Raw genomic sequence first — 66887 nt, forward strand, 5'->3', positions numbered from 1 at the left:
TTTTAATAAAAAAATGGTTATTGTGCCTCACTCAACATAGATAGGTATAGTGTGTCGCGGACTTTTTTGTAGATATTTAAAAGATCTATAATTACTTAGAACATTTTATGCCTCTATCTTTTATAGTTTAGGCAGCGTACGCAAAATAAGTAACTTTTCTGGTTGATTTTTTAAACCTTGCGTCCGAAAATCCCAAATATCTTACGGAACCTTATATTTTTCCAAAATAAAAATTAGCCTATGTTCAGCAGAAATAATGCAGGATTCCAATGGTAAAAGAATTTTTCAAATCGGTCCAGTAGTTTCGGAGCCTATTCGACTCAAACAAACAAACAAACAAACAAACAAACAAACAAACAAAAAATCAAATCTTTCCTCTTTATAATAGTAGTGTAGATAATAATAAATAGAGATAAATATGCAGTAGGAGAAAAACAAAGCGTATCGTCGCCTCTGCCCCAATGTGAGTTGAGTGGTTTGCCTGGGCGCCTCGTGCGAACTGAGATTTTGTCAAGATAGGGTAGAAACACTCTGATTGCCGACCTCTTATCTTTTCTTCCCCTGAGTTGTCAGAGGTAATGTGAGTTGAATATTACATTAGTACTTAGGTAGTGATGAATTCGACACAGAAGCTGAGGTTAGGTAACAAAAGGGCGAATCGGACTCACAAAGCATCGACTGGTGAGTGGTGGTAGGTATCTAACTAGGTAATTATTTGTTAGAAACTTTCTGCAGCAGGTACTTTGTATAAAAGTCTCAGCGCCTCCGCCATCGCGGCGCGGCGGTGCCGTGTGCTAATAAGCACCCTCAGGGCCTGTTTCATCACTTCCTGACAAAGTGCCAGATAGCTATCCACCACTTAACTTGACAGATACAGAATCTGTCAAAAAATGGCGCTTAAACTTTCTGCAGCAGGTACTTCGTATAAAAACGAAGTACCTGCTGCAGAAAGTTTCCAACATTAATAATTACCTACCTAGTTATTGATACCTGCTACCAGTCGATGCTTTATGAGTTGGGTTTGCCGACTATGAGAGCATAATCATACCTAACAGGTTAGAAATAATACAAAAACTGTGTTTTTAAACTTTTATTCTTAAATCTATGTTTACGAGACCTCCATCGCGGCGGCAGCAGTCTCTTCCGTGTACTTGCCCTTGTCCAGACCCAGAGCCGCTCGTCTGCCCTTCGCTCTGCGGTCGAGGATGGCCTTACGGTCCTTGTTCATCTTTAGTTTGACGATCACGCACTGAAAAACAACAACACAATGTTACTAGGAGTAGTGGAGTTCATCTGTTATTGCAGATGGTGGTAGCATTCAGAGCCATGGAAGTGTATCTGCATGAGCAGTGCCAATCACACTTCTGTCGAGACATCAGTGTGATTGTGGCAAAGTCTATGTCGCAAGTTTATCATCATTGGAAATTGGAATAATTTATATTTCTGAGTTTTTTCGTTTTTAATACTATTAAATGGCAGTAGCCAAAGCCATCAGTTTATAAAAAATTATTTGTAACAGTTTACAAGTATTTAATACTACTTGGATACTTTTAGGAATTACAATAGCCATACATGCTTTATTCTATAATATCAAAATAGTTTTTATAAAACCTTGAACTTATGCAATTATATATTCTAGAACAGGAGTCACCAATTAGTTTCATTTGGGGGTCCTTTTTAAGAAATAAAATGACCTTCGCGGTCCACACATTTAAAAAAAATAATTAAACAAATGTTATTATAGAAATTACAAAGGTGTTTGTTTGTATCAATGATAAAAGTGACAGTTATTGTTGCTATATTATGTTCATTAGTATATCGAGACATGGTAGAGACTGAAATTAATTTTTAACGAAGTTCATCTTCGAACATTCTTGGTCCGCACACATTGGGTCAGCGGTCCGCCATTTGGTGACCCCTGTTCTAGATTATAAATTGGTACTTTTACAAGTTTCATAGTATTACTCTTAAAAATGTTAGGATAAAATGAAGTCTGAATGTTTACTACTTATTATCTTGATTTCTTTGTAGAAGTACCAGAACAGTAAAGTTTTTTCTTTAAAAACAATCTAATATGTATGCTAGTCATCATCCTTTTAGAAATAAAGAGGTCCCACTTTTTATCCATTTAGTAATACATCAAACGCGAAAAGGACAATGTATAGCTTTAATATCTTTATACATAGTGCCATTTTTTTTTAAAGGCCCCTTATATGAAACCTCATGTTCCCCCTTCCAAAGGGAAGGGACAATTTTTTACATTTTTAATTATGTATATCATGTACATTATTATTATAATTTACATAGTGCCATTCGTCTAATTAGTAATATAGGTACCTAACAAAAAACACTGAAGTAAAATACACAACTCGTATTTACGTGGTACATAATATGTTGGAGAGCCATGCTTCGGCACGAATGGGCCGGCTCGCCGGAGAAATACCACGTTCTCACAGAAAACCGGCGTGAAACAGCGCTTGCGCCGAGTGAGTGAGTTTACCGGAGGCCCAATACCCTACCCTATTCCCTTCCCATTCTTATCCTCCCCTATTACCCTATTCCCTCTTAAAAGGCCGGCAACGCACCTGCAGCTCTTCTGATGCTGCGAGTGTCCATGGGTGACGGAAGTTGCTTTCCATCAGGTGACCTGTTTGCTCGTTTGCCGCCTTATTTCATTAAAAAAAAAAAACAGTTAAATACTGAACACATACCTTTGAGGGGTGGATGCCGACATATGCGGTGGCTCCGTTGGCCTTCTCACGCTGGATCCTCTCAATGTACACCACAAACTTCTTCCTGTAGACCTGGACTACTTTGCCCACCTGCTGGCCCTTGTAGTGGCCGCGGACAACCTTCAAAGCAGTCAAGACTATTATACATAAGGATGTCAACAAGTTTTACTGCACAATTTATTGGTCAAGGAATAATCATCTTAGCTGTATGTAATCTGGTGTATTAAATTAAGTATCAGGCTGTAAATTTTATTTCACATAACCTAAAAATTAAAAACTAAAGCTGCACAAAATCAATTTATTTCAATAGTTTTGGTAAAAAATAAGGCTGCATTTTTAGAATAAGCAATAAATTATTACAAAACAATGATTTAACTTTGAACTTTCACTAGGTTTTTCTTTCTTTACTAATGAAGTTAGTGCCTTGTTTGGATGAGGTTATGTTAGAGCAAAACAATCAGAGCCAAGTCTTGAACCATGGTGCAGAACTGCTAGCACTTTCAAGGCTCGCCAAAGAAAACCTTTGGGTCGCCTATCCGGTGCTAGCGACTATCTGCAGTCTGTGAATGGTTTGAATCATCATTTTGTTTTGCAAAAACCTCCACGTGAGGTATTGTTTGGAAGCGTTATAATCGATATTGTGAGTAATAATTACCTGGACCTCGTCGTCTTTGCGGATTGGCATAGATTTAACGTTGAATTTTTGTCTCAGCTCTTTGGATAGGGGAGCGGACATAAGCACTCTTCTGATGTGTGAAGGCGCACTGAAATGACGCTTCCTGTTCTTCCTTCTTGAGGACGTTACCAGTTTATTGTACTTCATCCTGGCTGTCTTCGCTGGAAATCCAAAATAACTTGTTTTAATTCACTGTACCAAAAACATTAGGTTACCCAGTGCGCGTTAAATGTCAATCTGCCGAAGCAAATTTTGAGAGCTTCACACGAGTTTGTGGAGGAAATATTCATTATAACAGATGCACTATTTGTAGCTGAATTAAATATAAATTAATAATTTGTTGAGTGAGTTACACAAATGGAGATTTTTACGGATAAATTCACGTACCCGAACGACACGGCAAAGGTTCAAGTCAAAAAGACAAATTGACAACAGATAAAATTTGAAGTCCATGACAAAGTGTTGCCAAAAAAAAATGGCTGTCATTTTATAAAGCACGACTTTTTATGTCGCCGGCGGCGACATAAAAAGTCGCGGCGACTCGCCGCTACTACGAGTAGTACTGCCATACTGCGCTGCGTGGCGGACTGCCGTGTAGAAAGCAGAAGCGTGAATTTGGACGCAGGACTGCATTTTGCCATTTTGTTGACAATGGACGACACGGGCTTAGGGGAGTTTATTGAACTTTATTAAGTAGGTACCTCGATTGTGGGAAATCGAGACGTATCACGCAATAGATATTCAATTGTTACACGGCCGCCAAGTCGCTCGTGGGGCTTGATGGGATCAGTGACTTAATGGGATATAATATAAAGAAAATCGCTGTTTATGGGACTAAAAATCCCCAAACTATAGTAATTATAAACTACGAATAATAAAAACTAAGGAATCGTAACTCCCATACTATTACCGTTTTAAATTTAGTTCCTTTTGAACTGTCATGTAACGTCAGCCTAGTACCGCTCAAGGTCACCTAAATATTGCAAATGTATTGAAATGGGTACCTAATAAGGTACACTTTTTTGACAAGTATTGTGGAGCATGTTTTTTGACGGCGTTACTTTTCCTTAGTTTTTATTATTCGTAGGTAATAAACAATAAAAATAAATAATATTTTTTTTTAATCTATTAACAGAAATAAACAGCAGAACAGCTATTTCCTTTTTTTTACAAATAGCACGGATCATCATTGCAAGAATACCAACACTAAAGATGAAAGAAACAGTACTGATGATGGACGCCTAACGGTGTGTCCACATATTTTGCGCGATCAGATCTCCGATCATCTCCGTCGCGACTCGCGATCATCGCGCGACGCGCCGTATCAATTATGCGTATCATAGTGTGGACGCCTATTAGATCATTCTGCCGATCATGCGCGTATTTGATACGACACGTATCAGATACGCGCTTAATAGCGATCGGGGCGTATCATGTTCATGATACACGTATCATTTTGATACGCTTCGATGATACGCGACGGAGATCAGCGGGGCTAAAATGGTCACATTAAGCAATTCCTCTCAATCAATTCAGCAAATGAATTGTCAAAACTGTCAAACTGACAAATGTCAAATCAGTACAAAAATACAGAAATGAATTGCAAGCAGAGTTGCCTTTTGCGATTTTAGAAAAATGAATCATATCATGATTCATGTCATGATTCTTCAAAGCGACCATTTTAGCCCCGCTGATCGCGCAAATGATACAAATTTGGACGCACCTTAAGCAGTATGTGAGCTATGTCCAGCTTCACAGTCCTGCACGGCGGATGCCATGCAGGATAGTGAATGGGCCCCACATTTGAATATAGATAAAAAATAACATTATTAAAAACTTGAGAGGTGTCAATAACACCCGCTGGATGGAACGAAGCTATTAAAAAAAACCCTACCGCTACCGCTACCTACCGCACTGCTACAACTGTAGTATTTTTGGTCTAGTTGTAATATACCAACACTTTTGTGTCATGTCGTTACAACTTTTTCCGTCTAGCCCTCTTTCGCAACTCCCGATAAATAAGGAACTTCGTTCCAATACTGATAATTTTAACGTTATTTTTGGTATGCGACGTTGCTAGACGTCGACGCGACACCTTCCGTTCATGTTCGTAAATTATTCACGAACGCCTCCGTGGTCTAGTGGTATAGGGCGCGGCTCTTGACTAGGAGGTCGTGGGTCTTTTGACGACCTATTTGGCTCAGTTGGTGGGCTATTGGTAGTCCAAGCCCGCGACCCCCGGGTTCGAATCCCGCCCGACGGAACAAAAAGTTTTCAAAGTTCCTAAATGGGTCATGGATGTGTATTAAAAATGTGTATCTATACTAATATTATAAATGCGAAAGTATCTCTGTCTGTCTGTCTGTCTGTCTGTCTGTCTGTCTCGCTTTCACGCCAAAACTACTGAACCGATTGCAATGAAATTTTGTACACAGTTATTCTAGAGTCTGAGAAAAGACATAGGCTACATTTTGATGTGGGAAAATATCTTATTTCCATGAAAATATCGATGAAAATTACTTCGCATTGCGCGTGGCCAGCGCTCATCCCGGGGGTCCTGGGTTCGAGTCCCGCAGGCGGAACAAAAAGTTTTCAATGTTCCTGGGTCTTGGATGTGTATTAAAATAAAATTTCAAAAATCTTAAATATATTTTATGTATAATATTATAAAAAATCTAGAAATATATCGACGCGATGCAATGAACATTTTAGTTCTAATACGATTCAACAGATGTCGCTTTTTTTTACTTCGTTGGAACATAGAACTAATCATACTTATTAGTTATTATCTATACTAATATTATAAATGCGAAAGTATCTCTGTCTGTCTGTCTGTCTGTCTGTCTGTCTGTCTCGCTTTCACGCCAAAACTACTGAACCGATTGCAATGAAATTTTGTACACAGTTATTCTAGAGTCTGAGAAAGGCTACATTTTGATGTGGGAAAATATCTTATTTCCATGAAAATATCGATGAAAATTACTTCGCATTGCGCGTGGCCAGCGCTCATCCCGGGGGTCCTGGGTTCGAGTCCCGCAGGCGGAACAAAAAGTTTTCAATGTTCCTGGGTCTTGGATGTGTATTAAAATAAAATTTCAAAAATCTTAAATATATTTTATGTATAATATTATAAAAAATCCAGAAATATATCGACGCGATGCAATGAACATTTTAGTTCTAATACGATTCAACAGATGGCGCTTTTTTTTACTTCGTTGGAACATAGAACTAATCATACTTATTAGTTATTATCTATATCTATACTAATATTATAAATGCGAAAGTATCTCTGTCTGTCTGTCTGTCTGTCTGTCTGTCTGTCTGTCTGTCTGTCTGTCTGTCTGTCTGTCTGTCTGTCTGTCTCGCTTTCACGCCAAAACTACTGAACCGATTGCAATGAAATTTTGTACACAGTTATTCTAGAGTCTGAGAAAGGACATAGGCTACATTTTGATGTGGGAAAATATCTTATTTCCATGAAAATATCGATGAAAATTACTTCGCATTGCGCGTGGCCAGCGCTCATCCCGGGGGTCCTGGGTTCGAGTCCCGCAGGCGGAACAAAAAGTTTTCAATGTTCCTGGGTCTTGGATGTGTATTAAAATAATATTTCAAAAATCTTAAATATATTTTATGTATAATATTATAAAAAATCCAGAAATATATCGACGCGATGCAATGAACATTTTAGTTCTAATACGATTCAACAGATGGCGCTTTTTTTACTTCGTTGGAACATAGAACTAATCATACTTATTAGTTATTATGTTTTTGTTTATAGTTTTTAATACGTTAGAATATTATGTTTAATAATATTATCACTTGCTATAATAATAATCAATCTATCTTATCTTATAGAACTCCTACTGCATTTCTAAGGAGTTCGAGTGTGTTGTGTTGGCCTATATTCCATCCAGAAAATATATCAATGCAATCAACATTTTAATTCTAATATATGAAAACAGATGGCGCTTTAATTTTTACAGATGGTGCTTTAATTTTTACTTCATTATTATAACAGAACTAATCATACCTACTTTATTATATATTATTGTTTTTATTCATAACTAGCTGTTGCCCGCGACTTCGTCCGCGTGGACTTTAGTTTATAGCGCGCGGTGTCAACAAAATTTGTGTCAAATTTAAAAACTTTTTAAAACCCTGGTAAGTGGTACCCCTCTTAGGGCCGCGCTACACCGGAATGGCAGCGCTGAAAGTGCTCGCCTCGCCGCTGCCATTCCGGTGTAGCGCGGCCCTTAATTAATCAAAATACCCAAAAACAGCTGTGCAGTATGCACATAATCTGTACTAATATTATGAATGCGAAAGTATCTCTGTCTGTCTGTCTGTCTGTCAGTCTCGCTTTCACGCCAAACGCCAAAACTACCGAACCGATTGTAATGAAATTTTGTATACTGATAGTCTAAAGCCTGAGAAAGGACATAGGCTACTTCTTTACTGGAAAAAAGGGAAGTAAGGGTCGTAAATTTGTTCAAAAAATTCATAATAGATGGCGCCGTGCGTCTTCTACATCGCGCTGACGCTTGCTCAAAAGTCTTTCTATAAGAGGTGGTATCATCTTACATTTAAGTCTCGATTTTTTTCGATTGTTATATCTATTCTACGGTATTAAATAACTCAGTACTTTATCTGTGCAGGCAGTGACGTAACCTTAAGACCAAATTTCACCAACGACTGTTAAAGTTAATGCTCGAATTAGTATCACGTTAGCTGTTTTGTTTTTCATATGAATGAAAGAGAAGACAGGATATTTTAACAAGCTGTTAACACTAACAGACGTTGGTGAAATTGGGGCTAAACCTATCAATGATAAATAGTTTATGGGTAAAGTTGTGTAATTGGGGGGCTAAATAAGCTTTAAAATTTGGCATAATATATAAAGTTTAACATACAAAAATGAAGTACTTATTGTTTGCACACTGCACAGCTGTATTGATTTAAGGGGTACCAGGGTTTTTTTATAAAAGCTTTTGACACCAATTTTGTTGACATCGCGCGCTATAAACTGAAGTCCACGCGGACGAAGTCGCGGGCAACAGCTAGTCTTATAATAAAAATCTTAAATATATGTATAGTATAAAAGTATTAAATATATTTCCGTTGTCTGGTACCCGTAACACAAGTCCTTCAGGTAGGTAATTAAACCACGGGGCCAGACTGACGTAGGTGTGAAACGTCCATAGATATTATTATTATTATTCTCGCGTTGGAAACATGTTATTTCCAAGTTTGGTAAGGACAATGCAGGCTGATCACCTGATTGACAAGTAAGATGATCTATGCGTCGGATGGGCATGTAAAACGTCGGTCCTGCGCCTGACCTCTCGCCAGTTGTATCGGTCTTCGTCCTACTGGGTTATTCTCATAACCCAAGGAACGTAAAGGAATAGAGAGTTCTCTTTTTGTACTGCGCACACACTTGAGCACTGTAAAATTACTCCTGCGTAACTGGCCTGTTTTCAATGATACCGGCCACCGTCACCGAAACCGGTGTGGGAGTTATTATTATTAAAAGGTGCACGAAATCTCACTCGAAATCGCAGCCCGACTTCCGAGCACCAGAGTTGTGACTTTGGATCCAGGATACACCTTCATAATATGAAAACATATTATTATCTGTGTTCACTACCACTTCATCAGAGTTTCTTAAAGAACTTCAAGCATATCATATATCCACTGTATATGCTTGGAGTTCATCAAGTAATGCTGAAATGTTAAAACGCCCATCTCTAAAGGCTGTTTAGTGACTTTCGACGTGATGATGCATGGCGTGATGGCAGTGATGATGATGATGAATGTAATTTACATAGTAGCATATGATTTCAGTTCTTAAGGCTGTTATGTAATCTTAAAACAACGCCGGAACCCCCAAACTTGTATCAATAAGGAATCCGGAGTTCTCTTAGTATCTTCGGAACCATAGCATACCTTGGACTACTAAGCATATGCTACCAAAAACTTACTTTTTGATAGAATATGCTTAGGACACTTCTCTTTAAATCAAAATCCATATGTTTACCAATAAATAAATTTGGAGGAGTTCCCTCGATTACTTATGGATTCCATCATCAAGTCACCACTTTTGTGAACATGGTACCACATTGGAGTAAAACCCTATTCAACAAAAGAAAAATTTTGAAAATCGGCTCATATCGTTGAACATACACAAAAAAATATATCCACACCCGAACGTATAACCTCCTCCTTTTTGGAAGTCGGTTAAAAAGCAAAATACTGTTATTAGATACGGTACTTCAATTATTTAATTCGGAATAGGTTGTTGTTGTAACGTGAACAATAACGTAGATTAAATAGTACAAGTACCATGGTCCATGGCCCGCATTGGTCGGTAGTTCGGTACCGCCGCAAAAGCTACGTGATACGTCTCGCAATTATTTTTAAATAATAATATGTAATATCTTCGAAAATATTCATTTAATCAAATGTTGTAAAGGACCATAATAATATACAGTGTGTTTGTGTAAACAACGTTATCCTTGAAACCATCAAATGAGACCGTCAAAATGAACAACTTTTTCTATTAGAACAATGCTGGGAACTCAAAAAAATCCGTCTTCATACCCATATAAATTGCCGATCCGGGCATCCGTATGGGTATGAAGACGGCATTTTTTTTTTGAGTTCCCAGCATTGTTCTCATAGAAAAAGTTGTTCATTTTGACGGTCTTATTTGATGGTTTCAAGGATAACGGTGTTTACACAAACACACTGTATAGAATATAGATCTATATTAAATCAACAACGTATCTAAAGTGTTTAATTGTATAAGGATTAATGCCGTTTTGCTTAAAATCGCTTCGAAATGGCTTTAGCCATTATAATTATTTTGTCGTTAAAATTAGTAAATGACAAAAACTGTCATTGTGGATTATCCATAAGAGATAGACATAGGTACTCGTATACCATCGCGGAGTTTTCTGTAGACCTTTTTATTGTGTACCATATACTTAGTACATTATTTTGATAAATCTCGTAGTGTTCAGCCTGCGTTTGCAATGTAAGCGGAAAAAATTTAATTAATTACGACATCAACCCCCATGGAAACCCCAACAATAACAGTATTTCTCCACTATTTGATGAATGTTATTATACTTATAAACTTTCCTCTTGAATTACTCTATCTATTAAAGAAAACCGCATCAAAATTCGCAGACGACAGACTTTTTGTGCGATCGAGTGCCATGCCGACTGTATGGGCGTCGCAGACTCGATCGCACAAAAAGTCTGTCGTCTGCGATCTCCCTAAAGGGACATGAGGGAAAAAAAAGCGACTTTGTTTTATAATATTATGTAGTGATGTGTATGATATAATAAAAAACCGGCCAAGTGCGTGTCGGGCCACGCGCAATATAGGGTTCCGTAGTACCGCTAGTTTTTGAAGTGAGAACTTCTTTAGCGGCGTTGAGCACTTTTGTGGGATGGGTAAAAACTTACTTCTAAAATCTGTCGTAAAAACTGTGAAACTCGCGTCAGATTCTCGTGCTGATCGAAAAACCGTAAGACGGTTGGAGAGTAGTGTTGTAATTAAAAAAATCGATTTTTTTAAAATCGATTTTCATATAATATGGGTTAAAAATTTAATCGATTGTAAGGGTTTCGATTAATTAAAAAAAAAAACGATTTTTTAAAAATCGATTTTCATAAAAAATGTGTTAAGTAAAAAAAAATTGTAAAGGTTTCGATTAATTAAAAAAAATCGATTTTCATAAAAAATGGGTTAAAAATTTAATCGATTGTATGGGTTTCGAATTCGATTAATTAAAAAAATCGATTTTTTTTAAATCGAGTTTCATTTGATCGACTATTACGCAATAACTTATGAGGTCTTCTTAGCCGTGATATTTTCCTTTAAATTCAGCATATTTCTTACTTCCGTGAATTTTTTCACATTTCCAGAAGCAACCGTTTAGCTGGTAGAACTGGACTCTAACGATTTTTTCCACTTTAAAACTTAATATTTCACAAACGGATCCCTTAATCGGAAAATGAGCTATGAATATTCTTAATTAAAAAAAAAAACCTATCCAACGACACCCCACACGATGGGGTGGAAGCGAAAAAAAAATTTCATCCAGTGTGAAGGGAAGGTACCATAAAAATATTTTTTTAAGATTTTATGTACCGTTTTGTCGGCATCATTAATATGTGCATTCATGCCAAATTACAGCTTTGTAGGTCCTATAGTCTCTGAGCAAAACCGCGGACAGACAGACGGACGGACGGACAGACAGACAGACGAACAAACATACCGAAACTATAAGGGTTCCTTGTTGACTACAGAACCCTAAAAATCTTAAATATAATAATAAAAAATTAAATACATTTCCGTTTTCTGGTATGTCTTCAGTTTAAGAAACACTGGTCTACAGCTGTACTAGCTGAGTTAAGTTACTGGTAGCAGGTTCAAATCCTATAAAACAGAGGATGGACGGACAGACATAATATATAGGCGGTATAGGTAGTATTAATTACATCTTTTTTCCCTTTGCGTACGGAACTCTGAAAACAAACAAGGAGCTAGACGTGTTTTAATTATAATCTTGTTTAACGTCTGTTATAAACAGCTAATTAATTTATAAATAACCTCGTTTTCTGAAACGTCGTTCTTTACTCTCAAAGGTTCTTTGCCGCTAGCTCTTTGCGAAAAACTTTAAAATAACTTTAACGATGTACTAAATGATATTTTTATCAAATGTCCGCATATATAATATTAAATAGTTTTAAAGACATCAATATCACAATTATTTATACTATATTACTAGATGACGCCGTTGAGCCCTCAGTTGCGCCATAATTCGTTTATCTCGCGGAACCGTACATTTTTCCAGGATATAAAGGATAAAAAGTATCCATTGTCCTTTCCCGAGACTCAAAGACGTGAAGAGGTAACAGACAGACAGACACACTTTCGCATTTATAATATATTAGTAATTAGTATATTAGTATTAGTAGATATGGATTTATAGGTATTCATTTACATCTTATGAAGTTTATCTATATTATCTATACTTTTAATATTATTCATTATTAATTATAAAGCGAAAGAGTTTGTTTGTTTGAAGTTTGAACGCGTTAATCTCAGGAACTACTGGTCAGATTTTAAAAAATTCTTTCAGTTTTAGATAGCCCATTTATCATATAGGCTACATTTTATCACGCTAAGACTAACTAGGAGCGAAGAAATAGAGGAAAATGTACAAAAAAAAGGGAAATTATTATCTTAAGAACTACTGGAGCAATTTTTATGTTATTTGGCACACATGAAGAATAGATCACGTGAAGGGCTATTTTTTTTTGCGGAAAAATGTATGGTTTCCGTGAAATTCCTAAATTAGGCGGATGAAGCCGCGCGGAACATCTAGTCATCTATAATTTTATTACATTTTATGGCTACTATAAATATATAATATTTAAAATAATAAAATATTATAAATGCGAAAGTGTGTCTGTCTGTCTTCCCGTCTTTCTGTCTGTCTGTCTGTTACCTCTTCACGGCCAAACGGCTGAACTGATTTTGTTGTTTGGTATGGATATTGGATAACATGTAACCTTGAGTCCCGGGAAAGGACATTGGATATTACTAAATACTACATCCCAGAAAAATCCCGCTTTCTACGTGACGAATTTTGGCGCAACGGAATTGCGGGCGTCATCTAGTAACTACCTATCTAAAAAAATAGCAAGTACACGCTAAGACGGTATAATATAATTCTAATCAAAATCTTAATCACTAAACATCATTAATTATTCTTCATTGCAATGATATTATATTCATTCTAAGAAATATGATCCTTTATCTGTATTATTATGTTCTATTTTCCTGTATCCGAATAACCCATCAATCCCCAAGCGGCAGCCGGCTGCCGCATAACAATTGAAAATCTATTGTGTCTGCGATTCCCACGATCGAGCTAATAACAACGTGCAACGAGGGTTATTAGCGAAGTCTTATAGATTACTAAATTTCATCCTACTTTATAAATACTATTATCTTTCTTTAAATAATAATAACGTCGATAAAATTGCTTAAAAATAACAAGATGTAGAAGACGGCTTTGGTAGTAGTAAGTATATAGGTACGCGTAAATACAGTACCTATATCTTCCGGGAATTGTACAATGTAGGTACATTATGATATCATTGCCAAATTGCTTAAAAATCGGTTCAGTGGTTTAGGAGCCTATCCATATCTACACTACTATTATAAAGAGGAAAGATTTGATTTTTTGTTTGTTTGTTTGTTTGAGTCGAATAGGCTCCGAAACTACTGGACCGATTTGAAAAATTCTTTTACCATTAGAATCCTGCATTATTTCTGCTGAACATAGGCTAATTTTTATTTTGGAAAAATATAAGGTTCCGTAAGATATTTGGGATTTTCGGACGCAAGGTTTAAAAAATCAACCAGAAAAGTTACTTATTTTGCGTACGCTGCCTAAACTATAAAAGATAGAGGCATAAAATGTTCTAAGTAATTATAGATCTTTTAAATATCTACAAAAAAGTCCGCGACACACTATACCTATCTATGTTGAGTGAGGCACAATAACCATTTTTTTATTAAAAAATCTAGATTTTTTTTTTGGACTATATTTAAATGCGTTTATTTAAATCATGCTATTGACCCTTATCAAAATAAATTATTTCATCACTAAGTACAGTTAATGTAGATAATATTTGGTCTTTGAATGATTAAAATTGGACGTTTGGTTTTAATGTTATGGCGAAATTAAAATATTACGATTTCTGCTGCACGTTGCGAATTGGGCGTCAAGGCGCGATGCGCGGGTGTGCGTGCGGTAGGGGAGAGATTTAATTATCAGTGCCACAGACTCGCCCGGAGAGTCCACGTAAATATTACCTCGATCGTGGGAATCGCAGACACAATAGATTTTCAATAGTTATGCGACAGCCGGGTGCTGCTTTATTGATTTGATATAGACTATCGTGCTTCATTATTATAATCCTAATTTCAAAAAAGCTTTAAAAGTTATGACTACGAAAGTAATATTTTTAGAACTTTTTAAAATAAGTTTTGAATGACTATTATTTTTGATTGCTATTATAATTAATTAATTTCTTTAACTATAAATCTCCAATAGCGGCAGCCGGCTGCCAGCATAACAATTGAAGATCTATTGTGTCTGCAATACCCACGATGCCGATGCACGATGGAAGTATTAAGAGGATTCCACACCGCCCTTTTTTCCATACAAACGTTGTCCCCTGTTTCCTCCCTGGATAATGCTAGTAGAGTTATAATTTTTTTCCTGAATATCTACGGCCACTAATACAATGTCCCTATGTTTTCTTTTTTTTCATAATTTAATTATTAAATAAGATATGAACGTTCAAAAACCCAAAAAAATGGCCAGATTTTCCGCTGTATTCAAACGTCCAGAAAACAGATTTGGCTAGATTATACAAAAAAAGCAAAACATAGGAACACAGCTCAAGCCTTTTTTTAATCTTTAATGAAAAAAGTACTTAAATCGGTTAAGTTTTGGAGAAGGAATCAGGGGACAACGAATCGTTGATTTTCTGGATTTTCTGCAGTTGTCTCTATCGCGTTCTGCGGTATCGGCTTGAGGTAAGGGAGACAGCTATAGATATTACACGTACTTTTTTTTCATTTCTCTAGCCCCTGTTGTATCCTCTTAATGCATATTTTTTAATCCACACTATTTCTGCTGAATATAGGCTATATTTAATGAGAGAAAAAAGGGAACCGTATTAAGTGTTAATAATTGTGTGAAAAATCTACCAAAATATTCCTTCTTGCTTATGCTTTATAAATTATAGACTATACTTACTTATCGCAAAGTGATGTACTATAGTCTTAAAGAGGACATTAATATCAACGTAAAAGTCCGCGATATCGTATGTCTGACTACTACAATTATTATTATCTTACAATAACTACTTTTTAATCTAAAAATATGCAATAGTAACGTTGCGCTGGTACAAACCATGCCAAACTACTTATCAGCAGGTATTAGTACTTACCAGAGGAGTTTTTAAATTCGCTGAATCCTTCTGGACTTCCACCACACGAACTGACGTTAAAAATCGGAATTCCAATCATGCTTTTGAGAAATTTATGCCCACCAAATATGTGCAATGGGACAAGGCTGCTTATTAAAGAATTAAAGGACAATTTAATTGTAGCTACCATTATCACCGGCCCAGCAGCTGGTCAACTAGCTCATATACCGAGGATACCGATGATTCCAACTGATCTGCCAATCCCATTTAAACGGCTTCAATTTCCGGTAAAAATATCTTTCGCATTGACTAAGTCCCAAGGTCAAACTTTCAAATTAGTAGGCATCGACCTACGAAAAGAATGTTTTACTCATGGTCAACTATACGTTGGCCTATCCCGAGTTGGAGCTGCTGATAATCAATTTATTTTGCTGCCACAAAATAAAACAACATCAAATATCGTTTACAGGGAAGCTTTAACCCAATTTTAATGGAATCTTTTACGCAAAAAGAAGTATGGTGTAAAAAAACATAAAGCGCAAAAGTACAACAAAAATACTTTATACAAAAACAAAATATAGAAAATTTCAAAATGTATATAATAGTAGATGACGTAGGTAAGCATAAAATAATAAAGCATAAAAGTACAAAAAAAAACATAAAATATTTTAAACAAAAAAAAACATGAAGAAATTGCAAAATATTATAAATAATAGTATCTTCTGCAGGTAAGGATAAAATAATCAAACATAACACTTAAAATATAAAAATAAAAAAAAAATACAATAAAAATGTGTTATATGTACATAATAATTATAATATAGTAGTTGCAGGCTAAATAATGTAAACTATTTTTATGTTCTGCTTAACTTAAAGATTGACTACCTTTATTTAAAAAAAAATAATTAAAAACCAATGTCCACCCGTGCGAAGCCGGGCCGGGCCGCTAGTAATAATATAAAGTTAAGACTATTTATCTTTAAGCCCGGCCGCACATTGTCCGAAATTTCTGATCAGAAACAGTTGAACGTCCGCGCTGTCTCTTACATTTTGTACTGAGCCGAGTGAGCTCGAACTCGCCGAAGGATATTTCGGATAGTGTGCGGGGTGGCGGTCCGGCGAAATTCAACTGTTTCTGATCAGAATTCGGACATGTGCGGCCGGACTTAATGTCTCACACTCCAATTACATTTCTTAGGTACATTTAGTTTAGAAAGGAATCGAAACAAATGACAGTTTCACGCTTGACCGCTTGTGACGTAGCGCGTAGGCCGTGGCGTAGGCCTTCGCTACGAAAAGTTTATATTATTTGTCCCCAAAGAGGTAAGTGTTTTTAAGACCTAAATCTTGAATTTATATTTTTTATGAGAAATGACTCATCAAAAAAAATTAATTCGGCACTGCTTCACGGTGAGTTTAATGACAAAAACTTAGGGTCAATTTATACTATCGCAGAGTCGAAGCGCATCGAAGCGAATCCCCAAAACTGAACATAACAAATTCAACCTTAACTCCAGAGCTTAACGCACACATTACTTCTGTAAGAACAATTAGCGTTGGTCGAGCGCATTCGAGCGAATTCGCGCGCCTTTTTTATTCTCAGAAGTAATGTGTGCGTTAACGCTTTCTATCTATCTATCTATCTATGGACGCTTCACACAACGTCAGTCTGGCCCCGTGCTAAGTACCTGAAGGACTTGTTACGGGTACCAGACAACGGAAATATATTTAATACTTTTATACTATACATATATTTAAGATTTTTATTATATCATACACATATTTAATACACATCCAGACCCGGGAACATTGAAAACTTTTTGTTCCGTCGGCGGGATTCGAACCCGCGACCCCCGGCTTGAGCTACCAACGCGCTCACCACTGAGCCACAGAGGTCGTCACTTTGGAGTTAAGGTTGAATTTGTTTTGTTCAGTTTTGGGAATTCGCTGCGATGCGCTTCGAATATGCAATATATTGACCCTATGTTATTGTAATTAAAAATCTCACCGTGAGGCAGTGCCGAATTTATATTTTTTATGAGTGTAAGTTGGTACTACTAATATATATTCTGTGGTGTAAGCCACTTTCCTTCTTCCACTAGGTCATTTGTATTAGGTTTCACTCCAATTTGGTGCCATGTGGCATGTTCACAAAAGCGGTGACCTGATGATGGGATCCATGAGTAATCGAGGGAACTCCTCAAAATTTATATCGAAATATAATATGGTGATTTTGGTTTTATGAGAAGTATCCCAAGCAATATGCTACCAAAAAGTAAGATTTTGCACCAAGATATATGAATTTGAAGTCGGCACCAGTCCCAAAACTTGAAAATATTTTGTCATAGAATTCACGATTCTGAGCTGGTACCGACTTCAAAATAATGAAAATTGTATACAGAAATAGTTGAGGTGTATGCAAATTCTGCAAGAGGCACTACTAAAGAGTAAGAATTATTTAATACTTTTTAGTTCATTTAAGAATAAGTACCGTTAATAAGTACCGGTAATGTTATTGTTTTCACTTGGAAGTCGGTTTTAAGTTTTTGTTAAAAATAATAATCCCATACAAAGATGAAAAAACAGGCCCTTCAACGCTGCTACTTTCACAGTGAACTCTCTACAAGGGCCACAATAATAATTAATAACCTTAGACTTGTTACATTCTGTATAACAAAAAAATATATATATCCACAGCCGAACATATAACCGCCTCCTTTTTGGAAGTCGGTTAAAAACTAAGTGATAATGCACAAGAAACTCTGCACAAGAAAAAATGTAGGAAATTGCACGTACGAAGTCGTGGGCAACATCTAGTCGCTATTGCGATATATACCTATATACAACTATGTATGTGTTATAACTAACAATTACATACCACTGAGATAACACTAATACTTCTTCATTTACGAGTCAGTAACAAGTAACAACTCAGTAATGACAGAAACAATACTAATAACTGCAAATTATGATTCAGTGTGCATACGAGCTAAAACTAGGTATTGAACATTTTGTCTTGAGAATTCACAAGATGTTCTCACAGTGAGCAAAGTAAAGTGTTAAAATTAAACAGAGTTTGATTAGCGAGCAAGAAAGTACGATCTTACTGTAGGTATGTCAAGTAACGCTTCTTACGTCGTCTGCCATTGAAAAACTATTATTGCTGAGAGCTACTAGCACTTTGCAAGTGGCTTACGAGCAGGGTGTCGGTATACCATCCATTCATCCATTCCGACGGTATGTTCGCACCATGAATGGCCGAACATCCCCGTGACCTCTGAGCGCGACCCGGCTAGATGCGTGCGGGCTTGTAACGCATGTCCGAGTCTGCGCAGTGGCGTATTCGCCCGGGCAGTGAAGGGGCCGCCGTCGAGGGCGCCGCACGAGGGCCGCGAGTGATGTGACACGATGGCCAGCGCGCCCGAGCCCGCCACCGACAGACCATGGGCGAGGTTATAGGTGAGTCACCCCCGGTAGACCCCGAGGCTAAATCCCGTGGCTAAAATTCGGAGTTAAAACCCCCGTTCGCGTGACGCGCGATTTACGATTCGATTCCGAGGTTTATCACTTTCCCCTGTATGTGTTTTCTAAGTGACGAAATAATCAATTTTATACGTGATTTAAAACGTCGTGTGAAGTTGTGCTGAAATGTTCGCGTAAAATTCGTTCCCTTATTTCATCGGATTCTTAAATAGGTACAAAATTTATAATTGCCAATACAGATTTATATGAATAACCAATAACATGTTACATATACTTCTAACATTGTGTTGCTAACAGTAAAAGGTTATAAAAAACTGTAGGTGTAAGAAATATTTAAATACGTAAGATAAAATTGGTGAAATAATTATTAATTAATATTTGAATAACTTACAATTATTACTCAAATATTAACCTTTACTTACGTTATAGTAGGTACGTATCTAAAATCGTTACGGTATGTGTCTCAATTGAAATGTATTTAATGTTAAATTCTGGTTTCGCCCAAATCATGTCGAAAAAGTTGTGGAGTGGAGAAAAACGGGATTCCCTGGGGAGGCCGGGACTCAGAGAGAACGTGTACAACTCTGTCATTGGATTCTTGAGACTTTCAGCCGTTAGATTGGGTCAATTTAATTATTATTATTTCATTAAATTAATCGGTAGCCATAATGTTCGAAAGTAGTAGTTCACAGTGAAACTTAGATTTCTATTACGAGTTCTAATTTAGTAGTTATAAAATAATGGTAAGTTTTTAATTTTGATCGGTGAATTATGAAAATCTTCGACTAATTCGTAACACTCAGAACGAAAGCACTTTGAATTCCTTAAGAGTGTGCGTGTATGTGTGTGTGTGAGTGTTTTATGAAAACGATAGAAATGATTTACTTTCAGCAGGCGAGTTACGAATAACGATTCTCGTTGAATCGATTTGAAAGAAACGATGAACAATATAAAGTTAGAAGTTTATTAAGATGTGTCTTCTGTTTAAGGTTCTATGTGTAATTTATTCGAGAATAGTTCATATGAGAGTTTTATTCAGAATATCTATTTAAACATTACTACGGCGTAAGAGTCAAAGATTCTAGCCCAATATTTCAGCCAACGAACAGCAAATTAAGCTTATGAGCCAAAAATGTAGGTTTATTAAGCCAGTAAAGCGGTTCTCCAGCGGTGGGCCAGAGCACTTTATTTCCAAGGAATCGTCAATAAAAATGCTAAATAAGTTTTTTTAATTGGAATTTCACTAAGTGTCATAACTTTACAAGCCAGTACTAAATATTATATTTAATTTAGTAAGTCGGTTAAACAAGCTCGTCTTAATTAAATTGAGCGTTCCTCAGAGCTTACTTAATTTTGTACTTTGCGAAAATTTCTTTAATAAACTACTATACAATGTATTTGGTAGGTACTCGAATATTATTTATTATTATATTTGTGCTTATTATTCAATTAGATGTTTGTTAATACATCACATATTATTTTAAACTAAAATTGGCTTTTGGTAGGTTATTAATTAGAGTAACATAAAGAGTCTAATCTTAAAAAAAGGGTAGACTTATGCTTACTACAACCTAATATAATATATATCTTACATCTATGAACGCTTCACATCACGTCAGTCTGGCCCCCTGGTAAGTTCCTGAAGGACTTGTGTTACGGGTACCAGACAACGGAAATATATTTAATACTTTTATACTATACATATATTTAAGATTTTTTTTATTATATGATACACATATTTAATACACATCCATGACCCAGGAACTTAGAAAACTTTTTGTTCCGTCGGCGGGATTCGAACCCGCGACCCCTGGCTTGAGCTACCAACAACCCTAATATATATATATATATATATATATATATATATATATATATATATATATATATATATATATATATATAATTGGAATCTCGGAATCGGCTCCAACGATTTTCATGAAATTTAGTATATAGGGGGTTTCGGGGGCGATAAATCGATCTAGCTAGGAATCATTTCTAGAAAATGTAATTTTCAACAACAACGATGTTTTCGGTGAAACAGCTATTGATATTTAATATGAGATTTCAACACCAAACCGCTGATGGAACAAGACAATTGTTAACGTCCCACGGCGGGCCCCAGAGAATGTGTTATGGACACTAGACCCACGTCAATGTAATGTTGACAATCCTGAGTGACACTTGTTTGTAGTATTTTCACTTTGAATTGAAATTAGTTGTTATTTTAATAGCGACGCCGCATCATAATCATCACTCATCATTATCATAAATTAAAATAGTTTATATTGAGGACACCCAAGTAATATATATTTTCGACGAAACTGGTCTATTATTAATTAGTGCGTTAGCTGCGCTTGGGTATATAATTGCCTTCAGGCTCCATCTAGTTCTGAGACTAATCCGCCACTGATAATGATAACTATAAGTCTACCAGAATCTGATGGCAAATTTTGGCAGCAGATTTTCAAAAAATATCCTTGATCATTGGATAAATTTATATATTTGCATGTTACAACACAGAATCAGCCGCTACAAGGGAAAAAAAGGATCAAAATATTTTATACCAATTACCCCGGTATTGCTAGAGTCAATTTCTTATCTAGCACTTTTTGCCATCAGATTCTGGTAGACCTATTATTAAAATATATACCACGACTTAATAATAATCGCACTCAAAGATTTTGACTCCCTACTAAAAAATAGTCCCTACATGTTTACATTACACGCGTTATACAACGATTTGACCCTGTCTAAAAATATTAATATTATAATATGTTTCCGAGTAAGGGATCTAGTGATATATACTTAAAACATTACCTGGTATGATCAATAATTTTCTTTTTAGGGTTCCGTACCCAAAGAGTAAAAACGGGACCCTCTTACTGAGACTTTGATGTCTGTCTGTCATGAACCGCTATAGATCGACTTCTGAAATTTTCACACATTGTGTATTTCTGGTGCCGCTATAACCTACAAATACTAAAAACAAAATAAAGTAAATATTTAATTGCCATACAACATACGTGATTTTTTCGGCTTTTCGGCTTGTAATCTATTTTGAAAACATTTGAAATTTTTACAAAATCATTAATTATACTTGTTCTTTAATATTTAATAATAACATTAAATAATTAAGGGCGGCTACCATACAAAAACACTATTTTTTTCTTACATTTGCTTTACAACGGTACGAAACCCTTCGTGCGCGAGTCCGATTCGCACTTGGCCGATTTTTTGGTATTACTTGTTTTCACTAATTTGGTATTATACATACTAGTTTTTTTATAGTCCTGATCGTAAATTGTTATAATACCAAATAAAATTTTTTTTTTTTTTTTAGGGATTACTTAATAGAACGTAAAATATATATCGACTCATAAATAAATGTTCAAGCAAGTAGTTAGGCGCTATGGTGAAAGTTACACGATGCAAGCTACAGTCATTAGATAATTAAATTGACACGTAGTTTAATGACATCGCAATTTGAAGTTTATTAACAGTAATCACTCGTCGTATCGAGATCAAATTGCCAATCTATTTCAAGTGATATCTAGATGGTATTTCATTTTGTTTGGAAATAGATTTGACGATCAGGGGATCAAAAATACGAAAATTTCAAGAGTTTACACTTTACACACATGTAGAATAATAAAGAATCAAACTTGAGTCAAAATTTTGTACATTGCAGTGCTTTATTTTTTTTATTGTCATTAAGGAGAATTATTTTAATTAATACAATAAATTATATTATATTTTAAGTACATTTTATACGGGGTTCCAGGGTTCCCAATTTCCTCCAAAATGTATAAATAAAAAATGTTAGCCTGGGGTCCTAAAAGTTTTAATAAGGTTCGCTACGCCACTTGTAAAAAATATTGGTGTGAACTATAAAAAAGGCAAATATAGAGAGCTAGAAGTAAACGTATAGAGTTTTTAATTGTAAAAAGGCTCTGTCCCCATCAGACACGGCGCGGCGCCGGCACCGTGTTACGGCACGACGCCACCACCGTGATACGGTACGGCGCCGCACCGTGCCACGGTGCCGCGTACGGTGCGTCCCTATTCAGTCGATATTTGCGCTCGAACGAGAGTGCTTGTCTGGATAATGGATATGGATCGCGAAAAAATTATTCTCTTGTTGTTACTAAGACGAAGATTGAAAAAGAATCATTAAATATTTTTTGAAGTCGGTTAAAAAGAAACCGAGGTAATTTTATCTATTATTTATTATAGATAAAATTTCCTCGGTATTTGCATTACGCGACTTTGATATGTATTTTCATATTATGCCTCGTTTAAGTTTGGACACAAATTTTGTTCGGAAGTTTCACCAGAATAGGGGCGCGCGCGTCACGGTGCGGCGCCGTACCGTATCACGGTGGCGGCGTCGTACCGTAACACGGTGGCGGCGCCGTGCCGTGTCTGATGGGGACGCAGCCTAAAACCATAAGTTGATGTATTGAATAAACACAATATTCTTCCGGTAAACAAAAAAAAAACAAAGGAAAAGTTTGAAAATACAATATTATTGACAGATTTCCGAAGGAAACTTGTCGAAAACAAGAAATAGCAATTAAGCTGTCGAGAAGGAATAATGCGCGCGAAAATTAATCTTTGACATGCGTCTTCTTCTTCTTTCGTTTTTTTCCTATCATGGCACTTCGGTGAGTTCGTCAGCAGTCGGCTATATTAATAGTAAATGGCGGGAAAGCAATGTTCTTGTAAACATTTTTGCATTGATTTTCTATTTTGTCCATAAAATAAGGGTCGATTAAGAAAAGTAGTGGACGCTTTAGGTACTGAAACTTTCGATGGAGTTTTGGAGAGAACACAAAATGGCACGTTTCTGGAAGTTTTATGACTTGCCTAATCTTGTGCATGATAACGAATATCTAATGGTTATAATATGTTACCAATATTACCTACACATTAAACACCCAGTTAACACAATTTTAGGAAGATAGGTAATACAAAAACACAACGTCACTCTTTCACACTCCCAGCATAACTCCTTTTTCTTTCGCTTTGATTAAAAAAATTGTATAATATTAAGTATTTGTCTTAAATAGTACTAACAACGGCTTATATTTCAGTAGGTTGGTTAAATAGTGATAATATTATGATCATTGATCAAGTCCCTTTTACCCACCTTATTTATTCTTCATTTCTTAATCATAATAATTATTAAGTACTTATTCGAAATAGAGGTACAATTTACACTCTATTCATAATATAATATAGTACCATCATGCAGCTGTACCATATAAATAATATTATTATGATCAAATTGAAAAAAATACCTTTTCTTTTCTACAGCGAGGCCTATTCTAGAAGAAGTAAGGAAAGTGAAGGGTGACCAAAACATTTTGTTATTAAGGACAAAACATACCTGAATTATGAAAGCCTTATATAATTATGTAGGAGATAAAAATTATTTTAGACAAACAAACAACGATCACTAATCCATACGGGGCTTAGCGACCAAAATAAATGAAGCGAACTAAGCTAGAAACAATACATTTTTTTAAATATTTTGAGGCGCGGCGGCCGGCGCGGCGCGGGGCTGACAGATAAATAATTGGGTACGTCGAGTGTTGCACGTTGACTCATGGCTGTTGTTTTTCAATTTGTTTCAACTATTTTTTATTGAAATTCCTTTATTGATGATGACTTAATTGGCTGTTTCCATTGTAATTAAAAATTCAACAATTCTTTGGTATCGTGTCTGCCTGTTATGTATGCAGGATTAATTAAGTCGCTAAATTGTTTTAGATGAAAAATTTGTGTCAACTCTCAGTTGCTACTTAATACAACTACTCACGGGATAAGATATAAACGATTTCTGCGATAAAATAAGTTGCGAAAATATAATAAAAGGCAGTTATTTCTAGAAAATATTTGGTGACGTTCTATTATTCTGATATGAGAATAGTAAAAATGTGGTTTAGTCGAACATTCGAGCAGCCAAAAGGTGTGACGAAGCAGAAAATTGGCTCGCAAGGAACGACAGGTATCGCCGAGTATCGATGCAACTTATTTAATACAATAATCGGACATCGCAAGATCTCGCTTTGCTATTTTTTTTTAAGTATTCGGGATTAAAAATTTTTAGAAGTTGCTAGAAAACTAGAATGCTGATGTAATATATAAACATTCCAATTTCTATGTCAATTAGGAACCTATTTCTAATTGACATAGAAATAAAAGATAGAAAGAGAGAGAAAAAAAATTGTATGACATACAAAATGTTTTCGCTTATTCGAATTGAATTTTGAAAAATCTTGATTACATAATAAATAGTCTGTTTGGAGTAGGTTTGGAGTGATAAAAATCATTACAATTATAATCAATTATAATCGAGTGATGAAAATCATTACAATTATTACCGGGCTCTATTGTAAATTGTTATCAGGGCGAACGAAGCGAGCCCTGATAACAATTCGCACAACCTGTACGTTTTGTGGTACACTTTACAGAAAAAACTATCACGCCTATTGATTTGTGATTCAACATGGTAATTTTCATATATATGTAGATGTGTTGTGTTGTCATCAGCCAGTCAAGGATTATTATATTATGTAGATGTGTCATCATCTGTCTGTCAAGGTATGTCGATGCCAGCCCTCACAAAGCTCGGCTTTTAACTAGATGTAATTTATCTATAAAAGTTTCAAGCTTACTGTGATCCTTGCAACCAAGTAATTATATACGTAAATTTCCATAATAACCTCCTCGTTTTTTGGAAGTCAGTTAAAAAAGGAAATTTGAGGGCCTGCCTGAACCTGACGCCAAGATTCACTGATAAATGTCATAAAACGCCACAAAACATAACGTCGTAAAACGAATTTACAACACCTCCCGGAAGAGATTGCTCGCTCTAACTTGGCCATAGGGAAACAAACTTTCAGGGTATGATGACTCGCCGATGCCATAGGCTGAAAATTTTAGATTTTCTAGCTGCAAAGCCGATTGAAACAATATGGGTCCCAAAATGGAATAGAATGTTGATGAACAGAAAGTCTTATAAATCTGCTTAATAGTTTATATTTATATGAACTTAATTCCCACTGTATGCCAATAATAATGCCAAATCATAAGCCAATTACTAAACAACGCTGTTAAAAAGATAAACAAGTAGGTACATACTGTCAAAAACTCCTCATAATCTGGCCATCAGTGTGACAAATCGATTCTTTAAAAGTTGGACAGTGTCTGACAATACAATAATTTTAACGTATCTACGTTTACCTGAATCAATTTTCTGGACGAATAATGTGTATTATAATACTCGTAATGGAGTCGCGGTCGTCTGTCTGACAAACAATGTAATTGATATACTATTTGATTAAAAAGCCGTTGACGTGAATTTAATTCAAGGGTATATATTGACGTTTGATTAAATTGCCGAAAACAAGTGAGGTTGATGACGAATTGATTGTAAACTTTAGCGATATTGTAAATTAAAAGGAAATTTGTAAAACCTGCGTAGTAAGTAGTAACGGTACCTACAATATTATTACTGTTGATAACCGTTGGTGGAAGTAAGATTTGACATAAACTCCGTACATTTTCTGATAAACTCTCTTCCGTGAATGCAACCGGAAATGTTTTTTATTTATTTACTAAAAATGCTAAAGCTCCAAATATATCGACATTATATATTTGGAGCTTTAGCATTTTTAGTATATAAACAAAATCTTTCTCTTTCTCGAATAAAGTTATTTTTTATGAAATAATGAAAAAACATTACTTAAAGTAGTAAGGAGCTAAGAAGAAGAATAAATATTAGGACTGTCCCAATAACCTCCAGCTCATATGCTCTCTATAGTGCGGCGAGAGTCGGCGATTTGATATTGCATTCTCAGCTGTGAATTCTCAACGTGTAGTGTGTTCACTTGTGTTTGTCTGTAGCACAGAGGTGCCACATGTGTCAGTACAATTTACATTAATTTTGGCCGTAGGGACCTGAAAGGTTTGAAGAATAATCTCTTAGGAATAACTTGAGGCTCAGTTGAGGAAAACAATAGATTGTTCGTCTTATGGAGTTCGCAGAGATTTGCCTATTCCTACAAACGAAATATGTATATCTAATAAGAGAAAGCGACTTGTTTTCTATTTCTCTACACATTGTCAATTTTACCCGACTTCGAACGTCAAAGTTTCTTGCCACTCACAAGAAGCTGAACTAATCACCGCACGCTTAACATAACCACTATAAAAAAGGCTTTTTTATATTATAGCCAAGGTGGCATATTGCTGAAGGAAATCAGTTTTGTCCATAATGTAACAGATACTATTTCTACTCTTTTGCATTTCTTTTCATAAGAAAATTATATATTAATCCTTTATTGAATTAGCCCACTTAACACATAGTCATGAATCATGACTTGGTAGTGCAGGGAGGGATTAGTCGGGACTGTAATGTTTGTGGACATGTAAATCCCGGGGATCTCGGACGTGCCGGGGAATAGTCCAGCCTTAATGGACGGAACTCCTTCTAGATATATCAGAATAGAAGATACGTAGCATATAAGGCTACCTAATCGTAGGAGCCATAAACTCAAACTCAAAAAATTTTATTCTGAACGTAGATAGTAGGTACTACTGGTGCCTACCACCGAACCTGTTACGGCGATTTTTTTATAATAAACTAAGAAATTTCTCCAATTTAATGAAATCACATATTTTCCTTAAAATGGTTGGAATATTTTTATAATCATTTTAAGTTATATATTCGGTATTATTTACTCATCAAGTCTGTATTAAAATAAATAACGCAGTTATCAGATATTACACAGTTTTGGCAAACGGACAGAGTAATCAGCATTTTTGGAGCATCATTAGTAAAAATATATTATGCCGAGACTGCCTTAGCATCCAACGAGTCTGTCGAGTACAAGTTATGTGTTCAGACTTCAGATAGATACTATTACACATTCACATTCTTCTTTTCAGTAGAAATAATAAAAATATACCTTTTTAATTCAAAATATTATTATTACTACGTTTCTCTGCTAAAATACTATAAGAGGTTAAGTCGCAAACCGAAAAGAAAAAATATTCCTTATTTTTATCACCAAAGTAAGAGAAACCTCTTACTTTGGTGATAAAAAAACCCAAGTTGCTCTTCTTGTCAGACACTTTATAAAGAACATATTATGATACCTCAATATTTAATATTGAAACAACTTATTTGCCATTTTGAAAATAAAATCTCAGTCCCGCTTTGTCCTGTATATCGCGAGCTCGTGGTCACCCTCCGTGGTAATATTACATTCTGTGTGACCAGGACTAAAATCATTACTGCGTCTCAGACAGACAGATTGTCCATCTGTTAGTATTATTAAGGGCTGTAATAAGTGTCAGGGTGGTTTGACACGACGACAATTTAATTACATATAGACTGTTGCCCGTTATGCTAAGTACTGACATACGGTTTTGCTTGATAGTTTTACTCCAAATCGAGCAATAACCACCATGTGGACCGCCAAAACTGACAGCTCGAAGGCTCGCTTCGAGCCGGCTCGATGGAATTAAATATATCAAATATGTCACTTCTTTCGATTTGGAGTAAAACTATCGAGCAAAACGTTATGTGAGTACTTAGCATAAGGATGTTTTATTAAAAATGGCTTGACGCCGCCATTTTGTAACGTGTAACTTTAGAGACAGTTTTTTAAAGGCCACACCCTCATGACAATGTTAACGCGGGAAAACAACAGGTTTGGTACCTATAGGGATACTTTGAGTCCTGAAAATGGATATGAGACTTCATAAAAAATATAGGTTATATTATGCGCGAACAAAAACTACTTACTTACTTAATAATTATTATACTTTGAGTACCTACATAATTATTAGGTAATATTATAATATCGAAACTTACTAATATTAAATGCGTCCGTCTATCTATTACCTCTTCACGCCCGAACCGTTGAACCGATTTGCTAGGCGATACTTTGATTTGAGGAAAGTACATAGGATACTTTCTGTCCTGGAAAAATGTACATTTCCCGCGGGGTAAACGAATTTTGGCAGTTGCGGGCTTCATCTAGATTATAGATATATCATAATATTATATTGTACTCTTTGATCTGAGTCAGTAAAACCACAAAAAAACACAGAAAAACATTACTTTACCAGTAAAATTGGCTTTCAAAACTAAATCTTAATTTATTTAGCGAAAAACCTTTCTCACCAGCCTGGATGTCTACTTTTAAAAGGTTAAAAATACTAAGAATATGACGTCATATCAATGAACCCAGCACGGTACATTAGCGGGCGAAAATAGAAAATGCACGGTCCCCTGGGTGCCCTACTTGCTCCCTCCTTATAGGTCACAGCGGCATTATTAGTATCAACTTATATAGCCGGATATAAATGCTGATTAGGCTCAAACTATTGAACGGATGCTTTTAAACTTTAGTGAGTATAGATGATTTGTAGGTAAAATAATATTACTACCAGATATTGCTTGTATCTTTGCTGTTCTGAAGTTTGTTAATGTTGCGGGAACCGTACATTTTGGGTGACTCAAACTATCCGATATGTCCCGAAACTTAATTGTCTTCAAACCTCTCAAATCTTTGCTGCGGCCACCGACCACACAACCAGTGGTTGTGTGGTCGGTGGCTGCGGCTTAGGCGTGACGACTGAAGAGATATAATATAGAATAGACAGATAGACGGATGGATAGACAGATAGACATACCTAGTTATGGTATGAATATGGGGTATTTAAATTGAGTGATAAAAATATAGCTAAAGTGTGACCTATTAGAAAATGTACGGAATAAGTAAAATTAAAGTTTTGTAAAACTAAAAATATATACTTACTTACTTAATTACTAATATAATAATTGTTAGATAAGTTGTAAAACAGAATTTGGATTTTAGATATTATATTGTTAGTTATGTGCTAGAATGGATTTAGGAATTTAGTTTTCAAAATTTTTACACTAAATTGCTAAATATAGAAGTATTGGCACAACTTTTAAAATGTCCCAAGATTAGAGGACAAGGTTTCTCGAAGTGGTACATCTTAATTCGAGTTTGAAATTCGAACAATCTCCTTTTAAATTTAATATTGTTCAATCCGAGTTCGATCTTTGCGTGTTCAATGATCAATCGCTGCAAAGGAATATTTCAAGTGTATTTTAAATTCGTTCTTTTTATTAATTTGATATTACATTGTTGCTCAAAATAGATGTTTTGTTAGTTTTGATAGTACATGCGTCAATGGCCTATATTATTGTTAATGAAAGTAAACTACTTAGAAACAACATTTTTAGCACAATACCAATAACTTAATACTTATTAAAAACAATACTAACAGTTCATAACGTTTAAAGTAGGTTACACATGTCCCCCCCCTCCGGTAACAAAGCGGCCATAGACAATAACAGCTCATCTACATAACAGCTAATTGTATTTATGTCTGTGCCTCGCTGCCATCTGTTCCGCTAGATTCATTATCAACTTTAATATGCTACTTACGGTCGCACTGAGGGTGGGTTGCACCAGAGGCGTGGTTAAAGTTAAAGTTATGGTTATAGTTAAGGCTAATTTAACCTTAAACTTAACTTTGACCACAGAATTTGACAGAATACGTTGCTGGTCCGACAAGGCTTTAAATGAACGTGGGCGGGGGCGCTGCTGGTAAAGGAGAACTGTCAAAAATGGCATTTTTGTATGATGACAGTTGTCAAGTGACAAAAGGAACTAACAAGTTCCTTTTTTCGCCACGTGCATTTAAAGCTTTGTCGAGCTCTATGGTTATGGTTAAATATGGCGTCCATTTTTGACTTTAACCAAAGATTTGACTTTTTGCATTGGAGTTAAGGTTAAAGTTATAGTTTAAGCTACAGTTATAGTTAAAGTAAGTTGGTGCAACCCACCCTAGAGACATTTAATTATAACTTAACTAGAATTAGATGAACTAGAGATCGCCCAATGGTCGAAATTCGACCTTAGTTTCAACGACATTAGGACTACTACCTATATTTTGTAAAAAATATTGACTTTATCTTTTTTTTTCAACTCTTGTCTCTGGGACTTAGCTGATCTCAGACTGGCCGTGTAAGCATTGTCTATAATTCGTATAATTATACTCTTTTATTTATGGTTGAAGTCTGTTGACAACAAGTTGACAAATTGAAAATCTAAGATACTATAGGCTTGTCACTCAAAAATCTGTCATTTCTCATGTGTGTGTGTGTGTGTTGTAGTGTGTGTAATGTTTTATTTGTTAAAAAAATGTATGATAAAAGCATAATTTCAAAATAATATTAGTTCGATGCACTCCTTCACCATATAAATTATAACTGTCCAAAATTTCATGCAGGTATATTTCCCCATTTTTCGTAAAAAGGGTTACAAAGTTTTTCGTTCGCGTATTAAGTAATATTATTATTATTATGATTTCATAAAGGTTAAGTAAGAATTAGATCCCTCTAAGGTAGGCCGTCAGATACACTTGCACCGAATACAAGGTGTAACAAAACATCGTGATAATACATTAGGCCCTAAAAAACATCAGGCACTATGTTTTGTTAGTTTAGGGTATGTATGTGTTCCTTATATAGAGTTCACTATAAAAGTAGCAGCGCTGAAAGAGCAAAATTTTTTTTTGCGATAGTTTCTTTACATCCTGTATATTAGACCCCGCGTAGATATTGTTCCTGTAAAATAGGTCGAACTTGATCTTTCCTAAAGCTAATTTTTTTAATAAAACTTAAAAAGAGCGAAATATTTGAAATGCAAAAAATGGCTTTCCTCCATCATTAACAAAATATCTTAAGCAACCTGAAGAAAAGATAGTAAAGAAGATTAACGCTTATTTTTTGTTACTTACATGTGAAAACATACAATACAATTACATGTGTAAATGGCTTTATGTTTCTATAACTGTACTCTTAGTAATTTTTTTTAAAAGCTGTGAGTTTTCTGAATAAAATAAAAATAAAATAAATAAATAATAAGAATAGTAGTATGTTACATAAGCAATGCTAATGAATGTATATTGTATAAGCACTGTTACTTTTCTTTGGAAGAAAAATATATATGTTATTTCACACATAAAAACCTTAAAAAATATCAATAAAGGTATTATAAGATTGTTTTAATATTATATCGCTCTGAAATTATCATAAAAATTGTTTTATTGAATAAAAAATTTGTATTTTATGTGGCCATTTCAATATTACACCCGATATTACCGTCTGGAATCTAAAAGGCGATTCAATTCACAATTTAATTCAATTCGCGCCGATCAAATTGAATTTTCACCGGGAATGTGAGACGCAAAAATCTCTGGGCTGATTTGCATTGATAATACGGTTTCGGTGACGATGACCGATTTCATCGAAACTGAACTAGGTAGGAGCATAGACTAAGGAAAATACTCTCCTTAGTCTATGGTAGGAGTGATTGTGCACTATAAAGTGCACAATACACAAGAACCAATACAAATTAACCCAGCGAGTCCTTGTATAAGTCCTGTCAAGAAAGTGAAGAAATTAAAAAGTGGCAACATCGTAGTGTCATCCCTTTCAAATCTATGATGATGACACTACGATGTTCACTTTTTAATTTCTTCACTTTCTTGACGGACTATACACTCACAAACTTAAAAAAAGCAGTGAAACAAGGTGTAAACTAGTGATAATACTATAGGGTGTCTATGTGTCCCCTATATAGAGTTCACTGTGAAAGTAGCAGCGGTGAACGACCATAATTTTTTTTGTAAATTGTATGGGCAAGCAGTTTTTCCATACAAAGGTGAAAAAAAGCTACTCTTTCAGCGCTACCACTTTCACAGCGAACTCTATATTATACCCATACACATCCTAAAGTATTTAACTTAGTTTGTTTACACCCTGTATAATTAATAATTTTCACACTTTTCTGTATTGGATACATCTCTATTCCCTATTCGTGAACACACAGATCCTTTTGGTGAAATTCTGGTGCTCCCATTTCGCTCTTTCATGGCACTGACTGCATTGTTCGCACAAAAGGTGGCGCATAATATCATATTATATTAAAACCTACATGTGAGGAATGTCAATCATCGATATTGCCTTTTACAAAGTGATATTAAACAGAGCAGACGCCTTTGTTTCGGTCAAAGTCACATAATGTCGGCTTATAGACTTTTTCAATAGAAAAATGGGTGTCGGTTTTACCTACGCTCGCGCTTAAAAATTTTTAATCGATATCGCATACTAGGTTTAAGTTAATTTCAATATCAATCCCCTACCCTTTTCTCTTCCCTACTCTCTCCTATTTCCTTCCCTATTCTCCCCTATTCCCTTCCCTACCCTCCCCTATTACCTTTAAAAGGCCGGCAACGCACCTGCAGCTCTTCTGATGCTGCGAGTGTCCATGGGCGACGGAAGTTGCTTTCCATCAGGTGACCCGTTTGCTCGTTTGCCCCCTTATTTCTTAAAAAATTCATCAAATGAGCCTATTTTCTACTGGATGGTGCCTGCAACTCAGTTGCATCAAAATTCACTCATCACGCGGGAACCGTAAATTTTTCCGTGATAAAAAGTATCCTATATCCTTTACCGGGATTAAAGTATCTCCATATCAAACAGCAAAATATGTTCCGCGGTTTGGACGTGAAGAGGCAAAAGACAGACAGACACACTTTCGCATTTATAACATTAGTGTTAATATAAATATAATAATCGGTTTCTGGGCAAGGACAACTAACAATTCCTGTACCACGGTAGGTGGGTTTTTGGAGAACGATTTATGCATTGACTCCAGATGGACTGTGACCTTGACTTAAGTTTTTTCTTTTTTCAACTTCATTTCGAGCAAAGATATTTCTGTGGTACATATTTTATGTATGCATATTATTATAATATACTAGCTGTCCCGGTGAACTTCGTGTCACTTTAAAACCTTACCTGGACTTCTACGAATATTTTAAGACTAAAATTAGCCCAATCCGTTTAGCCGTTTTCGAGTTTTAGTGTTACTAACATAATTGAAAATCCTTTTTTATATATATAGATGGTGGTGTAAACATGGACGTAGAGTGCCTTTAAGTAGCGTTTAAGTACAACCAATTAAGTTACGTTAATCAAAACAATCTTTTCTCAAAGGCTTCCAGGGACTGAGACGGAACATTATTGGAGGTAGAGGGGGGAGGGGGAGGGGAGACGCGGGAGAGGAAAGAGGGGATACATTTAATTACCGGCCTCAACTGATACCGGAGAAGTGTTGTTAATGTATTTATACAGCCTTCACTTCCGAATATGACTTCGCTTCGAATAGGAAACGTTCCTTATTCATTTTTAGCCCCCCACTAAGGTGATATCCTAATAACGTGGTACGGAAATCGGAATTTCATACAAACTTTTGACTTAAACTCTTTCCTCTCTCATAAGTATCACTCATGAATCATGAGTGATACTCGCGTAAACGCGCTGCTGTGTTTAAAAAAATAGAAAGGATGAACCGAGCCACAGCCCACAACCTATGAAGTGTTGTGCTTTGGTTCGCCAGTTAAATATTATCCTTAAGAGGATTCCACACCGCCGTTTTCCCATACAAACGCTGTCCCCTGTTTCCTCCCTGGATAATGCCGGTAGAGTTATGATTTTTTTCCTGAATATCTATGGCCACTATTAGCATGTCCCTATGTTTTCTTTTTTTTCATAATTTAATTATTAAAAAAGATAAGAACGTCCAAAAACCCAAAAAGATGGCCAGATTTTCCTCTGTGTTCAAACGCCCAGAAAACAAAACTGGCTAGAATATACAAAAAAAAAATAAAACATAGGAACACAGCTCAAGCCTTGCTTTAATTCTTAGTGAAAAAATTACTTAAATCGGTTTAGTTTTGGAGAAGGAATCAGCGGACAACGAATCGAAGATTTTCTGTTCTTTTATTAGAACTTTTGTCGTGTTGTCTCTATCGCGCTCTGCGGTGGGAGACTTGAGATTGGTGAGACAGCAATACATTTTCAAATACCTATTTTCAATTTCTCTCGCCCCTGGTGTATCCTCTTAATAACTTGTTTTTGAAAAAAAAACATATATATTTTTTGCTATATGGACGCTTTAGGCATTTGTGTACTAACCCACAAAAATTTACGTATTGAGTTCTTTTGATGATTTAGAACAAGACTGCATTCAAAATATTTTAATATCAAAAAATTGTGGGTTGGGGCACTAATGCTTAACAAGCGACCATAATATTATAATATTTAAGTACTTACATACTTAGTTGGTATCATAAATAGTACTATTGTTTGAAAAGAGCTGTCGAAGACGAATGGCTGTGTGCGGAAAAACCAGTAATGGTTTATGTTACACTGTATTACATTAAGTTTGTGATTGTATTTTCTTTATAGTTTATTAAATAAAATAAAAAATTACATTATAGGTTGAAACGCGCGGTTTGATTTTTGTCGCGGAGGACTTTTATTAATCTCGAGGTTTCGGCCGCTGGACTCAGAAACATGTCTGTATGTACGTGCTGTCGTAGCTCTTCGATGTATGAACATTGAAAAGGTTTTAATCGAGTAGAAGTAAGAGACATGGGCGTAGCCAGCCTTGGGCTCAGGGTGGGGCAGCTGAGCAGTCAACCTATCCCCCGCGCTTTTTGTTTTGATCGCACTTTCTTTCATGTCGACTAATTTTTTTGTGTAACTTTCTTACGGATATTATGATTGTTGTTAGCATAAGAAAAAAAAATGTTTAATTTACAGGCCAGAGCCAGAACCTTATAGGTCAGAGCCAGGGTGGGGCAAGCGCCCCAGCTTGCCCCAGTGTGGCTATGCCCATGGTAAGAGAACATTAACAACTTTGTTACTTAAATACTTTATAATAATATCTATATTTTGTGATTTCATATTTAAAATTTGGAAATCACGACAAAATCTTTAACGTACTTAAAAAAACTTATACCAACTAAAATTGAAATGTCTTTCCTAGTAGACAAGTTCTCGTAGCTTTGAGTATGTTGGCGTAGCACCTCTACGAAAAGGCTCCGAACAATATTTTTCGTTTGTAACTTTAAAATTATTAAGAGATTCTAGTTGGTTACCTTACGAACATTTCAAGAATATCACACGTTATAAACAGTATTATGTATTTTATGTTTTACAGTAATACAACAGTATATTTAAAATAAACAAGTTTTTAAAGATTTCAATAATATCTACCCAGGTGGCTACTTTCAACTTATATTTTCCTTATAAAATCACAATTCAAAAGCGATGTATTAAAACCGTAGCCAAGTAAGACTGGCGGTGCGCCAAGTTGCAGCGCGCGTGTAGCGGGGCCTTATTTCATTACATTATGGCGTAATTAATGGCGTTCACAATAAGTCGATAAGCCGCCACTATGAACCATGTAATATTACACTAATACTGGGGTCATACTAGCGTATATTGGCCGTCATACATAATAACTAGTACATAATTATGTACTTAATATGTACTAGTACATATTAAGCACTAATTTAGAAGGTACAGTAGATTATTATGAATTAGATGACGCCTGGAACTCCGTTGCGTCGAAATTAGAACCGTACATTATCCGAGATAAAAACTATCCTATGTCATTTCTTGGGACTCAAAATATCTCCATGCCAAATTTCAGCAAAATCGGTTCAGCAGTTTGGGTGTGAAGATTTAACAGACAGACAGACGGAGTGACTGACAGACAGACTTTCGCATTTATAATATGTATGGAAGTACGGATGTAAGAGAGACGGTTTTCAAAAAACAGATTCGGGGCAGTTATATTTAAAGTGCCGAAGTGTGTACGCATCGTGTGTATAAAAGCAATATCGTGAGTCTTCTTTTTTCACGATGTGATCGGGCTCTATTGTCCTAATTAAATTTGTCACAACTTTTTTGTTGTTCCAACGTAGAACGAATATTCTTCCTCCTAGTTGAGAGATAAATAATTACACTTTCCTATGAAGAGACGTTGTTATAAAGCTGAATACAAAATATAAGACATAATGTTTGTATGTGTATATTTTACTACCTAATCATACTAATAATATTATAAATGCGAAAGTGTGTCTGTCTGTTACCTCTTCACACCCAAACTACTAACAACCAGTTTTGCTGAATACCCGGCTGAATATTGTCGACTCAGTAGTTTGACTTGAGTCCCGAGAAAGGACATAGGATATTTTTATCCCGGAAAAACGTACGGTTCCCGCGCGATAAATGAATTTTGGCGCAACGGAGTTGCGGGAGTTATCTAGTACCTAACATATATGTGTGAGTATGTATGTGGGTGTTGGTAACATATATGTGTAAGTATCTATGTGGGTGTTTTACTACCTATAAAGTGTACCTCATAACGCTCCCCTTGAAAGTGTAGTGCATGTACATGTTTATAATATATTCTATGAGCATAGGGCCGTTAGTTTTTATATGGTTGAGCGCGAACGGATCACGTTTCTGCTACACTATAAAGTGTGTGTGTGTATGTGTGTGTGAACACTTTGCACTTTTGCGTGTATACTGTATAAGCCTATAAAGTTTATACGTAGTTGTTAGAGTGTGTAGGTGTTTTAGGGGTTTTCGGGTTTTATAGCAGCTCTCTCTCTCAGCTCTCCCACGTTTAAAATAGACGACGTCTAAAATAGAGAATATAGTTTATAGAGCAAAATAGGCCAAAAATTGTGATTTTTGTATGGGAATTAATTTTTTATTTTATTATAATATTATTATTAATTATTAAAGTACACATATAATTAAGACCTTGGTGAAAATTTCAAGTGCCTACCTGTTGCCGTTGTTGAGATAGAGCAAAAAATCACGTTTATTGTATGGGGCCCGCGCGGCAGAATTGTGCTATGACGTCACAAGCGGTCGCGGGACTGTTAGCGGGAATCGATAATTTTTGAAAATTTGAGTCCCTACAAAACTACTAGATATTTTTGACTGCAACAATAACTAGCGTATTTGTATACACACAGGCTTTACTGTGACAAAATTTCAAGCAATTTGGCATACCTAGTAACATTCTCCATTATGACTTGATCACCTTATCGACTTTCATTAAGCATTATGATTTATGAGTATAATGATATTTATTTATGTCTACATCTCATACTTTGTTCTATATTTATCTAAAGGGGAACATTTCCTGTTAACTCAATTTTAATTTCAGTTGATCTGGTAAACATTTCAAAACCATTAAATATAACAATAAATCTTTATTTTCGCATGAAATTTTCTACACTAATCTTACACAATCACTGATCTCCATACTAGGATTCGTGATCGTAGATGACTGTGTCGTGGAGACCAGTCTCTACCATCATGCACATAAACACTAGATACAATATACGGATATGGGATACAATATATATTACACAACATTCCTAGTCGAAGTTAACCCTGTGTTAAAATATTATGACTTTACTTTGATAAATATTTAATCCAGGGCTAATGTAACCTTATCCCATGCTGGCACAAGTGGATTAAAGTTAATATTTAAATCACACTAATGTTATAAAGACGATACTTAGTAACTTCTTCTTCTTCTTTCGGTAAGATTTTGATGAATTTTGGTATAGTACTTAGTAGTTTAAACCTGGAGGAACATTTTGTTGCTATGGTGAGATATAAATGAATAAAGAATAACTAGAATCATTTCCCACAACTCCTACGCGGACGAAGTCGCGGGCAAAAGCTAGTTCTATACATGGTGTAACAAAACAAAGTGATAATAGTTTAGGGTGTGTAAGTGTCCCTTATATAGAGTTCACTGTGAAAGTAGCGACGCTGAAAGAGCAAATTCTTTCTGTGATTTGTATGGACAAGCGCCCGAGCGTCAGGAATTTTCCCATACAATAGTAAAAAAAAAACTCTTTCAGCGCTGCTACATTCACAGTTAACTTTATACAGGGTGTAACAAAAACAAGTGATAATACTTTAGGATGTGTACGTGTTCCTTATAGAGAGTTCACTGTAAAAGTAGCAGCCCTGAAAGACCAACTTTTTTTTTCACTTTTGTATGGGGAAACTCGTGACGCTCGGGTCCTTGCCCATACAAAAGTGAAAAAATTTTTTCGTCTTTCAGCGCTGCTACTTTCACAGTGAAGTCTCTACAAGGAACACGTACACACCCTAAAGTATTATCACTTATTTTTGTTACACCCTGTATATAAGGACACATACAAACCCTAAAGTATTGTCACTTAGTTTTGTTACAACTTGTTCAGTTTCAGGGGGAACTGGTTCTATTTATCGGAGAGCAGTAATCTCACAAAATTGTGTTCACGCGGACAAAGCCGAAAGCGAAACATATAGTCATACTAGCTGTCTCGGCAAATGTTTCTTTGCCATATGAAGTATTTCGCCCGTATTATTTTATTGAAGTGACTAAATAAGTATGTCACCATGGCAACGTCCATCGCTATCCCGTCGCACAAACAATGGTCGCCGTCAGTCTCGAGTTGTAATCATTTACTATTATTTATTCAACAAATTCACTTATCAATATATAAAGTACCCAGTAGCCGATTCTCAGACCCACTGAATATGCATATAAAATTTGGTTAAAATCAGTAAAGCCGTTTCGGAGGAGTACGGTAACTAACATTGTGACACGAGAATTTTATATATAAGATTTCGCATACATTTGATGATGATAATCATAATATGAGCGTCAAGCGAATCATCAGATACTTGTGTGGATGCAAAAATCTTTTATCCCTCGCCATACGGCGTTGTAAATGTTTATTATTGAGGAAATGCTAACGTATGAGGACGCAAGTAGATAAAGTAGGAAACTCATAATTTGAAAATTTACGTTTTTTGCATAAATGAAGGCTTTAGGACCGGGAAAATTGTGGATTTAATGTATATTCAAATATAATTAGCGGGATGATGAAGTAGATAAGTTACAAGGTTTGTCAAATTATAAGCGAAAAAATGAGAAATTGCCCTTATCCATATCCATACTTAATATTATAAGTGCGAAAGTGTGTGTGTCTGTCTGTTACCTCTTCACGCTTAAGCCGCTCAACCGATTTTGCTGAAATTTGGCATGAAAATACCTTGAGTCCCGGGAAAGGACATAGGATAGTTTTTATTCCGGAAAAATGTACGGTTACTGCGCGATAAACAAATTTTGGCGCAAAGGAGTTGCGGGCGTCATCTAGTATTGTTATAAAATGACTAGCTGTCCCGGCAAACGTTGTTTTGCCATATAAAGTATTTCTCCCATATTATAGGTATTTTATTGAAGTGACTAAATATGGCACCATAGCAACGTCCATCGCTATCCCGTCGCACAAACAATGGTCCCCGCTCGAGTTGTAACAATTTACTATTATTTATTCGACAAATGTATATAACAATATAAAAAGTAGCCAGTAGCCGATTCTCAGACCTATTGAATATGCATATAACATTTGGTAAAAATCAGTAAAGCCGTTTCGGAGGAGTACGGTAACTAACATTGTGACACGAGAATTTTATATATAAGAAGATTAGTTACCCACTTCTTCAACTAACGTTTTCGTGTATTCGCGAACATGCCTGCATTTCCACGTATTTTCCAGTACGCCATTATTTTTAGCTTCTTTATGTCTCTACGTTTATCTTTTTGTTTTCGCGTGACAAAGGATGCTGTATTTTCGGTATATATTAGCTGTATTTTTGTAAGCAATATGACGACGTATGCCTTTATTAAATTACAATATTACTACGGCTTATATGCATCATACATTGATTCGACTTACATTATAACATTTGAAGTATTATGTTATGTGACTCAAGAGTAAATGTGCTAACTTTTTAACAGCTTAACTAATTGTTTAAAATTGATTAATTGGTATACGTCGATAAATATACATAAGAGCAGTGTTAATAACTTGTGGACTGTATTCGAAGTTAAGATGTAAAAATATAATATACATAAAAAATGTTATTACGTTGAATAAAAGAAACTTGCACCCCAGCCGGGTGGTTTCATTGAAGGAAGTGTCAACTGTCAAGTTGAAGCGCATATTACTATTGTTGCGGTGTTGCCAGTCTTTCTGTGTTACAACGTCTTGATAGATGCTGGATTGCTTGTGTGTTTTGCCCGTTATAAAGGGAATAACCGTGTATGGTTTTTCTAATCGCGGAATCGCGTACAGCAGGCTTAGCATGGTCACCATAGAAGCGATTTCGTTCTACGGATGAATGGGCAAAGTAACAGTTAGAAAATCGGCCAAGTGCGAGTCGGACTCGCGCACGAAGGGTTCCGTACAGAGCTAAGGTAGGGCAAAAATAGTGTTTTTTGTATGGGAGCCCCCCTTAATTATTTATTTTATTGTAATGTTATTATTAAATATTAAAGTACACATATTATTGAGGATTTTGTGAAAATTTCAAGTATTTGCATGTTGCCATTATAGATTATGAGCCAAAAAGGCCAAAAATCATGTTTGTTGTATGGGAACCCTTAAATATTAAGTTTATTTTGTTTTAGTATTTGTTGTTATAGCGGCACCAGAAAGCAGATGGGGGACCTACGTAGTTTGGTCACGTTATGTCAGACCCAGCCAGAATTGACATGATTCGACCAAATAACGTTGGTCTTGAAACTGCCTAGGAATCAATTTTCTCTATGGTACATATCCCATTTCAATTAGCAAATTCCATTAACATTTGTAAGGGCTTATGATTCGTAAATAAGTTACAGACAGACAAACACACTTGCACATTTGAATAAAGTAAATAGTATTAGTCCCAGGAGCTCATTTACGGCCGTTCCCAATATTCAGTCTATCTCTGGTTTGACATACAACCGATCGCAGCTAACATTGAATTGACATAAAATATAGGAATGTCTCTATGTAATGTCTAATGTGAGCTATTCCTATCTCTAGTAGGGCAAAATCAGAGATAGATCAAATATTGGGAACGGCCGTTAAACCGCCATATTATGTCAGTTTATATTGTTGCACAAACAGCAGTTGATGCTACAGTGTTGTTTTATTGTTTGTAACATAGTTGTAACTTATATGTTGCGCGTAGTATGTTACACAATGATAATATTATGTAATTTATGCAGATCATTATGAATACATAATTTACAGATACAGATATTATATCTGTATCAGTTTATTACTTCAAACTTAAACCGCGAAATAGATCTAGTAGAATTTAGGTAAGGAGATGGTCTCCTTGCGGCAAAATGTTCTAAACAGGTCGTTTTTACATGTACAAAGCTTTCTGATTTTGAAAAGTGACGAAAAATCTAGCGGCCGCTGGCTCTTAGGCCATTTCGTAGCGACTGCGTAGCCAATTCGTAGAGGTGCTACGACATGTATAATAGGCATGATGACTATTTTTTTTCTTATCGGTAATTGAAGGACACTTAAAAAATAGAAACATTGTTGAAAGAATGACTCTGATAGCTTAAAAATTCAGCAAGATATGACAATTCAAATATCTCATAAAGAAGACCTGCCCGAAACGCTCCATACAAAGTGCTACGAAAGACTGACGTCAGTCTTTCGTAGTTTGTACGTATCGGGAGACAACTTTGTTCGACAGGTATAATAAATATTGCGTTTATGAAAGTGGTTTCATAACAAAAGTTGCTTTTAATTGCATAAGTTATCGAATTGTATACAAATATTAAGAAATTTAATTGAAAAAAAAAATCGACTTGAATATCCAACTTTAAAGGCGCATAACAAAAAAAATACAAATGCTATCAAGCTGAAATTTTAGGAACATTTATTTTTTACCGTGATTTCTTTATTTTATTAACAAAATTTGCTAATCTTTGACCTTGTCATCATCCCTATTGTAAAGAGAACTTTGGTAATCACAATTATTTTTCTTTAAATTATTATAATTATTATTCATAATATTATGGCAAGGTACCGAGCTCCTACAATATTATAGTTCCAAAATTTTAAACAGTTCTCGCATTGTCGTAATTCCACAAAATAGATTTGTTGTAACACGAATAATAATAATCTGAGTCGAATAAGGTTCCTTACTTTCAATTTCATTGTTCCAATCTAAGGGTCTAATCCAGCGCTGGATTACTATTGCAATAATGTTAACGGGCACTGAAATGCACTGGAGAGCAATAAAAAAAAAGAGCTGGATTGGAATAATGTACACCCGCTATTACAGACATTTTGCAATGTGAAAGGCATATTATATTTTAACTGAGAGAAATTGACTGTAACAGAAACGCGTTGTAAATACGGTAAATCACACAATATAAGTATATAGAGCAGACTGCGTACAGAGAGGCCAATAAAAACAAATATTAGAATATCAATCACGGGCTCACGTGTCGTAAAATTCGCGCCATTTATGACCAGAGACAATTTACGTTTACAAGATGGCCGACATTTTACGAGCGCAGACGATTTGGTGAACAAATTTTAATGGCTGCCGATTTCGAATCAATATTTATGATTCCTGTCGATATTATTTATGATTTTCACTTGTTTATAGACTGTGTTTCGTTAAAATAGGTCATTGACCCTTGTTTTCTGTCTTCTTCCCACATACGCTGTCTCACTTGCACTGATTTTATGACCGGTAAACAGAGTTGGCAATATAGAAGAAAAGAGACGGTTCATTGACCGAATTTATTGCTCGTAGTGCAAATAAGCTTTATGACCAATTGCAATTTTATGAGTTAATACCAACAGGCATCTAAAATCTATACAGTATAAGGTTTGTGAACATATAGGGAGCGCTAAGGCGCTACCATGTTCTTAGCCAAATATATGGAGTGGAGTCCAATTTTACGACGTTCAATTAACAACTTTATAGCATTATATAGATAAGTCACCTTTTAAAATGAAATAAAAAAAATTATCGACTCTAAAATTAGGACCATCTTAGAAAAAAGCGAAGAGATAGTCTGTCTCTATCATCATTATATGTTCTGCCTTTGGTATTATGTGCGCCAATGCTGACGTTTTATCTTTTTCCCATTACTTGTTTCGGCTTCCGTGTTACTAAATAAAATTAACCTATAGTGCGTCAAGAAAGTGAAGCAATTAAAAAGTGGCAACATCGTAGTGTCATTCCTTTTTTCGATTGATTTGACAGGGATGGCACTACGATATTGCCACTTTTTAATTTATTCACTTTCTTGACGCACTATACGACAATTAATTCTCCAGTCCTTAATCGTGCTACACAACGTCAAGGTGTGAGGTCCATAGACAAAAGATGCGTTACAACGGCGGGGCCGATCGAGGAATTTAATTAAAATCAGGCCGGGTGTCCCGCCGTCGCGGCGCGCTGGAGTGCTGTCATCTCGCTCTAAGGTTCTTTACAAAAGTTTTATTTTCGTTGAGAACGAGGGAAGAGTTATGTGGAGATTATTAAATTTTGTAAATTAATGTACCTACGTGAATACTGAATTGTCTGGGATTATGAGTTGTTTCGTAGACTTGTGAAAAACAGCGGGTTGCACCCCGGGAGCAGTGTAAACGAAACAGCAGATGCAGGCGTACAAAAAAAGGTATATTACTATCTCTACTACGCGCTGGTGGTCTAATCTTTCTTGCATTTCCGATCATGTCACGTGTTTAACACATCTCAAAAAATCCACAACGCAGCTTAAGCAGCTTTAAAACCTTTTAAGAGGGCTACTGACTAAAAAATCAAACATCGTCCTTCTTTCTTCACACTCATGTCGCCATATGAAAAAAAATTTTGAGCAAATTTAGGTTTTATCAATGCTTTTTTTTTTTAGACATTAAAAAATATTATATAAAAAAAGAGCGAAATTTCGAAGATCCAAGCGAAAATGTGTCTAAAATAAGGTTATTTGTCAAAAAGAAACTATCGAGCATTTTTTGAGTAATCGTGTTTTCGTCTTGAGCATTTAATCTTCATGAACTGAAGTTACTTGTGTAAAAAATCAGTTTTCTAGACCTTAAAGATTTTGAGATCTAGGTTTAAGTATGTAGTCAGGTTAGGGTCAGGTGCATTCTTAAAAATGAACGCATTCATAAAAATGTGCAAAATATATTTTCTCGCAGGTAAACATTTATGTGTTTAAAGTATGTATTATGTTTAAAATTAAAAACTAAGTGAAAAGTCCATGCATTCATATGGGAAATAATGATTGGAACTGACCTGGCCTGGTTTCCCGAAAGAAGTACAAAGTATTAAATGACGCAGCGATTTGTAAAAATCACTCGAGCTCCCAACATATCGGTATACGTTACAACAGGGACGGTGTAATATGGTATCGATAAGTAAAGGTAATATTATCCATATTATTATAAATATGTGGTAAAGTTAAAACGACGGTCATTATTGCAAATATAAGATTTAAAGAGTATAAATTAGTTTATTTTTGGTTTTAATAAGTATTTTTTATTAGTTGATTTATAAAAAGTAGTGAGCGAATGAATGAGATAACTTCAAAAAATTATCTACTGTCTACGATCAATCACCTAAGCCTATTTAATACAAATTAAATATTTCCCAATCTTATAAATTCATGTAACATCCTCGTGTCACGTGTCACGGTGTCAAATGGAAACTCTTCCGAAACGGCTTTAAACTAATTTTGTTAAAATTTAATTTTGACTGAATTAAAAAAAAAATGTTTAGGGTCGGTATGAGAATCGGCCAATTATTATTTTTCCCACCCGAATTATCATAATAATTACATAAAAATGTTTGCCGAATCAGCAAGTATATTCTAATATTCATAAATATCAAATACTACATGACGCCCGCAACTCCGTTGCGCCAAAAGTCGTTTATCGCGCAGGAACCGTACATTTTTCCGGGATAAAATGTATCCTATGTCCTTTCCCGGGACTCAAAGTATATCCATGCCAAATTTCAGCAAAATCGGTTCAGCGGTTTGAGCGTGAAAAGGTAACAGACAGACAGACAGACAGACAGACGGACAGACAGACAGACATACACACTTTCGCATTTATAATATTAGTACGGATGTCGATTCTCGATATATCGTGCACATCCCTACTTGGAATTGAAACCTCCGTCCCGAGAGATCGTCACATTAGTATTGATTAGGGCTCGTTACCTGCCAAGTGTTTACTTCCCCAACATACAACATTTACCATTTTTGTATGTATGAGTATATTTACCTATGTAATAAATTGTTATATAACAATTTATGTCAAATTATGTCAAAAAATATTTAACGTTTTATTTTAGGATGCATAAAGATTTCTTACATTTAGAGGTAAGACAAAATAAGAAGAAAAAACCGAATGTTTCATCAGTTTCCGTTTCATCGTGTTACAATGTATTTTCAACACTTTAAACGTGTCCAACGTATATCTGTATACCCTATGAAACTGTAGCTTCTAAACATAACAATCGATCTTTATTTTTTAAACCTATATAGAGAGTCTTTAGGTACTAGCTAGTCCTTAGCCATAGATCAATTTTTAGGGTTCCATAACCAAATGGCAAAAAACGGAACCCGTATAGATTCATCATGTCTGTCTGTCTGTCTGCCTGCCTGCCTGCCTGCCTGTCCAACTCGTACTTGGCCGCTTTTTTCTAATTAATACAAAACAAAGCAAAAGAGAACTAGCTAAAAACATTGCATTGTTACAATAAATCATGCTAACATATCCGTACTACCCATACATAATCTTCTCTAAACAATAAAACAACATTTGAAAACAACAAAACAATAAATTGTTGTTGCGTAATTGGAACCCGCTTTGTACGAAACGTTACAACAGCTATTATTGTGTTGGACGCAACGTGGAGAAAACCCAGGAGTGTTTATTACCTCCCCGGTGAGAGGAAAGGAGAAAAGGGGGAAAAGGGGAACGTGTCGGTAATTAATTTGTTACGAAAAGAACTTTACGACACCTTATAAATTCGTATCGTGGAAGTTGATGGTACTAGACGACGCAGAAATTCGAGTATCGCGCGGGAACCGTACATTTTTCCAGGATAAAAAGTATCTTATGTCCTTTCTTGAGACACAAACTATCTCTATGCCAAATTTTATTAAAATCTGTTGAGCGGTTTGAGCATGAAGTGGTAACAGACCACATTCACACACATTCGCATTTATAATATTAGTACTAGATGGATATAAGTGGAAGAGTCATGCTTCGGCACGAATGAGCCGGCTCGACCGGAGAAATACCACGTTCTCACAGAAAACCGGCGTGAAACAGCGCTTGTGCTGTGTTTCGCCGAGTGACTGAGTTTACCGGAGGCCCAATACCCTACCCCATTCCCTTCCCTACCCTCCTCAATTCCCTTCCCATCCCTACCCTCCCCTATTACCCTATTCCCTCTTAAAAGACCGGCAACGCACCTGCAGCTCTTCTGATGCTGCGAGTGTTTATGGGCGACGGAAGTTGCTTTCCATCAGGTGACCCGTTTGCTCGTTTGCCCCCATATTTCATTAAAAAAAAATGCATTTAATTCAAAATTTTGACATAAGCCCCATACATTATCTATCAAACTTTTCAATAAATTGAAAGTTAATCATAATTAAATGTCTCTGAGTACAGCGGTAAGTGTGTTTTACACCAGATCAGTATTGTCACGTTCCGCATCTGGGTGTGACCTCTCCCTTTTTTGCGTAAGATACCTTCGCGTAGGCGTGCTACGGCGTAGCTCGAGAATGGCGTAGCGGTGCTACGGCGGCGTAGCGTTATTAAAACAGAATTACTGCAATACTTTTTATATTACTACACGAATACTTTTTAATGTAATCTGCATTTTTATTAATTTATGATATTATTTTTATATTTAGAAATTATATTTATTTATTTATTAAACAAAATCATCTACCATTACAGGAATACAGAAGATAGTTATAGGAACTTAAAAATTACATATACTCATAATAAATATTTAGTCGTATCACATGACTTTATATTATAGTATAATGAACGACGCGTGAATTCGTTAATGCGACAAAAATCCGTATATTTTCTTTTTTTTTATGAAATAAGGGGGCAAACGAGCAAACGGGTCACCTGATGGAAAGCAACTTCCGTCGCCCATGGACACTCGCAGCATCAGAAGGGCTGCGGGTGCGTTGCCGGCCTTTTAAGAGGGAATAGGGGAGGGCAGGGATGGGAAGGGGAGGGAATAGGGAGGGTAGGGAAGGAAATAGGGTAGGGGATTGGGCCTCCGGTAAACTCACTCACTCGGCGAAACACAGCGCAAGCGCTGTTTCACGCCGGTTTTCTGTGAGAACGTGGTATTTCTCCGGTCGAGCCGGCCCATTCGTGCCGAAGCATGGCTCTCCCACGTTAAAAAGTGTGCTGTTCTGCGATAAAAATGTCTTTCCTGGAATGTAAAAGTGTCTACATTATTTCCTATCGTCATTTCTTCTTCGTGTCTACCTACTCCTAGAGGCCTATGTCCAGCAGTGGACGACTATAGGCTGATATGATGATATGATGATGATCTACCTACTCTGGAATGGAGACCAAGGCTGGGTAAATGGGGTGTAATAATAATAAATAATAATAATATCTATGGACGCTTCACACCACGTCAGTCTGGCCCCGTGGTAAGTACCTGAAGTACTTGTGTGACAGGTACCAGACAACGGAAATATATTTTATACTTATATATTATACAATATATAACATATAATAAATATTATAAATGCGAAAGTGTGTATGTCTGTATGTCCGTCTGTCTGTCTGTCTATCAGCTGTCTGTCTGTCTATTACCTCTTCACGCTCAAACCGCTGAACCGATTTGGCACGAACATACTTTGAGTCCCGGAAAAGGACATATGATACTTTTTAGTGGTAGGCATCAGGTAGACATTCTGAAAAAATTTGATTCAAATTTACTCAGAAATAAAATATTTTTTATTTTTATTTTATTTTTATCCCGAAAAGTATACGGTTACCGCGCGATAAATATTTTTTTTTTTATGAAATAAGGGGGCAAACGAGCAAACGGGTCACCTGATGGGAAGCAACTTCCGTCGCCCATGGACACTCGCTGCATCAGAAGAGCTGCAGGTGCGTTGCCGGCCTTTTAAGAGGGAATAGGGTAATAGGGGAGGGTAGGGATGGGAAGGGAATTGGGGAGGGTAGGGAAGGGAATAGGGTAGGGGATTGGGCCTCCGGTAAACTCACTCACTCGGCGAAACACAGCGCTAGTTTCACGCTGTTTCACGCCGGTTTTCTGTGAGAACGTGGTATTTCTCCGGTCGAGCCGACCCATTCGTGCCGAAGCATGGCTCTCCCACGTTCAAAAATATTTATGTAGGTCGACCTCCAACTAGGTGGGACGACAATCTCCGTTTAGTTGCGGGTCCATATTGGATGCGAGTAGCAGGAGATCGGTTACTTGGCGTTCATTGAGGCCTATGTCCAGCAGTGGACGAATATAGGCTGATTTGATTGATTGATTAAAAAGTATCTACGCAAAAAAACAGTAAGGATGTGACAGACATACCGACACACTTTCACATTTTAAAATACTAAAAAAAGGATTCAGTATATATTTTATTTTCTCACTTCACAAAGTTTTACAGTAGAATACTAGAATGCATTAAATATAATGTCGTTTCTATAAAAGTATTGCAACAGTGTGTGTACTGCAACAGTTACAGTGCGATCAATTACCCTAGTTGGTGCATCTTACACTAGAAACTGTATATAACCGTACGGCGTACCGAAGTTTATTTTCATATTCACGTTGTATGGTTAAACGTGATAATATTTTTAGGGTTCCGTATCCAAAGGGTAAAAACGGGACCCTGTTACTGAGACTGCGATGTCTGTCCGTCTGTCCGTCTGTCTCCAGGCTGTAACTCAATAACCGCTATAGCTAGAATTCTGAAATTTTCACAGATTGTGTTATATAATGAAGAATTCTGAAATTTTCACAGAAAAATTATATAAAGATTCCATGGAAACTTTAGATAATAGTCAGTTTAATTTGATTAATAAGAAGTAGGTTTTTTTTCTAAAATAGGATAATAGACGTGCCAATAAAAATATGGTTAGACAGTTGAACGGTTAAGTGAAGTCTGTTCAGTTAATTTTAAATTAATTTACTTACGAGGATTCAGTTCCGAAGTACCAGGTTCGAATAAACGGAGGAGTTAGACAAGTTAGTGTTTAACCTACACCTTCCTCCTCAAATCTCAACGTAAACTTCTGAGATCCGGGTTTCCGCTTTCAGAATCGGGGTGAGGAAATTCGAAATTCAAAACTGTTGTATCTTTCCTAAGTATAGTGTTGTCCCGCTTTTGTTTTGTGTGTTCTCTTTCACACATTGTTTGCGTTGTTTTCGAGCATTGTGTTCGAAATTTAAAATTGTCGAATCTATACAACTATTGCCTTCTCGTCTATTTTATACACTAATAGATAAAAATCTTACATTTTTTCGGGCGAAAAAGTATCTTAAATCCATTCTCGGGTTCAAAGTATCTCCATAACAAATAGAGAAATCGGTTCAATGGTTTGGGCGTGAAGAGGTTATAGACAGAAATACACACTTTTGCTTTTAAATTATTAGTATAGATTATAGTCTGTCAAGTAAGTGAAGAAATTAAAAAGTGGCTACAGCGTAGTCTCATCTCTTTTTTCTTAGTTTGATTTGAAAGGGATGACACTACGATGTTGACACTTTTTAATTTCTTCACTTTCTTGACATACTGTAGTACTATTATAGTAAAGTGTAGAAAGCTTTTTACCAACCTATTTCTTTATAATTTAATAATTTTCCCTAAAAGGAAAATTTCACCACAAACCCTAAACCCTTCCTTGATTTTATAGCTGAGTGTACTTCGTCACTGTAGCCCTGAAGGGACTGCCCTAGTACCAGAAGGGTTAGCTAATGAGCGCCATTGTGGATTTTGAATATTAAACGACCAGTTTCAAATTTAGAATTAGTAGGTACCTTTGTCTTGACTTTAAGTTTGGTGTTTTAGGGTTTTTAATAGGAAATAATGAGCTTCTTTTTTATCAGAGTTGTAAAAATTGTGTCTAAATTTATATCCATGTTAATATCCATTATTAACTGCACATCTGTCATCTCGCCTTACTCAAACCGCTGAACAGATATGGATGAAATTTATTACATTATAATATAGATATTTTGAGCCCCTTTATATTATCTAAGTACTATATGATTTCTATGTTATTTGGCAACATCCAGTAAATTACAGATATTATCAAGTCAAGTATATATAGAAGAAATTATTGATTGTTTATAACTTAAAGGATCCGAAACTACTAGACAGGTTGTGATGAAAATCATAAAATATACGCGATTGATAGACACAATTAGTTTATGTATAGCTCTATATTTCAGTCAGCTTTAAGTTCTTTTTTTCATGAATATTAAAATACCCATTAGGTATGCTTGTTGCTTTTTATAAACCGCTTACATTGGCATGAAATAACCAAATCAAATCAAATCAAATCATTTATTCACATAATGTAGTTTATAAAGGTGTTATCTTATGTCTAGTTTGTGCTTACATTATACCATTAAAATGGTGTGTGAAACTTAACATTTTAATAATAGTAATTAATTCAACGTTAACTCATTTACATGCTTTCAAGTCTAAATATATAAGAATAATTTAATCATAATAGAAATAACAATTTGTCAGGTAAAAATAATAAAGTATAGAGTCAATCAAATAATCTTAAAATAAAAAACAATAAATAACAATTCATAAGTAAAAGCAAGTCATAAAAAAACAATTCATTAAATAAAATAATAATTATAATTATTAAAAAATAGTCATTGTGAGTATACATGTCAATTGATTAAAATTATTTAAGTACCTATAGATTTTGGTCATCGTAGTAATTATAACTAAAATAATATTATTAATAAAAAGTGTCATTTAGATATTCATCAATTGTGTAATAGCATTTTTCTGTCAAGAGATTTTTAAGTTTTCTTTTAAACAGGTTTACATTAAGATCTTCCAATTGCTTTGGAATCTTATTGTAAATTTTAGGTCCCATACAATAGACACTTTTTAGCATCATTTCTGTTTTGCACTTTTCTACGCACGGTTTATCACCGTGACGCCTGTTTCTTATCACATTGTCTGATAGTCTAGAGAATAAATTATTATTACTTTTTACAAATAAGGCAACTTCAAGCACATATAAAGATGGGAGTGTTAGAATTTTATTTTGTTTAAATAATGGTCTACAACTGTCAGTAATTTTTATTCTAAACATAGCCCTTATGCACCTTTTTTGTGTTCTAAATAGAATTTTATTTAAAGTTGAGTTACCCCAAAATATGATTCCATATCTTAAAACAGACTCGACTAGACCGTAGTAGGCAATAATAAGAGTCTCTTTAGTGACTGTTAAAGATAGCTTGTTTAGTGCATATGTTAAACTACTTACTTTTTTAATCATTTCTTCCACATGTTTTTTCCAATTTAATTGCTTATCAATTTCTATACCTAAAAATCTTGTGCTATATACTTCTTCTATTGTTGTGTTGTCATAAATTAATTTAATTTTAGAAGCGTTTTGATATTTCTGGTTAAAATGTATAATTTTTGTTTTCTTAAGATTTATTATTAGATTATTATTATTTAGCCATTGAATTATAGAATGTAGTGAATTAATTATGTCAGTTTCATAAAGATTTATATCATTGCAATTGATGGTTATTGTGCTATCGTCAGCAAATAGTGACATAGGATGTTTCACGATTTTTGGCATGTCGTTTATATAAATAATAAATAGAAGTGGTGCAAGAACACCTCCTTGTGGTACACCAAATTCTAGAATTCTTAGTAAAGATTTGAATTTTTCTTCCGTATTTGATGTGCTATTTATACGTGTAATTTCAGTATACTGATAGCGATTTTTTAAAAAAGAGCGAAGTAGTTGAAGAACATTTCCTCTTATACCATAGGCTTCAAGTTTATCTAGCAAAATTTTATGGTTAACAAAATCAAACGCTTGCGTCATGTCACAAAAGATGGCGCACACTGGCTCCCTTTTATCTACTGAGCACATTATATTTTTAAGAAAATCAAATATTGCCATATTTATATTTTTGTTTTTTCGGAATCCTTTTTGTTCTGGGCATAAAATATTATTTTTCTCTAGAAAAGAGGTAATTTCTATACATAGATATTTTTCGAATATTTTCGAAAATATAGGTATAAGTGCAATCGGTCTGTAACATTCCATTAATTCTCTGTTTTCTTTTTTAAAAAGTGGTTTTATTACTGTAATCTTAAGGTCTTGTGGATATATTCCGGTTGCTATAGATAGGTTAATAAGGTGGGAAATATGAATACTTACATATTCATTAACTGATTTAATGATCTTTGTAGAAATTTCATCATATCCTACACTAGGTGTGTTCTTCAAATTTTTAATTATTTTGGAAACATCTTGAGGCAAACATGGAGATAGAAACATAGTTTTAGTATTTACGTTGTTATTGTATAATTTTGAGTGATTTTTTTGTGTGCTGCTACCTGTTTTTGTTTTTACTTTATCTATGAAATAGTTATTAAATTCATTCGCAATTTCTAGCGGATCTGATAAATACTTATTATCTTTATTTTTAATATTTGTTATAGGATGTTGCGGTATATTTAAATGTGATTCATTAATTATTTTCCATATGGATTTAGATTTATTACTTGACGTAAGTATTTTATAATTATTTTGTGAGCGTTTAGTTAGAGAAATAATTTTTTTTAAAGTTTTGCAGTAATTTTTATATTTTAATTTATTTGCTATAGTTGGACGTGCTCTTGCATCCCACATTAATACTCGTTTCTTTTTACTACACAACTTTATACCTTTTGATAACCATTTCGGTTTTTTATTAACTTTGATAGTGATATATTTTGTCGGGAAGCAGAGATCATAAAATAATTTGAATTCCTCGATAAAACAATTGTACGCTTCAGAGGGATTGGTAAGAGCATACATTGATGAGAAGGATAGATTCTTGATGCACATTTTAAATTTATTAATATTTTCTTCGCTATAGTCTCTAATTTGTTTCCGCCAAAATTTTAATTTTATGATATTTTTAACTGGCACGTTTATGATTTGCATCGTATGATCAGATAGACCTAGGTCCAATACTTCAGGCTTACATTTGTGCTTAAAGTCATGAACAAAGTTGTCAATACATGTCTTACTAGCTAAACGCGTTGGCTGTTTTATAGCTAGTTTAAGACCAAGCTAATGAACCGTATTGCTCTAGTAATAAGGCATAATATGCGCTGATTGTATAGTGTAAGCAATTTTGGTTGGAGAGGCGGCGAAAAGTTATTGACAAATTAGATTTTCGCCATCGGTTGACCCACATACATATTTTAACTGGTGTGTAAATGTAAGGGTGTATTCATACTAACTGATGAACAATGAATGCTATGAAATGTTTTGTTCTTGTCTAATACATAAGAAAAGTCGCTCGAAAGACAAAGACAAAACATTATAGAGCTTAATATTAACAGTGTTAATTGTAAAAACAAATAATTAGGAATGTAATATTTTTCGAAAATTAGCGCTTTCAATATAAACGGTTATAAGGACAATATTTAGCAATGTAATTGTAGCAAAGTAATAAAAAAAAAAGATGAGGAACATCTTGTATCTGTGTAGACATTGCATCGCGTCTATCTCTAACTACGAGCAGTCTGTAGTTAATGTGCAAGGCACCTAAGGTGTCACATATCTGGGTCACGGCTGGGGGTCACACCCCGGTGTCACGGGGGGTCACGGGGGGATATTATTTATCGTTCATAGTTTTGCCAGCGACGCTCTTGTGAACGTCAAAATCTGTTGGCTTTATGTTTAAACCATAAAGTTAATATACCTAGCGGAATAGAGCAACAATCTCGAGCTGTCAAACGACACCAAAATTGATTTTCATCTGTGTGAAAAATATGTGTACGTATAGACTTACACAAGCATGATTGAACATGAATTCTATAAGATTAAATTGTCAACGTGCGGCACGTGCCAACTGGACGTCAAAAAAAGAGTGCTGCTGTCATGTATCACACGTCTCATTTTATCACGCAGTGTTACTGATAGTGACATCTCTCTTGCTCAGGCCTTTGTTTCTCTATTCCGCTAGGTATAATATTAACACTATGGTTTAAATACAATTCGGGATTGGTCATGTTTTTGAGGAATTGAAATTGTTACGTCTTATCTATGGGGCCTATCAGACAGACGGTCACACGGTCAAGCGTTCACGTCAGTTTTGCGTTCTTTGTGTCTAAACAGACTAGGCCGAAGTTACGCGGCGTAAATTACGCATGATTATGTCAACGCATACAAAATACGGACGGAACGCGACGGAATAGTGTGTCATCGGTAATTCAAAATACACTGCGGGCGTAATCATGCAGAATTTACGCCGCGTAACTTCGGCCTAGTGTGTTTAGTGTTGTATTATAGCCTATAGGGGGCTTTGCTCCTGTGTGACTAACCGCTCGAACGTCGAATGCGAACGCAGAACGCTTAAACGCGTGGCCGCTCTCTGTCTGATAGTATAGAGGTTTTTTTGTGAATTTCAATGAGTCCAAGTTAGATTTAGCTTATCCTTCGGGCATCCCTGAGATCATATCAAAAGAATATAGTGAAAAAAGTGCAAGTAGTATTGTGTTTAAAATAAATTTCCACCAAGAACCGACAGTACAATCAATTATATTAGTATATAAGGGGTTTTGGGGGCGATAAATCGATCTAGCTAGGAATCATTTTTAGAAAATGTCATTTTATTCGTGTTTTATTGAATACGGTGAAATAGCTAGTATTATATCATACGAGTATCAAAGGGTTCTCGTGGTTGGTTACCACTTGATCCTGGCGACATAGGAGTTAAAGTGCCAGGAATGTGTGGTGGGCTAAAAAATAAATAGACAATTATATTTTCCATTTATAATAAAAAAAACTTCAAATTTTACCTGAAGGTCAATACTGTCGTCTACTGAATAATCTCATAATAATACAGTTTCAACGCTTTTAAAATGTAAAACCAACTTCAAACGTAGTTTGATTGGACAGTATTAGATGCAAACAGACAAAGATTTCTTGTTTATAATTAGTATAAATATTAAATATACAGGCTATAACAAAACTAAATGATAATACTTTGAGTGTGTATGTGTTTCTTGTGGATTCACTGTGAGAGTAGCAGCGCCGAAAGACATTTTTTTGTGATTTGTATGGGTAATCGCTCCAGCGTCATATATGAATTTCCCAACACAAAAGTGAAAAAAACAATTTGCTCTTTCAGCGCTGCTACTTTTACAGTAAACTCTATACACGGTAATTTATGTTTATGTTTATTTATTACGGTGATGATGATGGCATCCCCGAAGGTCACCAGTATCAGTTCCGGCGATCCGTCTCCGCCATTTGGGTCAAGTTGTATTGCCCCATTATTTATATGTCCCCTTGTTGTTTTGGGGTTTCATCATCATCATCCTTTAAGGTTGGGCAATCCCAGAGGCACTCAAACCTCTCAGTGTCTTTATCAGTTATATAATATCTGCGTTAATAATTGTTAGTTCATTTTATGCATCGTGATGCGGTGAGGCGATGCATGATATTATGCACAATTGATGCGGATTATTTATGGACAAAACAATTATAAATTCGACTATAACAGTCCATCATAGCCCCGGCATGTTTTGAAGTGCCTTTTTAACCTTTACAATGTAAAACGTAGGTAAATTATGTTCGTATTTTAATTACATTTCATAGCACAGCGTCTTAACTTACCTTAAATTAAAACCTTGTACAAGTGACCTCGCAATTTTAAGAATTGTTTTAAAAAAAGCCTTTTCTTGCTGCAATTGTAAAAGCTACGATTCGTTAAAAAGTACTTCCACTTGGCCTTCAACAAAACGCCGTCTGAAAATCGGTGAGGAGGCCATTTTTAAACGAAATAAGTCTTAAACTCGAGAACAGCGAGACGTTCGATACAAAAGATAAGAACACAGTCAAATAAAGACTTTAAAGGCCCTCCGACGAAAAGCTTTCATAGATTAATTAGCCGCTCGCGACGCGACCCATAATGAAGCTTGCGCCCTGATAATAGGGTATATTTTCGAGCGCTGGCTTTAAAAGGCACGTCGTTTTTAATCTGTCAGCTGCGAGGGACGTTTTTCTCCACCTGAAGATATTTATTTTAACATAATTCTTGTATATCGTAGTCGGCCCTCCGAGAATTAAATATTCAGGTGTAATGAGAGACGCTGAGTGCAGGATTAGGCCGCGCTTCGCCTTAATTGTTTTATTAACTAGCTCCTACCTGGTGCGTTAATAATTTAAAAAGTTTATGTCAATGTCATACTCCTTCTTCTTTTGAAAATTTAAGGTAACAATATTTTGCCAGCGTCGAAAAAACGTTTTAAAGTGACGATGTTTTATTGTGTTTAGATTAAAGTTGTTTTAAGAGCGTTTGCGTTTTTGTAGCTGCTCTTGAAACCGCAAGCTTTTTAATTTTTTTATGTACAAAAAGAAGAACGTAGATTTGTATTAACATTTTCAAGCTGTTGCGGTCTGGAATCTAAAATCACAAAAGAATTGTGCTTTTCGCATTTTACGCTGAACGGAAGTTTTTAGTTCACAATGCTGAATATGAAACATTACGCAGAAAGGAACAAGAAATAGTTATGTATAGAAATAGTTCCTTTCTGTTTGTAGCGGTAGATAATTTTGAGAAATTGAAGCAGGAATCATTCATTGAATATCTATATATCAATACATGAGAGAAAAACTTTGTAACCCTTTTTACGAAAAATGGGGAAACGTAGGTGCATAAAATTTCGCACAGTTACCTATAGTTTATATGGTGAAGGAGTGCATCGAGCTAATATTATTTTAAAATGATGCTTCTATCATATATATTTTAAACAAATAAAACGTTACACACACTACCACACTACTACTAGGAAAAATGACAGATTTTTGAGTGACAAGCCTATACATACGAATTATACTCTTTTATTTATGGTTGAAGTCTGTTGACAACAAGTTGACAAATTGAAAATGGATTATTGTTTTTTTTTTTATTTAATTTTAGATACTATTAGACAATGCTTAAACGGCCAGTCTGAGATCAGCTGAGTCCCAGAGACAAGAATTGAAAAAAACTATGATAAAGTCAATATTTTCTACAAAATATAGGTAGTAGTCCAAATGTCGTTGCAAGTAAGGTCGAATTTCGACCATTGGGCGATCTCTAGTATTCTTAAGTATAAGATACTTTCTTAGTGATGCGTTAGTTAAAATTTTAATAGAATCTGCCAAACTTGTTAATATGTATTAAAATGACGTTACATTTAACCGTATCTACATTAACTGCGGTCAAAAATATGCTATGTCCCAGGGTTCCTTTATGACTGTGCCAATAAAAATTGGCCCAGCAGTTCTGAAACTCATTCGATGCAAGTGAACAAACTTTTTCTGTTATTAGAAGGTAAAGATAAAAAGTAATTACACCAAAGCATAACTATTGTAAATATTTTTAAACTGCATTATTAGATACCTGTTATTTATAAAAGTATTTATTTTTAATTTGATTACATAAAATGGTTCCATAGCCTTTTTTACCAAATTATTATTTCGTTTTTTCGTCTTTATAGTAATCTTTTAATTTCTTGACCTATTTGAGATAGCTAGAATTCTCCGTACCTAGTCCAAAACATTCCATTGTACAGGAACGCCGAAATCGTGGGCCATTCACGACGTTACCTACATTCCCGCAATTGTTGCAAATAATTAAACATTGTTTTGTAGCTAGTATATTTTCTACCAGTTAGTTACGTGTAAAAGTATATTATTGTATGTATGTAAGCAATGATATTCTATGTTACTAACGTAACTAGATTGGAAGTTTACGGTAGCAACGCGTTGCCACTTCGAAGATGCCTGCAGGCATATCTCACATACATAATGACATAACGAATATATGACTTGACATTGTCTTTTGAAAAAAAAAGTGGTTACGCATTTCTGAGAATCTTTTGTAAGACATTGCTACTCTAGTATTTTAGAAACTCATTGTATGTAAGTATGTAAGTATACCGTCACATGCGTTGCAATGAAAATTAAACTATTGATGGAACAGAAGTATTTTCAACAATATTAAATTCAAATTCAAATTCTGAATATTAAAGAACAGGTTCTACAATATTAACAGTAAATAGTAAAAAAAAAACTTATGTACACCCGTGCGAAGCCGAGACCAGCAGCCAGGAAGTAATGACTGTTTATAATGCCGCGGCCGCACATGCTTCTATCGTACGAAGCTTCGAACTATGAGATGAAACCATATTGGACGATACACGCAGATCGTCCAATGACAATTTTAAGCACGAAGCACTATGCAGGTGCGACCCGAGCATTAATCATACAGTATGATATTATGTTCAAAGACAAAAAGAGCTAACACTCTGTAAGAACAATAATAACCATCCCGTTTCACGGCTCTCTTTTAATTATTCACCGGTCAGACAGTTCATGATAATAAAGCCTCTGCCAGCACCTTTATGCCGTCAACATAAGAGCCATTTTCATGGAAACCGAGGTAGAAAAACTCCCAACGAACCATAAAGGTTTCATTTAAAATGAAAAACCACAGCCGGAGTACGGTCAGATGAACGACACTAAATATTATATCATACCCTATACCCTAAGTAGTAGTGAGATAAATAGTTAGTTTCAGTAGTTTAAGGGCCTGTTTCACCACATCCTGATAAGGCTATCCTCCAATTAACTTGACAGATCAAGTATGGAGAATCTGTCCAAAAGTTGTGGATAGTCTATTAGACACTTTATCAGAAAGTGGTGAAACAGGCCCTAATGCTAAGTACTCACATACGGTTTTGCTCGATAGTTTTACTCCGAATCGAAGGAAATGACATATTTAACATATTTAATTCCATCGAGCCGGCTCGAAGCGAGCCTTCGAGCTGTCAGTTTTGGCGGTCCACACGGTGGTTATTGCTCGATTTGGAGTAAAACTATCGAGCAAAACCGTATATCAGTACTTAGCATTAGTTTATATTACAGGCTGAATATTTGAAATCTTGCTATTTTAAAGGCCGGCAACGCACACCTACAGCTCTTCAAGCGAGTGTCCATGTGTGACGGTAGTTGCTTTCCATCAGGTGACCCGTTTGCTCGTTTGCCACCTTATTTCATAAAAAAAAAAAACGTTTCAAAACTTTGAAGAATAATAGTACACTCCTGAATGTATTCAACCTATCCAATTTTATTACTTAAAAATATCTGCTGAAGGCAGGTGATACAAAAAGTTTCTTAAAAATAAGAGTGTATTAGTGAAACGGAATAAATAGTCGCCTTGTGTGAAGCAACGTAGTTGCGAGAAAACTCGTTTATCACGCGTGAACCGTAATTTTCTTTTTTTATGAAATAAGGGGGCAAACGAGCAAACGGGTCACCTGATGGAAAGCAACTACCGTCGCCCATGGACACTCGCAGCATCAGAAGAGCTGCAGGTGCGTTGCCGGCCTTTTAAGAGGGAATAGGATAATAGGAGAGGGTAGGGAATAGGGGGGGGGTAAGGAAGGGAATAGGGTAGGGGATTGGGCCTCCGGTAAACTCACTCACTTGGCGAAACACAACGCAAGCGCTGTTTCACGCCGGTTTTCTGTGAGAACGTGGTATTTCTCCGGTCGAGCCAGCCCATTCGTGCCAAAGCATGGCTCTCCCACGTATAAAAACATTTTTTCGGCATCAAAAGTATCCTATGTTCTCCCGCGACTCAAAATATCTCCATACCAAATTTCAGCAAAATTGGTTCAGCGGTTTGGGCGTGAAGAGGTGACAGACAGACAGACTTTCGCATTTATATTATTAGTATGGATATTATGCCAAAACCTGCCATATATTATGTCATATGACAATAACTTGCTTACTAGAGCAAGGCTTGGAGAAGCGCCAACTAGTAGACTAGGAATACTCATTTACAGTCATCGCCAAAATTACTTCATTAATTAACTAATTGCAATTTTCATTCATTACTTACAAAATTATTAAGTATGTACTTAACTTTCATTATTACTTTACAGAATATATTGTTTGCCGACAAAAACACAGTTATTGTCACTTTTATTCTCTTATATTATATTTTATATTCGCTGTGAATTAATTAGCGAAAATATCAAAATTTACCTATACAGATTTTTGTTTTATGTTTTATTTACGGTTCCGGAAATAAAAACTAATTTTGTTGCTACGAGTATAGGTAACGTATATTTTGATATAAAATTCTTCAAAATGATAGCAGGTTTTTATTTTAATGAAGAACATGGCTTGCTTTGTCTGTAACCTATATGGATACGATAGGTTTTTGATTGAACACAAACACTCAGTCACCAAAATTCCATCTAGGCTTACAACTGCGGGCTCGTTCGGCCGAAAATATTGCTGTTCGAAATCCCACCTTATTGCTGAGGGAATAAGGATTGGAATGCGGTGTATCGGTAACGAGGGTACTTCACTACAATATACATACCTATATAGTACACCGCAAATACTCGAGATGTAACCACTTTTTCGAATTCGATTAAATGTACGTTCGAGAAGTTGATTCAGAGGCAGCTGGCGTACCTACAGATAACATTAAATTGACAGAATCCGACCAAATGACGTAGGTCCGTCAACTGCCCATGAGTCAAATTCTTCGATAGTACTATCAGAGAAGTTGATACCTAGGCAGATGGGGGACCAACGTAGTTTGGTCGCGTTACGTCAAACCCAGCCGACAGATCACAATTAACTTTGAATTGACAAGATCCGACCAAATGACGTTGGTCTGTCAACTGCCTAGGAATCAATTTCCTCGGTAGTACATTGAAATTTTGTTTGGTACAATCTGAAGGTAGTTTTTAGGGCCTCTACGTTGGCCAATACAAGATGCATGTGCATATTTGTATATGATTTTAAAATATTTTTGTAAAATTCCTTTTTTCATCGTTTTTTTCCGCTTTCTTAAGCACAGAAATCTTTTAACGCGCTATCGTGTCTTTTTCTGGGACAGTGTAACAAATAAGATAATGTTATTCGTAATCTATTGACTGGCTTTGTAAACCTAACCAAATGAGGCAGGATAATTGGACGCTGTTAAACGTTTGTGTATCATTCCCAAAAAAAAAAGTATCGAAGTATGAATGCAGTCATGTACTTTCTTACATCGTTTAGATTTTAGAACAAGACTGCATTCATAACTCAACACAATTTTTTTTGTGGGTTAATACACTAATCTTAGCAGCGACCAAATAACTCTTTTACCTATTTTCCTATTACTTTTTATTTTTTATTTGGGACAACAAACAATTGCGTACATGCTTAATACTAACACGACATAAGTAAACAATGAAATTAAGGTAATTACGCAACCAACACCATTATCCACAATACAACTCATATTACAGGAATATGTGGTGATTAGATATATAATTTATTAAAATTGTGATTAAACTAGTGATTTGTCATACAAGGATGTACAGATAAAATTATTTAGCAAAAATGTACTTTAAAATACGAACTAAAATAATTTATAAGCGTAATTGTTTTTATAAAAATACTAGCTGGTGCCCGCGACTTCGTCCGCGTCAGCATAGTAAATCACGTCCCAAGTATTATTTTTCAAAGATATTTAATGTACAGAATTGAGTTTCCTACGATTTTATTATATGTATAGATACATATGCCTTACTTTGTTCCTAAAAAGGAGAAAACACCACGATACCATTTCGTTATAAGTAACAGATCCATGGTTGGGGGGGGGGGGGGGGGGGTTCAATCAAATGACACTCGAAAACCGTATGTTTAGTTTAGTTTATGTTCTTCAAAAAGGAGAAATGTAAGTCGGTGACATAGTTTTGTGTAGAGGAAAAATTTAAGAAGGGGGGGTGCTTGCCCCCCCCCCCCAAGAAACGACCGGTGCCGAAGCTCAAAATAAATCAAACGACACTCGAAATCTGTATAAATAAGAGAGATAAAAGCTCATAGCAAGAAAAGGAGTGGAGATAGATACAAAGAGTAAAGGAGAAATTTGTAGGAAATTTTATGAGCTTTCACTGCGTACTGAACTTTTTTTCTCTACGACACACCGTTTTAGTGATATGATCAAAAAACTAAAAATAATGAAACTTCAGCCCCCCCCCCATCCTAGGCGATATCGTAATAATATATAGCCTATATGTTGACCCAACCTCTTAGTAATATCCGTGCAAAATTTGAAGTAAATAAATCCAGTACTTTCTGAGTTTACCCCGGACATACATGTAGACAAACAGACAATCAGACAAACAGACAAAAATTCTAAAAACTATATTTTTGGTTTCCATATCGATTGTAGATCACGTTCCAAGCATTATTTTTCAAAAATATTCAATGTACAGAATTGAGTTTCCTACGATTTTATTATAGGTATGTATAGATGACTTAGTTTGTTTCTAAAAAGGAGAAATAAGACGCAATACAAACGCCACGACACCATCTCGTTATAAGTAACAGATCCATGGTGGGGGGAGGGGGGGGGGTTTGGGGGTGACGCAGCCCCCCCAAATCATATGAAACTCGAAAACCGTATGTTTAGTGTAGTTTTTAACTTTGTTCTTAAAAAAGGAGAAATATGTCTCCGCGACATCGTTTTGTTGAAAGAAAAAAATTTGGGAGGGCGGGGGAAGAAACGACCGGTGCCGAAGCTCACTGCATATAAATCAAACGACACTCGAAATCTGTATAGATAATAACAAAGATGGATAGTTTTCTCCTTTTTGTTTTTGTGGTTCCTTATACAAAGGGTAAAAATGGACCCTATTTAAGCAAAATAAACTTTCATGTTTCTAACTCAAGAAATGACGGACTTTCTTTCTTTCAACTTACTTAAAACTTACTTAATAAAACAACCCTACCTACCAAATTTCGTGACTGTAACTTTAACAGTTTTTGCTCAGCGATGATGAATCAGTCAGTCGGGACATGTAATTTTATAAGTATAGACGTTGTTAATAAATTAGTGTCCAAATCCAGTTTTATTTTAAAAATATTACACCAGTACTTTTAACAAAAAATTGTGACAATTTGGTGAGTTTGTATATTAGTGACCGTGATAACTGTCAAGTTAGTGATCTATTGAAATACCAGCAACACACAACTGCTTTGGCACTTACCATCAAAGGATCTGCTCGTATGTCCTTTCATAATCATCTGCCTAACGCCATCCACTGCACGTAGATCTCCCTCAATGAGTGCTATACTATCCCGATCTTAGGCAGTTCTCATCCATCCGCGAAAAAAATCGACGTTCCATTAAGCTGTAGGTGTTCTCTGTTTATAGAAAAGTTCAGTGTTAACAAATTACTAAAATCGTTAATTAGTTTTGTTAAAAAGTTGTGTATAGTGTTGGCAGGCGGCCGTTTGGGGAAACTCCAATTACTGGTTCTTAATTAGAACCAGGTGAGGTTTTGTTGTAATAAAAGTATCTATATAAGGTCTGTCACATCTAATGTGGACCTACCACATTAGATGTGGCAGTAATATCACAGCGTAATCTACGAGGCTAAAATGGTAACATTTAGCAATTCCTCTCAATCAATTCAGCAAATGAATTATCTAAACTGTCAAACTGACAAATTTCAAATTAGTACGAATTACTAGACATGAATTGCAGCAGACTTGCATTTTGCGTTTTTTTAAAAATGAATCATAATATTATGATTCATAATATGATTCTCCAAAGCGACCATTTTGCCCCGCTGGACACACAGGGCGAGCGAAGCGGGCCCATATATATCCCACAACCTATACATTTTGTGGTACACTTTACGGAAATACTATCAAGCCTATTGATTTGTTTTTTATTTATATGTAGATGTGTTATCATCAGTCAGTCAAGGTGTGACGACGCGAGCCCTCACTTATTAATTATTACTTATTAGTATGAATAGAGATATCTGTAGATAATAAAAATGTAAATATATTATACACTTTTCTCGTTATAATATTAGCATCGAGCGATGGAAGTACATATTAACCACTGTCAGTATAAAATTCTTATTATTTCGGTTCAGTATTTTCAATTTTAGAGAAGGAATTTTTGATCGAAACAAAACAAAGGGGCCGCCATGATACTGTTATCTCATCCGTCACAATAATGAGTACTCCGTGATAAATATTATCCTTGAAATTTTAAACTGATAGCCAAAACGCTGAAAAAAGACCTAAAAATTAAAAGCATAATTTTAATTTTAATTTTGAAAAAAAATTAAAAGCATAATTTTAATTTTTAGGTCTTTTTCATTATATGCATCTGGATTTTTAACAAAAGATCTTATATTATTATATTGCAACAAATGCGAAGGTGTTATAATATTCACTTAATACGTGGAAGAGCCATGCTTCGGCACGAATGGGCCGACTCGACCGGAGAAATACCACGTTCTCACAGAAAACCGGCGTGAAACAGCGCTTGTGCTGTGTTTCGCTGAGTGAGTGAGTTTACCGGAGGCCCAATCCCCTACCCTATTCCCTTCCCTACCCTCCCCTATTCCCTCCCCTTCCCATCCCTACCCTCCCCTATTACCCTATTCCCTCTTAAATGGACGGCAACGCACCCGCAGCTCTACTGATGCTGCGAGTGTCCATGGGCGACGGAAGTTGCTTTCCATCAGGTGACCCGTTTGCTCGTTTGCCCCCTTATTTCATTAAAAAAAATTAAGCATTTTTATTCGAACTAAACAACTTAACAGTCACATCACAAAAATATATTATGTACGTAAAACACGCTAAAACATAAATATTACACAAACTTTTTAAAGTTAACATTCTATTTTCAAAATAGTTCAAAACGTCGTCCTAATAAATCAACCAAGTTTATAAAATATTTGGAGGAAGCATTTTAAAACTGTAAGGCAATTTTCTTAGTCCAGTTGCTACGTCGTAGCAAGGTCGTAGAGGGTCTACGGCGTAGCATTAAATATGCAACCTAGGTAGTCTAGAGTGTAAATAGATCTAGAGCATATCTTACCCCGGTTTACTTTTAGTATTCAATTCATTCAGATATTTTACCTAAATTAAGACTTAAAGTTTTACCTCAAATTCGGTCAGCGTTTTAAAAGAAATGTCGTTACCTAGATAATAAATTTGTATCTTAATATTGTGGACTGCACTAGTGTGCATGGCGATGAAACGTGTCATACAAAATGTTTGTACATTTTATATCATTGTCCTTTTTCACCTGGCATATGAAAGCCGGCGTGAGTGTGAAGAGAGGACGATTTTTTTTTATGGAATAAGGGGGCAAACGAGCAAACGGGTCACGTGATGGAAAGCAACTTCCGTCGCTCATGGACACTCGCAGCATCAGAAGAGCTGCAGGTGCGTTGCCGGCCTTTTAAGAGGGAGTAGGGTAATAGGGGACGATAGGTATTAGAAGGGAAGGGAAGGGAATAGGGTAGGGGGTTGGGCCTCCGGTAAACTCACTCACTCGGCGAAACACAGCGCAAGCGCTGTTTCATGCCGGTTTTCTGTGAGAACGTGGTGTTTCTCCGGTCGAGCCGGCCCATTCGTGCCGAAGCATGGCTCTCCCACGTATATTTTTTTTGCTTTATTCGCCCTCTTCAGATTAAAGTCATATAAAATGTGCCTTAATTCGTTTATTGCGTACCGTAATTTCCAGGATAAAAAGTATCTTATTTCGTTTGCCGGAACCACTTTGGGTTCTCTCTCTGTCCATACAAAATTTTAGCAAAATTAGTTTAGCGGTTTAGGCGTGAAGAGGTAACAGACAGACACAATTTCAAGTTTTTAATATTAGTATTAATGTATTGCAATTATTGGAATTGCTAAACCTTAAAAAAATGCAGCTATATATATCAATATATGCAACTATAAATGCAGCTATATATATCAATATATGCAACAAAACAACGTGTATGTTAAATAGCTAGTTTTTAGGGTTCCGTAGTCAACAAGGAACCCTTATAGTTGCGGTC

General features: G+C 35.5%; 1 protein-coding gene across 1 annotated transcript; it reads right to left on the minus strand.

The window, feature by feature from the left end:
* Positions 1 to 1085: 1085 nt before the first annotated feature.
* Positions 1086 to 3863, minus strand: LOC121733752 (60S ribosomal protein L26). Its single transcript, XM_042124101.1, has 4 exons — positions 3796 to 3863; positions 3388 to 3569; positions 2712 to 2852; positions 1086 to 1249 (listed from the first exon to the last, which is right to left on the minus strand). The coding sequence occupies exons 2-4, from the start codon at positions 3553 to 3555 to the stop codon at positions 1109 to 1111; spliced, it is 450 nt and encodes a 149-aa protein (XP_041980035.1). The 5' UTR covers positions 3556 to 3569; positions 3796 to 3863; the 3' UTR covers positions 1086 to 1108.
* Between the last annotated feature and the right edge of the window lie 63024 nt (positions 3864 to 66887).

Source organism: Aricia agestis, chromosome 14, assembly GCF_905147365.1.
Source record: "Aricia agestis chromosome 14, ilAriAges1.1, whole genome shotgun sequence".
Taxonomy (NCBI): domain Eukaryota; kingdom Metazoa; phylum Arthropoda; class Insecta; order Lepidoptera; family Lycaenidae; genus Aricia; species Aricia agestis.

Coding starts and splice junctions, on each gene's coding strand:
- LOC121733752 (XM_042124101.1), bottom strand. CDS start 3,555: ATGAAGTACAATAAACTGGTAACGTCCTCAAGAAGGAAGAACAGGAAG. Junction 2,853..3,387: donor GCAAAGACGACGAGGTCCAG/GTAATTATTACT, acceptor ACTGCTTTGAAG/GTTGTCCGCGGCCACTACAA. Junction 1,250..2,711: donor TCGGCATCCACCCCTCAAAG/GTATGTGTTCAG, acceptor GTTGTTTTTCAG/TGCGTGATCGTCAAACTAAA.